Below are 66,528 nucleotides of genomic sequence, written 5' to 3' on the forward strand. Positions count from 1 at the left end.
TAAACAGGTGTGTGGGGGTTGTGTAACCTGCCAAAAAATAAACAAAAAGGTAGTTAGAAAACAGTACCAGAGGAAGACCTCCTGGGTTAAGACCATTACAAAGCATTCCTGTATTTAGGCAGAACTACTGACCTTCCTACTATGGAAACCAAAGATCAATTTTTAAGAAATTATAGCCTGTAATCCCAGCACTTTGGGAGGCCGAAGCGGGAGGATCACGAGATCAGGAGATCGAGACCATCCTGGCTAACACGGTGAAACCCAGTCTCTACTAAAAATACAAAAAAAAAAAAAATTAGCTGGGCGTGATGGAGGGCACCTGTAGTCTCAGCTACTCGAGAGGTTGAGGCAGGAGAATGGTGTGAACCCGGGAGGTGGAGCTTGCAGTGAGCCGAGATTGTGCCACTTCACTCCAGCCTGGGTGGCAGAGCGAGACTCCGTCTCAAAAAAAAAAAAAAGAAAAAGAAATTATACACTGCCCATATCCTCCACCCTATTGTCCCTTAGGTTAAAAAGACTTCTAACTCAAACCCTGCCTCTTGAATTCACAGATCACCACTTCCAGCATGGCAATTAAAGACGACAATCTCCACCCAAGCTGGGAAGGTTCCTATCAAGTGCTCCTGATCACTGAGACAGCTGTAGGAACGGCTGAACGGGGGTGGACACATACACTCAGATCAAGAGACTGGTAAAAGAAACCCCAGAAGGAAGGGAAAAAGGTGAATGGGAAGTGTATAGATCACCTAAGGAACCCTTAAAGCTAACTCTAAGAAAAACCTAAAAGGAAACTATAAGCAGGCTCTGTCGTTGGGGGTGGATATGGTTAGGATTAATCCTAACACAAGGGGTGAAAGGAGACCTACATATTGAATAGGGCCCAGTACTACGGGTGAAAAGTGGGGAATATCCAAACTAATAGTCAACAAAACCAAGACCTCCACCCTGCCCCAAACTATGAAATGTAATACCTGCCAAGTCTTACTTTGAGGGAATTTAGGGAACCACAGACTGTTGTCACAAGCAGACAAAGATCTATGTCCTAAAACAGACCGTTATTGGGCCCTCTCAGAAAAGCCCTGTGCTAGCTGGAATCAGGTCTGGTGGACCACTCAATATCAAAGCTGGGTGAATCATTCTTCCAAAAACAAACCCTTATGGAATGAAATACATTTGTGTAAGGGCGCTACGCCACCTAACTGTAGAAATTTAGAATGCAATCCTATATTAATTACCATAAACAATCCAGCTACTCTAGACCAAGAACCTTGGAGGTATGTATTAGGAATAGATATCTCAGGAAGCAATCCCGTGGAACAGTTTACTCTTAGGCTAATCACCAACTCCACCCCGAGCCCACCCAGGATTACTATAACTCCTGGTCCCACTACCTCCTTTAATCCACCAGACAATAACTCTAAAAGAATAAAAATAATTAAGGTAACTGACTTGAGGCAGACTTTAGAAATTGAGACTGAATATAGGAATGTAAATGCCTGGGTTGAATGGGTCAAATATTTGGTACTAGCTCTTTTTTTTTTTTTTTTTTTTTTGAGATGGAGACTCGCTTTGTTGCCAGGCTGGAGTGCAGTGGCACGATCTCAGCTCACTGCAACCACCACCTCCTGGGTTCAAGCAATTCTCCTGCCTCAGCCTCCCGAGTAGCTGGGACTACTCAACTACTCGCACGCTGCCATGCCCTGTTAATCTTTTTTTTTTTTTTGTATTTTAGTAGAGATGGGGTTTCACCATGTTGCCCAGGCTGGTCTCAAACTCCTGAATCAGGCAATCCACCTGCCTTGGCCTCCCAAAGTGCTAAGATTACAGGATTGAGCCACCGCACCCAGCCAGTACTAGCTCTTAATAAGACCAACTGTTACGCATGCTCTGCTGGGCAGCGTCAGGCACAGGTGGCTCCATTTCCCTAGGATGGGATACCAATCCCGACGGAATGTGTTGCATGTTGGCTCTATACCAGGACACGAATGCATGGGGAAAAAAGACTTACAAAAGTCTATCATTGCTGTTTCCCGCCTTGCAGAGATCAGACCCTAGAGCAATCCCCTCGTTCTCCAAAGGGAATATGAACCACTCCTCTTGCCTCTCTAGACAGGTGGCAGAGTTCAGCAAGCCCGTGGGAAAACTCTCAGCTTGTACCTACATCCTAAACGTTACTGGTGAGTCAAATAAAGGCAATTACTCAGCATTTCATATACCCCAGGCTGATGTCTGGTGATATTTTAGGAAGAGAAACCTTCCTAACCTGTTACCGTCCACTGGAACTTGTGCTTTAGTTCAAGTGGCCATTCCCTTCACTCTGGCATTCCATAAGATTCCCGAGAATCCACATGGCCACTGAAGTTGGAGAGATCTAACAAATTATTTTAATCCAAGCACTTATATTAACTCAGTAGGAGTCCCTAGAGGAGTACCTAACAAATTTAAGAACCAAAGGACACAAAAATAAATGTGAAAATGGGACCAATAGGAGTAAAAAGAAATAGAGGAGGGAATTGAAGGAAATAATGCATACACTGGTCCATCTCCAAGACAAAGTACCGTGAATTGGCTTGGGTCAGCAAACTACAGAAGAAACAGGATATACTAGGCCCCTGCTTGGATAGCCAGTGCCTGCTTGTCGGCCTCCCCACCCGCCTGAGTTGCCTTCCCCTGAACCAAGGAAGTTTAGTCTAAGATAAAAATTTACTAGTCTGCAAATAGCTCACTTTGTCTGTTTTTATCAGTCTGTCCAGCTACTTAGGTCGTAAGTCAAACACTTAAAGAGCAACATCTGGGAAGATTGTGACCCCATAGTACTCAGCCTATGAGGAACTGGGAGAGAGACCTGTGCCCGAGGGGATAAATTGCTTGTTGAAACTGTGCTGGGTGTACCGGCCTATCAGACACCCAATCTTGTAAGACTGTCATCAAAAGTCTCACTTTCACTGTTCTCTGGGTCTCTGAGGCCATTCTTTGGGTTTGGATGGGTGAGTTTGTTTCTCACACTTCTTCCTTTCTTCTTTCTTTCTATTGCCCAGGTCAGAGTGCAGTGGTATGCTCATGGCTCACTGCAGCCTCAACCTCCTGGACTCAAGCAGTCCTCCTACCTCAGCCTCCTAAAGTGCTGGGATTATAGGCATGCACCATTGCACTTGGCCTAATTCTGGCAACTTTCTACTTCCCTTCCCTACATAGGTGGAAGCACAGCCAAATCATATCATGGAATGAGTGATGAATTGATGACATTGGATTGTGTCTTCATGATGATTAATAGAGGCAAATGTCCCCAGTAGTTTTGAGGGATTCCTCCATGTCTTTACTTTGGTTTTCTCCATAATTTCCTATGATTGGCTTCTACCTCCACCCTTGACTAAAATTGCTCTTGGTGAGGTCACAGAGCACCCCTTTCCATCCAAATACAAAGACCACTTCTACTCGCCCTAGAACTCTCCAAAGCACTTAGCACCTTACCTTTCCCTCCTCAAAAACTCCTCCCAGGCTTCCTCAAGGCTCTTTCCACTGCCCTGGGCCACTCCTTGATCTCTTGTCTAACCATCGCTCTTCCTTTTCCTGCCCTCTAGCTTTGGCCAACTGCAGTAGACATTTCTTTTCTGGGAGATGGGGGTGGAGGCTGCTCAGCACATGACAATTTCCCACTTTAAGAATCTTATAGGCCAGGCGCAGTGGCTCACACCTGTAATCCCAACACTTTGGGAGACCAAGGCGTGTGGATCACCTGAGGTCAAGAGTTCGAGACCAGTCTGGCCAACATGGTGAAACCCTGTCTCTACTAAATACATAAAAACATTAGCTGCTCATGGTGGCGGGCGCCTGTAATCTCAGCTACTTCCGGGAGGCTGAGGCAGGAGAATCGCTTGAACCCGGGAGGCGGAGGTTTCAGTGAGCCAAGATCACGCCATTGCACTCCAGCCTGGGCGACAAGAGTGAAACTCCGTCTCAGAAAAAAAAAAAAAGAAAGAAAAGGAAAAAAAAAAAGAATCTTATATAGGCCAGACACGGTGGCTCACGCCTATAATCCCAGCACTTTGGGAGACCGAGGTGGGCAGATCACTTAAGGCCAGGAGTTCAAGACCAGACGGGCCAACGTGGTGAAACCCCACCTCTACTAAAAACACAAAAAATTAGCCGGGCAGGGTAACACACACCTGTAATCCCAACTATTTAGGAGGCTGAGGCTGAGACATGAAAGTCAGTTTAACCCAGGAGGCAGAGATTGCAATGAACCAAGATCACACCACTGCACTCCAGCCTGAGTGACAGATCGAGACTCTGTCTCAAAAACACAAACAAAAAAGACCCCAACAATCTTATATGAAGCAGATCCTACTTATCACTGAAGAGATGCTGAAAACACCAGATCCATGCTTTCCCAGCCTCCTTTGTGGCCAGAGCTGGCACTGTCCTAGGCTGGGCCAATCAGATGCAGCTATCCTAGCCTTTGACTCTGGAGTTAACTGATGAAAATAAGCAGAGTTAAGGGAAGGGTGTTCCTGGTGACAGAAACTTCCAATTTTCATGCAGCTCTAGCAGCAGTGCCAAGCTCAGGTCCCTGGCCTAATGGTGTCAGTGATGTGAGACATGGCATATAGTGGACAGCAGAATCTTCACCAAACACTGTTTTTTGGAGTGGTTTGGTTATGGTTATTATCTGCTTAGGCTCTGAGCCTGGTTCTCCAGGTTTCCCAGTGTTTCTGTGAACTGCTCAGTAGCTTAAATTATTCAGAATCTATTTCCGTTGCTTGCAACTGAGAACTGACAAATATAGCATTTCAGAAAGCTGTCCTCAATTCTCTTTCCCTCACACCAATCTCTATATTTTCTAAACTTCTATTGCATTATTAAAGAATCCATGCAATTTAGCGCTTTATCATTTACTATCTTACACTTTTTCATTTTTATGTTTATTTACAGTCCCTGTTATATCTGTAAATGATGTCTCTCCAACAATACCATGAATCATGAAAGAAATTAAAATGTCATATCAGGCTGGGTGGGGTAGCTCACGCCTGTAATACCAGCATTTTGGGAGGTCAAGGTGGGCAGATCACTTGAGGTCAGGAGTTCGAGACCAACATGGTGAAATCCTGTCTCTACTAAAAATACAAAAAATGAGCTGGGCCTGGTGGCAGGCACCTGTACTTCCAGCTGCTTGGGAGGCTGAGGCAGGAGAATCACTTGAACCTGGGAGGCAGAGGTTGCAGTCAGCTGAGATATCGCCACTGCACTCCAGCCTGGGTCACAGAGGGCAACTCTGTCTCAAAAAAGAAAAAAAAAAGTCATATCAAATATATGTTTAAAATCATGAGAAACTCAAGGCATACTTTAAAAAAAAAAACCAAAAAGATGCTTTTTGGTATCACAGTATTTAATATTTATTTTTTCCTTCATCAATTTTTTCAATATTTTGATGCGTACTGAGTGCCAAGTACTGCAAAACTGATAAGGATAGAGATGAATAAGACATGTCTCTGATTTTCAGGAACTTTGCTCTGGTGAAGGAGACAAACATGGACACATTGTGATAGTTCCAGGAAGTGGCCACTTGGAGGTGGTTTCAAAGTGCTGTGCGAATCCACTGGGGATTGCTGGGTATTTCACTATCAAGGGGAGGGAGTTGAGTTTCAGCTTGGTCCTTCAGGACAGCACATGGAAAGGGCATGGGCCATGGTCATGTTTCCATAGGACCAGAGATAGACCTGGGTTCAAATCCTGACTCAAACTACTTATTAGCTTTATGATAATGAGAAAGTTACTTACACTCTCTGAACTTCAGTTTCCTTATCTATGAAATGGAGATGATAGCATTTACATATATTGCTGGTTTATTGTGAATATTTTAAAAGACAGTAATTGTATTAGTCCATTTTTTGCTGCTATGAAGACATACATGAGACTGGGTAATTTATAAAGGAAAGAGGTTTAATTGACTCAATTCAGCATGGCTGAGGAGGCCTCAGGAAACTTACAATCATGGCAGAAGGAAAAGCAAACATGTCCTTCTTCACATGGCGGCAGGGAGAAAAAGAATGAGTGAAAGGGGAAAAGCCCCTTGTAAAACCATCAGATCTTGTGAGAAGTCACTATCTTGAGAACAGCATGGAGGTAACCACCCCCATGATTCAATTACCTCCCACTGGGTCCCTCCCATGACACGTGGGGATTATGGAAACTACAAGATGAGATTTGGGTGGGGATACAGTCAAACCGTATCAATAATATATAAAGAATCAAGCCCTCCATAAATAGTTGTTAGTAGTACTATTATTGTTGCAGGTCCCATCCTCCAGGGAAACCTTCTTTGATTGCTCTCAATGATCTCTCTCCTCTGAATTCCAGGAAAAGCCACTGTGCTGATCGCTTGGCTTTATTATACACTGCTTTGTATTATTGATATTGTGAGTTTGAATCTCAGTGCACAAACTTATACATGCCCAAAATATCTAATTTCTTCACATTCTAGATATCAAATTAATTTCAACCTTTAGTCTCTATCCCACCAAAATGGCTGTCAATTCAACTTAGGGGGACTTCCCTGAATTGTGCCGTTCTGTGACTCCTGCAGTGATATGGCATTAGAGGAGCCTCCTAATCTACTGTCCATCCAGGTTACCACTTAATGTCCCAGCCCTCATCACCTTGATTCATGGCTGTACTTCATAGCCTGCCATGCCTAGGGAATCTTTGAGTTGGGAGAATAAGGTTAAGGATGCAGCATCTCTGGGGTCTGACATGGCCATTCACCCTGGAGTCCAGCCACATCACTGGTGTTTTTTCATCTGAAAAATAGTATAATAATAATGAGTTATTAAGCAACTATTATATCCCAGGCAGTTTGCTAGATCTTTTGCATATATTATCTCATTTAATCCTCCCATCAACTCTGTGAAAGAGACTCTACTATTACTTTCAGGAACTTTGCTCTGGTGAAAGAGACAAACATGGACGCATTGTGATAGTACCAGGAGCTGGCCATTTGGAGGTGGGATCTATTATTAACCACATTTAGGACTCTTCAAGCTCAAATAACTTGCCCAAGCTCACATAGTTACAGAGTAGCAGAGGCAAGATTTTAATCCTTGTCTCCAAAGTTTGGTTGATTAACTACCATGTTCTATACCCAGTTTGCAGGGTAGTTCTAATTAGAACTAATGTGTGAAAGTGCCAAGAACAGTATTGGACACATAATAGGCACTCAATTAGGTACAGATATTGTTGTTATTTTTCAAGGGTGATATTTCTAGCTGCTGCTATGAGCTTGCCCAGTTTCCCACTGCAGGGCTGTTGGGAGAATAGGTGGGAACAAGGAAGCTTTTTATAGGTTGGCCCAGTTTCCCCTATTAATGAGTCCATTTATTCATTCATTCATTCATACCCTGTGTCTACTAAAAATACAAAAAATTAGCCAGGCGTGGTGGTGGGCGACTGTGGTCCCAGCTACTCAGCGAGGCTGAGGCAGGAGAATGGCATGAACCCGGGAGGCGGAGCTTGCAGTGAGCTGAGATCGCGCCACTGCACTCCAGTTTGGGCGAAAGAGGGAGACTCCATCTCAAAAAAAAAAAAGCAGCAGTCCCTGTCAGGATCCCAACTGACTTCTCTGGAAATTGACTGATTCTAAAATCCATGTTGAATTTCAAGGGACTCCAAATAGCCAAAATAATCCTAAAAAAGAAGAACAAAGAGTACTCACAATTTCCAAATTTCAAACCTTGCTACAAAAGGTACAATACTCTAGACAGAATAGCAGAAGGATAAGCATGCAGATTAATGGTATAGAGAGCCCAGAACCTGGCCAGATTCTTAGATATGACACCAAACTCACTAGAAAAAAATTAGATAAATTGGACAAATGGGATCTAATTAAACTAAAGAGCTTTTGCACAGCAAAAGGAACTATCATCAGAGTGAACAGACAACCTACAGAATGGGAGAAAATTTTTGCAATCTATCCAACTGACAAAGGGCTAATATCTAGAATCTACAAGGAACTTAAACAAATTTACAAGAAAAAAGTGGGTGAAGGAGATGAACAGACACTTTTCAAAAGAAGATGTTTATGCGGCCAACAAACATGAAACAAAGCTCATCATCACTGGTCATGAGAGAAATGTAAGTCAAACCACAATGAGATGCCATCTCACACCAATTAGAATGGCGATCATTAAACAGTCGGGAAACGACAGATGCTGGAGAGGATATGGAGAAACAGGAATGCTTTTACACTGTTGGTGGGAGTGTAAACTACTTCAACCACTGTGGAAGACAGTATGGCGATTCCTCAAGGACCTAGAACTGGAATTACCATTTGACCCAGAAATCCCATTACTGGGTATGTATCCAAAGGATTATAAATCATTCTACTATAAAGACACATGCACACATATGTTTATTGCAGCACTATTCACAATAGCAAAGACTTGGAACCAACCCAAATGTCCATCAACGATAGACTGGATAACGAAGATGTGGCACATATACGCCATGGAATACTATGCAGCCATAAAAAAGAATGAGTTCATGTCTTTTGCAGGGACATGGATGAAGCTGGAAACCATCATTCTCATCAAACTAACACAGGAACAGAAAACCAAACACCACATGTTCTCATTCATAAGTGGGAGTTGAACAATGAGAACATATGGGCACAGGGAGGGGAACATCACACACCGGGGCCTGTCAGGGGGTGGGGGGCGAGGGGAGGGATAGTATTAGGAGAAATACCTAATGTAGATGACGGGTTGATGGGTGCAGCAAACCACCATGGCACATGTATACCTATGTAACAAACCTGCACATTCTGCATATGTATCCCAGAACTTAAAGTATAATAAAAAGATTTTTTTTTAAATTACATAAATTGGACTTCATCAAAATTAATAGCTTTGGTGTCTCAAAGGACACTATGAAGAATGTGAAAGAAGAATGTGAAGGGCCAGGTGCAGTGGCTCACACCTGTAATCCCAGCACTTTGGAGAGCCAAGGCAGGCAGACTGCTTGAGGTCAGGAGTTCAAGACCAGCCTGGGCAACATGGCAAAACCCCATCTTTACTAAAACTACAAAAATTTGCCAGGTGTGGTGGTGGGCACCTATAATCCCAACTACCTGGGAGGCTGAGGCAAGATAATCGCTTGAACCAGGGAGTTGGAGGTTACAGCGAGCCAAGATCGTGCCACTGCACTCCAGCCTGGGTGACAGAATGAGACTCTGTTCTAAAAAAAAATGTGAAAAGGCTGGATGTGGTACTCACGCCTATAATCTCAGCATTTAGGAAGGCTGAGGCGAGAGGATTGCTTGAGCCCAGGAGTTCAAGACCCACCTGGGTAATATGGCAAAGGCCTGTCTCTACAAAAATAAAAAAAGTAGCCAGGCGTGGCATGGTGGCACGTACCTGTGGTCCCAGCTATTTGGGAGGCTGAGGCAGGAGGATTGCTTGAGCCCAGAAGGTGAAGGCTGCAGTGAGCCATGTTCATGCCACCACAGTCCAGCCTGAGTGACAGAGAGATACTCATGTGAAAAGACAAACCACAGAATGGGAGAAAATATCTGCAAATCACATATGTGATAAGACACTTGCATTTAGAATATAAAAATAACTCTTACAACTCACTAATAAAGAGACAGCCTACTTAAAAAAATAGGCAAGGAATCTGAATGTGCATTTCTCCAAGAAAGATATACAAATGGCCAATAAGTGGATGAAAAGATAGTAGACATCATTACTTATCAGGGAAATGGAAATCCAAATCACAGTGAGATACCATTACACATCCTAGGATGGCCAGAATTAAAAAGTCAGAAAATAACAAGTGCTGGTGAAGATGTGGAGAAACTGGAACTCTCACACACAACTGGTAGAAATGTAAAATGGTGTGGTTGCTTTGGGAAACAGTCTGGCAGTTCTTCAAATGATTAAACATGGAGTTAACATATGGTCTAAAACTTCAACTCATAGGTATATACCCAAAGAAACTGAAAACATATGCCCACACAAGACTTGTACATGAATATTTACAATAGTGATGGCAGCAGCAGCTCCAGATGACTGGCCACTGCCAAGATGCCATCTGCAGCAGGGAGGCCTGGGCCCCACTCTCCATGGAACAGGCAGGAGCCCCACCCTCCCAGAGTGCCACTGCAGCAGCCCAGCCCCAGCTGTGGACCCAGGCATCTCTGTGCTCTTGGGGGTCCAGGAGGCCCCCTTCTTCCCTGCAGCCTCAGAAGTGCCTGCTGCTGCTGCCTGCCCTCTCCCTGCTTCCAGCACCAGCTCCAATCATGGGGCAAGGTTGGGGCTGAGCCTGGACACTGTGGCAGCCCTGCCAGGTGGATGCACACTCAGGGCAACACTGACATGCCAGCCCCCTGCTGCCTCGTCCCCCTCCAGATTTTGGGCACCAATGAGCACAGGAGGGAAGCTGAGGGGGTGCTGAGGGCAGCTCAGTGCTGGCCTGCAGGTGCCCCTTGGCACAAGCAACCTGACTGCCATGGATGGTGGTGGCAAGAGGCAATGGCTACTGGGTAGAATAGGGCAATCCCGGTTAAGCCCCACCTTCAAGCTAGGGGATGCCTGTGGCCTGGGGGCCAGGCTACCAGTCCTGCCAACGGGAGGGGGAACTCATAGTGATTTTTCCTGGGCCCATACATGGCTGCCCATGGACCAATCAGCATGCACTTCCCCACTGAAGCCCATAAACACCCTGGACTCAGCCAGAGCAGAGCAGACGCCCAGGTGACCAGCAGCAGAGAGGAGCTTCCCACTCCAGGGATGACCTGCCTGCAGAGAGGAGCAACTCACTCCAGACCCTCTCTGCTAAGAACTGCAGAGATGAGGGAACAACCAGCAGCAGAGAGGAGCCACCCATCCCAGCACCTCGTCCTCTCTGCTGACGGCTGAACACTCATTGGAACACCTTGGCTGCAAAAAGGAGCTACCCATAGCAGACCTCTGAGCTGTTCTACTACTCGATAAATCTATATCTTGCTTACCCTCCACTTGTCTGCATGCCTCCACCCTCCACTTGTCTGCATGCCTCAGTCTTCCTTGTGGCAGGATAAGAACTTGGGACCCACCAAATGGCAAGCCCTGTAACACAAACAGGGCTGAAACATGCCCCTTGCTCGCCACATTGCAGGTGGAGAAGAGAAGAGCTGCAGCCCTTCAGGGAGCCCAGACCTGGGAGCTCCCCAAGCCAGGGCTGTGACTCCCTCTTTGAGGCCCTGTGGTTCCTGGTGTTTCCAAGCTTCCAGGTGCTACTGCATTCCCAGTGCTAGCCAGGGAAGCAGCCTGCAGTCCATTTGGCCCAGCTGCAGCCTCGCAGACAGCCGCCACCTGTGCCAGCACCTGGAGCTGCCTGCCCCCTGCAGCAGCCAGCATGCCTGACTGTGCACAGTGCCTGGACCCCACGCTTTCTTGCTCACATACCCCTTGCCATTCCACACCTGGCTTACCCTTGGCAGGCATGGGATCCAGACTGGTAGCGTTAAGTCAAGCACAGCCCGACAGCCTGAGTGGGTGGAAGGAGCTGAGCGGGCCTGAGTCAGGCAAAGGTACCACTGGCCCCAGAGGTTTCTGGCCAGAAAAGTGACACCTCAAAGATCCCATAACAATAACATTATTCGGCTGGGCGCAGTGGCTCACGCCTGTAATCCCAGCACTTTGGGAGGCCAAGGCAGGCGGATCACGAGGTCAGGAGATCAAGACCATCCTGGCTAACATGGTGAAACTCCATCTCTACTAAAAATATATAAAATTAGATGGGCATGGTGGCAGGCACCTGTAGTCCCAGATACTCGGGAGGTTGAGGCAGGAGAATGGCGTGAACCCAGGAGGCAGAGCTTGCAGTGAGCTGAGATTGCATCACTGCACTCCAGCCTGGGCGAAAGTGCGAGACTCCATCTCAGTAAATAAATACATAAATAAACAATAGCATTATTCATTTGGGCTAACAGATGGAAACAACCCAAATGTCAATTAATAGAGGAATGAGTAAACAAAATGTATAGTCATCCATAACCATCTATAAACAAACGTTAATCCAGAAAATGGAATATTATTTAGCTATAAAAAGGAAGTCTGACATGTGCCACAACATGGATGAACCCTGAAATAGGCCAGTTATAAGAGAACAAATGTTGTATGATTCCACTTATGAGGTACCTAGAGCAGTCAAAGTTATAGAGGCAGAAAGTAGAGTGGTAGTTGCCAGGAGCTAGAGAGAGAGGGAACAGGAAGTTGTTCAATGGGTACAGAGTTTCAGTTCAGAAAGATGAAAAAAATACTGGATCTAGTTTGTCCCTGGATCTAAGAAAAAAGAAGAAAAAGTATGGAAGATGAATGGTGATAATGGTTGTGCAATATTCCGAATATTCTTAATGCGACAGAACTATATGCTGAAATGATTAAAGTGGTTATGCTACATATATTTTACCACACACACACAAAAAATGAAAGAGGTACTGATGCCTGCTACGACATGGGTGAACTCCAAAAACATTATTCAAAGTGAAAGAAGCCAGAGCAAAAGACTACATATTGTATGATTCTATACATATGAAATGTCATCTTTAGAAAAGAGAAGCAGATGACAAGCTGGCCAGGCCTAATTCCAGCCTTAAGACTAGCATCGGCCGGATGCAGTAGCTCATGGCTGTAATCCCAGCACTCTGGGAAGATGAGGCGGGCAGACCGCCTGAGGTCAGGAGCTTGAGACCAGCCTGGTCAACATGACGAAACCCTGTCTCTACTAAAAATACAAAAATAGCTGGGTGTGGTGGTGGGTGTCTGTAATCCCCACTACTCGGGAGGCTGAGGCAGGAGAATCACTTGAACCCAGGAGGTGGAGGTTGCAGTGAGCTGAGATTGCGCCACTGCACTTCGAGCCTGGGCAACAGAGTCAGACTGTCTCAAAAAAAAAAAAAAAAAAAACTAGCATAATTGCAGGTGACGTCATAAATGGTGACCCAGATGCCACTACCCACCCACTATAATGGGTATAATAATAACTCAAACAATAGGTGTCAGTGAGGATAGAAAGAAATTGGAACCCTTATACATTGCTGGTGGGATTTTATTTTATTTTATTTGTGACACAAGGTCTCACTCTGTCACCCAGGTTGGAGTGCAATGGTGCCATCATAGCTCACTGTAGCCTCGAACTCCTGGGCTGAAGCAATTCTCTTGCCTCAGCATCTTGAGTAGCTGGGACTACAAGTGGGCACCACCACTCCTGGCCATATGTGTATATATATATATATACTTATTTATTTATTTTTGTATATATATAAATATATGTATTTATTATTGTATATATATAGTTTCATTTTGTTTTGTAGCGACCAGGTCTTGCTTTGTTGCCCAGACTGGTCTTGAACTTCTGGGCTCAAGCAATCCTCCTGCCTCAGCCTCACAAAGTTCCAGGATTAAAGGCGTAAGCCACCATGCCCATTTGCTGGTGGGATTTTTAAATGCTGCTGTCACTGTGCAAAACAGTTTGGTAGCTATTCAAAATGTTAAAATTGGAGTTACCATGTGGCCCAGCAATTGCACTCCTAGCTGCAAAAAAAAAAAAAAAAAAGAAAAAAAGAAATCCTATATCCACAAAAACCTTGTACCTGAATAACTTATAGCAATATTATTCACAATAACTAAAAAGTAGAAACATGAATATTCATCAACTGATACATGGAAAATCAAATGCAGTATATCCGTACAAAGAAACACTATTCAGTGTTAAAATGAAGTACTGACACATGCCACAACATGGATGAACCTTGAAAACATGCTAAGTGAACAAAGTCAGATGCAAAAGGATACACATGTATGATTCTATTTACATGAAATGTTCAGTATAGGCAGGAAAATCTATAGATACAGAAAAGTGTATTCATGGTTGCCAAGCACTGCGGCGGGTGGGTTGAAATGGGGATTAATTGCTAATGGATATGGAGATTTTTTAGGGGGTGATGAAAATCTAAAATTAATTATGGGCTGAGTTTGGTGACTCAGGTCCATAATTCCAGCACTTGGAGAGGCCGAGGCAGGCAGATCAACTGAAGTCAAGGGTTCGAGGGCTGGGTGCGGTGGCTCACGCCTGTAATCCCAACACTTTGGGAGGCTGAGGCAGGCAGATCACGAGGTCAGGAGATCGGGACTATCCTGGCTAACACGGTGAAAGCCCGTCTCTACTAAAAATACGAAAAATTAGCTGGACGTGGTAGTGGGCACCAGCTACTCAGGAGGCTGAGTCAGGAGAATCACTTGAACCCGGGAGGTGGTGGTTGCAGTGAGCCAAGATCACACCACTCCCACTCCCTCTTTCCCTTTAAAAGGAAAAGGAGAGAGAGAGAAAGAGAAAAGAAAGAAAGAAAGAAAGAAAGAAAGAAAGAAAGAAAGAAAGAAAGAAAGAAAGAAAGAAAGAAAGAAGGAAAGAAGGAAAGAAGGAAAGAAGGAAAGAAGGAAAGAAGGAAAGAAGGAAAGAAGGAAAGAAGGAAAGAAGGAAAGAAGGAAGGAAGGAAGGAAGGAAAGAAGAGAGAGAGGGAGGGAGGGAGGGAGGAAGGAAGGAAGGAAGGAAGGGGACCACGTCCTCTCCCAACTACTTCAGAGGGCTGGTAGGACTAGGGTCCTCCCTACCTGAGCACCAGCCTAGGGTGAAAGGGAGGAAGAGGAATCCTTACCAGAAGCATTATCTGTCCCTCTAACCCTCCTTTCAGAAGTGGCCGCTCTAAAAAGTCCTCTTGTCCTCTGACTCTTAGATCCCTCATACTTTTTACCTCATCCAGCTGCATACATGCAGTGAAACACACTTTAACTGTCCCAGATACTTGGGAGGCTGAGGCAGGAGGATCACTTGAGCCCAGGAGGTGGAGGTTGCAATGAGCCATGATCATGGCACTACACTTCAGCTTGGGTGCACAGAGAAAGACCCTGTCTCAAACCAAAACCAAAACTAAAACCAAACAATAACAACAACAACAAAACCATACACACACTTTAGGACAGACCTCTGTAGTAGGATGGTGTATTTATGTACAGTGGCTAAAACTCGCAAGGAGCTGCTTACCCAGTCAGCCAGGCAGTCATGGTTTGTTTGTTTTTGTTGTTGTTGTTGTCGTCGAGACGGAGTTTTGCTCTCGTTGCCCAGGCTGCAGTGCAATGGCGCCATCTCAGCTCACCAAAACCTCTGCCTTCCGGGTTCAAGCCATTCTCCTGCCTCAGCCTCCAGAGTAGCTGAGATTACAAGTATGTGCCACCACGCCCGGCTAATTTTGTATTTTTAGTAGAGGCGGGGTTTCTCTATGTTGGTCAGGCTGGTCTCGAACTCCCGACCTCAGGTGATCCACCCACCTTGGCCTCCCAAAGTTCTGGGAATACAGGCGTGAGGTACTGCGCCCGGCCACAGCCATGGTTTTTAATCACTAAGAAGAGAAAGGGAGGCTGAGGCAGGTGGATCACCTGAGGTCAGGAGTTTGAGAGCAGCCTGGCCAACATGGTGAAACTCTATCTCTACCAAAAATGCAAAACTTAGCTGGCTGGGTGTTGTGGCGCATGCCTGTAATCCCAGCTACTCAGGAGGCTGAGGCAGGAGAATCACTTGAACCAAGGAGATGGAAGTTGCAGTGAGCTTAGATCATGTCATTGTACTCCAGCCTCGGTGACAGAGACTCCGACTCAAAAAAAAAAAGGGGGCCGGGCGCGGTGGCTCAAGCCTGTAATCCCAGCACTTTGGGAGGCCGAGACGGGCGGATCACGAGGTCAGGAGATCGAGACCATCCTGGCTAACACGGTGAAACCCCATCTCTACTAAAAAATACAAAAAAAAAAAACTAGCCGGGCGAGGTGGCGGGTGCCTGTAGTCCCAGCTACTCGGGAGGCTGAGGCAGGAGAATGGCGTAAACCCAGGAGGCAGAGCTTGCAGTGAGCTGAGATCCGGCCACTGCACTCCAGCCCGGGCAACAGAGCGAGACTCCGTCTCAAAAAAATAAAAAAAATTTTTAAAAAAGGGGGGGGTCATTTTTTTCTAACTTTCTTATTTTCTTGGGTTAAACTAGCACTCTTAAATTAACCTGCCTGCCTATAGGCTTTCCAGACCAGGAGTGATATATATAACTTACAAGTCTTACTGGGGACCTGAAAGCCCCAACATGCTCTGAAGCCTGGAAAAGTAGGTGGAAGAAGGAAAAGATAGAACTTGGCACAGAGAGAAAAAAAAACATCTGTGCTGGGCTAAAAAATATATGAGTACGAATGTTAGATTTTGTGAGTTACATCAGGGACACATGTGCATATCTGCATTTGATGAGTGTGCAATTGTGTGGCCAAGAGGGTGTCTGTGAGTGAGAAGACACATCTAAAGATTTAATGAGAAGAATAATGATTTGGGATCCATCTGCCTTGCTCTCAGTGCCAAGAGGAATAGTAGGCACAGGATTCACTGCAGGGGTAGATGGTGAAAGCAGTCAGAAAGTGATGGGTTGTTTGGGGTACCCCTGAATAATGTCTCCCCGCCTAGCTGGCTCTTGCTTGAAATTTAGCAGTTAGCTAACTGTGTCTCTAAGGATTTTAAATTTTTCTTCATACTTTTCTTTATTTCCACATTTTCAAGACATACCCGAGACTGGGTAAGTTATAAAGGAAAAGAGGTTTAATGGACTCACAATTCCACATGACTGGGGAGGCCTCACAATCATGGTGGAAGGTGAAGGAGGAGCAAAGGCACATCTTACATGGTGGCAGGCAAGAAGTGCTGAGGGTATTGCAATTATAAACAAAAGGTTATTAATGTAAAATCATATATTTTAGTACTTGACAGTAGTTCAAATAAAAAGTCTTGAGGGAGGTTCCTGATTCAATTTAGACCATGAGGCCTTGTGTTAAGGGAGTGGATTGGATATTGTGGATTCTGATCTAGAACATGTGCTGTGATGCGTACTAGTTCTATAATCCTGGGCAAGGCTCTTGACATCTGTGGGGCTTAAACCTGAGTGCAAGAATCGCCCAATTGCAGATTGTAGGATCCTCTCCTAGAGAGTCTCATTCGGCAGGTCTAGAGTGGACCCTGGAATGTGCATTTCAATAAGTAGCCCAGGTGACTCCAAAGCAAATGCTATACAGACGACTCTTTGAGACACACTGTTCCATATTTTCCAAATCTCCATTTTAAAAAACTTTATTGTGAAAAAATTTCAAATGTATCAGGCATAACTCATTCACCTGCATCTCACTTTATTGCACTTTGCAGATTACGTTTTTTACAAATAAAAGGTTTGTGGCAACCTGGTATTGGGCAAGTATATCAGCATCATTTTTCCAACAGCTTGTGCTCACTTCGTGTTTCTGTATCACATCTTGGTAATTTTCACAATATTTCAAACTTTTCATTATCACTCTGTCTGTTATAGTGATCTGTGATCACTGTGATCAGTGATCTTTGATGTTACTATTATAATTGTTTTGGGATGCCACAAATCACACCTATGTAAGACAGAGAATTTAATAAATATGTGTTCTCTGATGGCACCACCTACCAGCTGTTCCCCTATCTCCCTCTTCTTGAGCCTCCTTATTCCCTGATACACCCACTATTAAAATTAGGTCCATGAATACCCTAAAATGAGACCAGGTGGGTGGCTCACATCTGTAATCTCAGCACTTTGGGAGGCCAAGGCAGGTGGATAACTTGAGGCCAGGAGTTTAAGATCAGCCTGGACAAGGTGATGAGACCATGTCTCTACTAAAAATACAAAAAATAGCTGAGTGTGGTGGCATACTCCTGTAGTCCCAGCTACTCAGGAGGCTGAGGCAGGAGAATTGCTTGAACCCGGGAGGTGGAGGTTGCAGTGAGCTGAGACTGTGCCACTGAACTGCAGCCTGGGCGACAGAGCAAGACTCTATCTCAAAAATAAATAAATAAATAACTCTACAATGGCCTCTAAGTTTTCAAGTGAAAGAAAGAATTGCACATTTCTCACTTAAAAAAAAGAGAAGAAAAAAGCTTCTAGGATGGAGAATGTGAGGGGAAAAAAAGCTAGAAATGATTAAGCTTAGTGAGGAAGGCATGTTGAAAGCCAACATAGGTCAGAAACTAAGCCTCTTGGCCAAACAGCAAGTTGTGAATGCAAAGGAAAATTTATTGAAGGAAATTAGAAGTGCTATTCCACTGAACACACAAATGATAAGAAAGCAAAACAGCCTTATTGCTGATATGGAGAACATTTTAGTGGTCTGGATAAGGACCCAACCAACCACAACATCCCCTTAAGCCAAAGTCTAATCCAGAGTAATGCCCTAACTCTTCAATTCTATGAAGGCTGAGAGAGGTGAGGAAGCTGCATATGAAAAGTCTGAAGCTAGCAGAGGTTGCTTCATGACGTTTAAGGAAAGAAGCCTTCTCTATAACATAAAAGTGCCAGTGAAGCAGCAAGTGCTGATGCAGAAGCTGCAGTCAGTTAACCAGAAGATCTACCTACGATCACTGATGAAGGTGGCTACATGAAACAACAGATTTTTTTTTTGAGATGGAGTCTCATTCTGTCGCCCAGGCTGGAGTGCAGTGGCATGATCTTGGATCACTGCAACCTCAGCCTCCCGGGTTCAAGTAATTCTCCTGCCTCAGCCTCCCAAGTAGCTGGGATTACAGACACATGCCACCAAGCCCAGCTGATTTCTGTATTTTTAGTAGAGATAGGGTTTCACAACGTTGGACAGACTGGTGTCGAACTCCTGACCTTGTGATCCGACCTCCTTGACCTCCCAAAGTGCTGGGATTACAGGCGTGAACCACCAAGCCTGGCTGAAACAACAGATTTTGAATGTAGATGAAACAGCTTTCTATCAGAAGAAGATGACATCTAAGACTTTCATAGCTAGAGAGGAAAAGTCAACGCCTAGCTTCAAAGCTTCAAAGGACAGGCTGACTCTCTTGTTAGGTGTTAATGCAACTGGTGACTTTTAGTTTAAATTAATGCTCATTTACTATTCTGAAAATCGTAGGGCTCTTAAGAATTATGTTAAAGCTATTTTTTTTTTTTTTTTGGAGATGGAGTCTTGTTCTGTCACTCAGGCTGGAGTGCAGTGGTGCAATCTCGGCTCTCTGCAACCTCCAACTCCCAGTTCAAGCAATTCTCCTGTCTCAGCTTCTCGAGTAGCTGGGATTACAGGCACGCACCACCACACCCAGCTAATTTTGGTACTTTTAGTAGAGAGAGGGTTTCGCCATGTTGGCCAGGCTGGTCTCAAACTCCTGATCCCAAGTGATCTGCCTGCCTCAGCCTCCCAAAGTGGTGGGGTTACAGGCATGAGCCACCATACCCAGCCAAATCTACTTTATCTGTGCCCTATAAATGCAATAACAAAGCCTGGATGACAGCGCATCTGTTTATAACACAGTCTATTGAATATTTTAAGCCCACTTTGGAGGACTACTTCTCAGAAAAAGATTCCTTTCAAAATATTACTGTTTATTGACAATGCACCCATCATTCAGGAGCTCTGATGGAGATGTATAAGGAGGTGATTGTTGTTTTTATGCCTGTTAACACAACATCCAGGCCGGGCACAGTGACTCACGCCTGTAATCCCAGCACTTTGGGAAGCCAAGGCAGCAGATCACTTGAGGTCAAGAGTTCGAGATCAGCCTGGCCAACATGGTGAAACCTGTCTCTACTAAAAATACAAAAATTAGCCAGGTGTGGTGGTCCATGCCTGTAATCCCAGCTACTCGGGAGGCTGAGGCAGGAGAATCACTTGAACCTGAGAGGCGGAAGTTGCAGTGAGCCGAGATCGTGCCACTGCACTCCAGCCTGGGCAGCAGAGTGAGACTCCATCTCAAAAACAAAAAAAGAAAAGAAAAGAAAAGAAAAAAACTACATCCATTCTGCAGTCCATGGATCAAGGAATAATTTAAATTTTCGAGTATTATTTTATTATTATTATTATTTTAAGATGAAGTCTTGCTCTGTCACCCAGGATGGAGTACAGTGGCGTGATCTTAGCTCCCTGAAACCTCTGCTTCTCAGGTTCAAGCAATTCTCCTGCCTCAGCCTCCCGAGTAGCTGGGATTACAGGTACACACCATCACGCCTGGCTAAGTTTTGTAGTTTTAGTAGAGCTGGGTTTTCCCCATATTGGCAAGGCTGGTCTTGAACTCCTGACCTCAGGTGATTTGTTTGCCTCGACCTCCCAAAGTGCTTGGATTACAGGCATGAGCCACTGCACCTGGCCTCAAGTATTATTTTAGAGACAGGTTCTCACTCTGTTGCCCAGGCTAGAGTGCAGTGGCCCAATCATAGCTCACTGCAACCTCAAACTCCTGGGCTCAACCCATCCTCCCACCTCAGCCTCCTGAGTAGCAATGACTACAGCTGGGCACCACCATGCCCAGCTAATTTTTTATTTTTATTTCTGTAGAGATGAGGTCTTGCTATGTTGCTCAGGCTGGTCTCAAACTCCTGGCCTCAAGCAATCCTCTCACCTTGGCCTCCCAAAGTGCTAGGATTGGAAGTGTGAGCCACTGTGCTTGGCCCAAGTATTATTTAGGAAATACATTCCATAAGGCTATAGCTGCCATAGACAGTCATTCCTCTGATGGATCTGGACAAAGTAAATTTAAAACCCTCTGGAAAATAACCCTCTAGATGCCACTAAGAATATCTGTGAGCCAGGCATGTTGGCTCATGTCTGCAATTCCAGCACTTTGGGAGGCTGAGGCAGGATGGCTTGAGGCCAGGAGTTTGAAACCAGCTTAAGCCACATAGTGAGACCCTGTCTCTATTTAAAAAAAAAAAAAAAAAAAAGAACATTTATGATTCCTGGGAGAAGGACAACGTATATCAACATTAACAGAAGTTTGGAAGAAGCTGATTCCAACCTTCATGGATGGACCTTCAAGATATCAGTGGAGGAAGTAACTGCAGACGTGATGGAAACAGCAAGTGAATTAGAATTAGAAGTGGAAGGCCGGGCGCGGTGGCTCACGCCTGTAATCCCAGCACTTTGGGAGGCCGAGGCGGACGGATCACGACATCAGGAGATCGAGACCATCCTGGTTAACACAGTGAAACCCCGTCCTTACTACAAATATAAAAAATTAGCCGGGCATGGTGGTGGGTGCCTGTAGTCCCAGCTACTCTGGAGGCTGAGGCAGGAAAATGGCATGAACCCAGGAGGTGGAGCTTGCAGTGAGCCGAGATCACAGCCACTGCACTCCAGCCTGGGCGAAAGAGCCAGACTCCATCTCAAAAAAAAAAAAAAATAAAAATAAAAAAATTAGAAGTGGAGCCTGGCCAGGTGCAGTGGCTCACACCTGTAATCCCAGCACTTTGTGGGGGCAAGGCAAGAGCATCACTTGAGGCCAGGAGTTCAAGACCAGCCTGGGCCAGGTAGCAAGACTCAATTAATTACTAAAGATTGTGAAATGCAAACCTGCATCTCTCAGTTTTTAAAAACAGGAAACTTAATTCTTGACATTGAGGGATATGGGGCTTCTTACTGAGATTAAGTGGGATAACCATAATTGTTATTTGTTTATCTATTCTTCTTCAAGCACTGTACACACCTACGTAAAGGAAATACCAACACCATGCCTGACAAACAGATAATAAAATAAAGATGCAGAAGTAACTTGCCTAACATCCCTCTGCTAAAAGCATTCAAACTCAGGTCCATATAAAGGTTATGTTCTTCCCACTGCTTCCTTAAAAGATTTACTGGAGGACTACCCTAAGCAAAGCACTTGCCCTAAGCCGGCTAAATTAATTATTCAACTCTCTCAACAGTACTTTAGTATTGGTATTGTCCCTGTTGTACAAATAAAGAAGTTGAGGCTTGGCGGGGCGCAGCGGCTCACGCCTGTAATCCCAGCACTTTCGGAGGCCAAGGCGGACGGATCACGAGGTCACAGACCGAGACCATCCTGGCCAACATGGTGAAACCCCATCTCTACTAAAAATACAAAAAACAAAAACAAACAAAAAACAGCTGGGCATGGTTGCGCGCGCCTGTAGTCCCAGCTACTCGAGAGGCTGAGGCAGGAGAATCGCTTGAACCCGGGAAGCGGAGGTTGCAGTGAACCAAGATTGTGCCACGGCACTCCAACCTGGCGACAGAGCGAGACAGTGTCTCAAAAAAAAAAAAAAAAGTTGAGGTTCAAAGAGGTTAAGTAACTTGTCCAAGGTCATACAGCCCTAGAATGAGAGAAAACGGTTGTGTCTCAAAGCGGCATTATTTGTCCGTGGGACAGGTATGTTTGAATTTCCATCCATCCATCTATCTGGCACTGGGGTCTCTCTATGCTGCTCAGACTGTTCTCGAACTCCTGGGCTCAGACCATCCTCTGGGGATCTACCGGCGGGCAGGCACTACCTGCGCGCAGGGACTACCGGCGCGCGCTACCGTAGTGCGCGGCTCCCCACCTCTTTAAAAAATGGAGATTGCAATGCTTGCGCCAACTAGTAAGCTTTCACAGTTGGGAGCGAATATTCCACGTGAGAGATTATAAATGACGTCGCACTAAGGGAGGGATGGATCCTTAAAGCAAGCCAGGCCACAAAAGCGTGCCGAAACGCAATGGTGCGACTGCGACAGCGCGCCTGCGTGCAAAGGCTAGCCGAAGCAGAGAGCAGTGCGCATGCGTGCAGCTACTCGCATATGGGCGTGGCTAAGAGCGCCGGCTAAGTGTTCCAGCCTCGGGGGTGCACCAGCCGTGGCTGGCGCAGCACCCCGCCCGGGCAGTAGTTTTTTTTGCATACACCAGTATTCAGGATATCGGAATCCGGTGCACAGCAGCTTCTTCAGGTTTGAGGTTCCGGATGCCTGGGGACGGAGAAACGAGAGGGGAAAAACAGATGGAAAGGTGGGTGACCAGCGTCCAGAAATCCAACGGGGAAACCTCCTACCTTTCTACCCTTGGTACCGCGAGAATGGGCGGGGTCTGGCTTCGGGGCGGAAGCGACGGGCGGTCCTGGTTCAGGGGCGGGGCTGGAGGCGGGGAGACAGGGCTGGAAAGCGCCAGCAAAGCCGGCTGTTACTCTTGCACCGCGTTCACGTTCAACTTTGCCTTCAGGTGAGGCGTCCATGGAGCGACTTCTGGCCCAGCTGTGCGGCAGCAGCGCAGCGTGGCCGCTCCCGCTGTGGGAGGGGGACACCACAGGCCACTGCTTCACCCAGCTGGTGCTCAGCGCCCTGCCCCACGCACTCCTCGCCGTGCTCAGTGCCTGCTACTTGGGCACCCCGAGGTGGGTAGAGACAAGCGCAAGGCATCTGTCCGTGTGTGCCTGCAGATCTCACCCGCAACCTACATCTTCCGGCAGTGTCACCAGAATAGCTAGGTCTCTGGAGTAGGGCAGAAGTAGAATAAAATCTAAGCATTACTACTTAGCAGCCATGTGGCTGTTCTTGGGCGAGTACCTGCCTTCTCTGAGTCTCATTCTTGGGAGGTTTAAATGAGATAATTAATTTAAGCATATAGTGCAGTGCCTGGCATGTTTTTAAAGGTCTAATGAGTGTCAGAAATCATCAGAACTGTCCATTTTCAGTTACCCAGACTCAGCTGTCATGAATTGAAGGCAGAATTGGGGGAACAACGTTTTTAACCAAAACCGCTGACGTGTTTAAGTTGTAGGCTCAGTTTCTCACCATTTCAACCCATGAAACGTTAGTGTTTCCAGATTAAGAAAAGTATACGTAGGCTCAGCTGAAGGGGAAGCAGTAGATAGACAAGAAGAGCAAATCAAACATTAAACCTTCCCCAATTAAGGGCTATAAGGTGTGGATGCTAAATTTACCTTGATTTTGTATTTAGTTCTTTTATGGCTAGAGATGACTAAAGTTAGTCTCATTCTAGCTGCTGAGAAGACAGGAGGGCGGTCTGGTCTCTGGCTTTAGCAGTTCCTAGTCTGATGGGGGAAAGTGTCCCTATCCAAGAGGTCTTGCTTGCTTTCTCATTAGATTGAGTTCCCAAAAGACTGTGCCAATTTTTAATAGCTGCTCCTCTGTGAAGGCTGTGGATGTCTTTGCTAGGTGATTAAACCCTTCTAGACTTTTGTCTCTGTATAAGAAACAAATCAGAATTCCTCCTAGACCAAGCAGATCCACAGCTTCTCCTATCCAAGGGATTCATCCCCTCCCTGCGAAAGCAAGGAAGACCATCACGTGATCAATAGAAATTGTGCCTCATTTCACTTGTCAGCCTTGTGTGTGTTGCTGGGAAGGGTTAGAGAGATTGAGAACCTAAGATAGGAAGGGGCCTCAGAAGGCTTTTAATTTGAGACTCACTGCTCACTGTGCTGGTGAGGAAAGTGAGATTAAGAGAGGAAAAGAGACTTGGGGTGATGAGGTTGGTTGATGGCCAACGTGGGGCCAGTTTTCTTGGGTCCCCACATCTTAGGAAATATAACTTTTTTTTCTTTTCCTTTTTTCTTTTCTTTGTGTGTGTGTGTGCTTTTTTTTTTTTTTTTTTTTTTGACAGGGTCTCCCTCTGTTGCCAGGCTGAAGTACAGTAGTGCAATCACAGTTCACTGCAGCCTCGACCTCTTGGGCTCCAGCAGCCTCCCACCTCAGCCTTCTGAGTTGCTGGGGCTGGGGCCACAAGTGCATGCCACCACGCCTGGCTAATTTTTTAAAATTATTTTTAATAGGCCAGATGCAGTGGCTCAAGCCTGTAATGCCAGCACTGTGGGAGGCCAGGAGTTCGAGACCAGCCTGCCGACGTGGCAAAATGCCATCTCTACTAAAAATACAAAAAAATTGACCTGGCACAGTGGCTCATGCCTGTAATCCCAGCACTTTGGGAGGCTGAGACAGGCGGATCACTGGAAGTCAGGTTGAAACCAGCCTGGCCAACATGGTGAAACCCTCTCTTGAATCACTTGAACCCACGAGGTGGAGGTTGCAGTGAGCCAAGATCGCACCACTGCACTCCAGCCTGGACGACAAAGCGAGACTCTGTCTCTTTTTTTTTTTTTTTTTTTTGAGACGGAGTCTGGCTCTGTCGCCCGGGCTGGAGTGCAGTGGCCGGATCTCAGCTCACTGCAAGCTCCGTCCCCCGGGTTTACGCCATTCTCCTGCCTCAGCCTCCCGAGTAGCTGGGACTACAGGCGCCCGCCGCCTCGCCCGGCTAGTTTTTTGTATTTTTTAGTAGAGACGGGGTTTCACCGTGTTCGCCAGGATGGTCTCGATCTCCTGACCTCGTGATCCGCCCGTCTCGGCCTCCCAAAGTGCTGGGATTACAGGCTTGAGCCACCGCGCCCGGCCGACTCTGTCTCAAAAAAAAAAAAATATATATATATATATATATTTATTATCTTTGGTAGAAAGAAGGCCTTGCTTTGTCGTCCAGGCTGGTCTTGAACTCTTGGGCTCAAGCAATCCTTCTTCCTCAACCTCCTAAAGTTCTGGATTTACAGATGTGAGCCACCATGCCCAGCCAGAAACAAATGTTTTTTTTTTTTTTTTGAGACAGGGTCTTACTCTGTCACCCAGGCTGGAGAGCAGTGGCGCTCTGCAACCTCCACCTCCACTGCAACCTCCACCTCTTGGGTTCAAGCGATTCTCCTGCCTCAGCCTCTGGAGTAGCTGAGACTACAGGTGTGTGCCACCATGCCTGACCAATTTCCATATTTTTACTAGAGATGGAGTTTCACTGTGTTACCCTGGCTGGTCTTGAACTCCTGGCCTCAAGTGATCCACCTGCCTTGGCCTCCCAAAGTGCTGGGATTACAGGCATGAGCCACCATGCCCAGCCCAGAAATAGAATTCTTAAAGGCTGATTTTTATTCCCATCTAAATCCTTACAAATCAGTGTCATCAGGTGGACTTTTAAGAAAACGCCCAGCTACTAGGGAGGCTGAGGCAGGGGAATCGCTTGAACCTGGGAGGCGGAGGTTGCAGCAAGCTGAGATCCCGCCACTGCACTCCAGCCTGGCAACAGAGCAAGACTCTGCATTTTAGTTTACAAGCAAACTTTTAGTAACCTAGCCCTGCCAACAAAGGATGTAACAGACTCAGTCCTCTTTTTATATGAACTTTCAAGACATGCTGACACTCACTGCTGCAGGTATGTTTTCCTGTATTTAATTTTTTTTTTTGGATGGAGTCTCTCTCCGTCGCCCAGGCTGGAGTGCAGCGGCACGATCTCAGCTCACTGCAACCTCCGCCTCCCAGGTTCAAGCGATTCTCGTGCCTCAGTGTCCCAAAGTAGCTGGAATTACAGGTGCATGCCACCATACCCAGCTAATTTTTATATTTTTAGTAGAGGTGGGGTTTTACCATGTTGGCCAGGCTGGTCTCAAACTCTTGACCTCAAGTGATCTGACCGCCTCAGCCTCCCAAAATGCTGGGATTACAGGCATGAGCCACCGTGACCAGCCCCTGTATTTGATTCTTAATGCAACAGATCACCTTTTGTTTATTAAAAACATTTCTTTGGCCAGGCGCAGTGGCTCAAGCCTGTAATCCCAGCACTTTGGGAGGCCGAGACGGGCGGATCACGAGGTCAGGAGATCGAGACCATCCTGGCTAACACGGTGAAACCCCGTCTCTCCTAAAAAAATACAAAAAAAACTAGCCGGGTGAGGTGGCAGGTGCCTGTAGTCCCAGCTACTCTGGAGGCTGAGGCAGGAGAATGGCGTGAACCCGGGAGGCGGAGCTTGCAGTGAGCCGAGATCCCGCCACTGCACTCCAGCTTGGGTGACAGAGCAAGACTCCGTCTCAAAAAACAAACAAACAAACAAAATTTCTTTGTATGCCAAGAAGATGTAAACACAAGCAGAAAGAGATATTTTTCTTCAGCTAAAGGAGTCACAAAAGCAATCCACACCACCTTCTACAATCAGTGGAAAGAGAGTAGAATATTCCAAGGCTTTATAAAGTTTTTAGGCTACCATATTAGAATATAAAAGCTGTATGTAAGTCCAATTTTTATTCATCTAATAGTGCTTCAGGTGAATTTAAGGGTACTCTTAGGTGGATCCTTTTGTAAAAATGAATATGTACCCTTTAGCGGTTATCTGCATGAAAACTTTGGAATTTTTTTTTTTTTTTTTTCCCTGAGATGGAGTCTCCTTCTGTCGCCCAGGCTGGCGTGCAGTGGCGTGATCTCAGCTCACTGCAACCTCCGTCTCCCAGATTCAAGCGATTCTCCTGCCTCAGCCTCCTAAGTAGCTGGGATTGCAGGTGCCTGCCACCATGCCTGGCTAATTTTTGCGTTTTTGGTAGAGATGGGGTTTCACCATGTTGGCCAGGCTGGTCTTGAATTCCTGACCTCAGGTGATCGTCCCGTCTCAGCCTCCCGAAGTGCTAGGATTACAGGCGTGAGCCACAGCACCTGGCCTGGATTTTTTTTAAATTTTAGATTCATGAGGGATATGTGCTTGTTTGTAATTATACATGGATATATTGTGTGATGCTGAAGTTTGGGCTTCTAATGATCCCATCACCCAAGTAGCAAACATAGTACCCAGGATTTTTTTTTTCCTAGTCTTCATGTTAAGTACAACCTTACCTCAAAATTGTTAATGTCTGTGGTTAAAAAAAAAAAAAAAAAAGAGTCAGAAATGGTGTAGGTAGTTAGGCTCAGGTGGCTTGTTAGCTCATTTCGTCAGAAAATGAGTTACGTTCATCTGGGAAGACTTCCTGGGAGAAAAGACCCTGGGTTCCGAGGTAAAGTGGGGTAGGGATAAGATGTGCAAGGCAGGAAGGGAGTTGATTTCTTAGGTAAGTGAATTTTTGGAGGTGAGGGGTATGTCTGGGTCCTGAGTCAGCCACAGCGTGCCTCCTTGTCTTCCCTCTTGTCCTCAGGAGTCCAGATTACATCCTACCCTGCAGTCCTGGATGGCGCCTCCGACTTGCAGCTTCCTTCCTGCTTTCCGTCTTCCCGCTGCTAGACCTCCTTCCAGTTGCTTTGCCACCAGGGGCAGGCCCAGGACCCATAGGCCTAGAGGTGCTGGCAGGGTGTGTGGCAGCTGTGGCCTGGATCAGCCACAGCCTGGCCCTGTGGGTGTTGTCCCATTCCTCTCATGGCCACTCCCGGGGTCCCTTGGCCTTGGCCCTGGTAGCCTTGCTGCCAGCTCCAGCCCTAGTGCTGACCGTGTTGTTTCATTGCCAACGAGGCACACTTCTGCCCCCACTTCTCCCAGGGCCCGTAGCCCGCCTATGCCTGCTCATCCTGCAGCTGGCTGCACTCTTGGCCTATGCACTGGGATGGGCAGCTCCTGGGGGACCACGAGAACCCTGGGCTCAGGAACCCCTCCTGCCCGAGGATCAAGAACCTGAGGTGGCTGAAGATGGGGAGAGTTGGCTGTCACACTTTTCCTATGCCTGGCTGGCACCCTTGCTGGCCCGTGGGGCCTGTGGAGAGCTCCAGCAGCCTCAGGACATTTGCCGCCTCCCCCACAGACTGCATCCAACCTACCTGGCTCGTGTCTTCCAGTCACACTGGCAGGAGGGGGCCCGACTGTGGAGGGCCTTATACAGGGCCTTTGGACGGTGCTATCTGACACTTGGACTGCTGAAGCTGGTAGGGACCATGCTGGGATTCTCAGGGCCCCTGCTGCTCTCCCTACTGGTGGGCTTCCTGGAAGAGGGGCAGGAGCCACTAAGTCATGGCCTGCTCTACGCTCTGGGGCTAGCCAGTGGGGCTGTACTGGGTGCTGTGCTGCAGAATCAGTATGGGTATGAGGTATGTAAGGTAAAACTTCAGGCACGGGGGGCTGTGCTGAACATCCTGTACCGCAAGACTTTACAGCTGGGGCCCAGCCGCCCTCCTACTGGGGAGGCCCTGAACCTACTAGGCACTGACTCTGAACGGCTGCTTAACTTTGCTGGGAGCTTCCATGAAGCCTGGGGCCTGCCCCTACAGCTGGCCATCACCCTCTACCTGCTGTACCAGCAGGTAGGCGTGTCCTTTGTGGGTGGTCTGATCTTGGCACTGCTGCTGGTACCTGTCAACAAAGTGATTGCCACCCGCATCATGGCCAGCAACCAGGAAATGCTACGGCACAAGGATGCGCGGGTTAAGGTGAGGGGGTACTTGGGGTCCCTCAGCTATCTGGAGACCCCACCCAGCCCAGGGCCACAGGTCTTCCTATGCACACTACCTGAGGGAGTGAGAGTGACCTCAAAGTTAAGAGCTGAGACTGGAGAAAGATAGACCTGGGTTCAAATCCTGGCTCTACACTTACTAGTTCAATCACTTCAGACAAGTCACTTAACCTATTTGGGCTTCCCCCCTCCACGTCTGTAAAATGAGAATAATAATAGCTCACCTTGTAGAGCTGTTGTAAGGATCTCATGAGATAATGCTTAGCATAGTGCCAGTCACAAAGTAAGCTCTGAATACATGTGGCCACCCTGGGAGGTAGGAAGTCATCTCCCTGGCACCAAACAGGTCTGTAGGGCCTGAGCTGGGACCCAAGTCTCCAACCTCTTTACCTAGGGCACAGACCACCCCATGGCTGCATGTAGAGAGACCTAGGAGATCCGCAGCTGCCTCTTTGGATAGGCTGAGGGAAAGGGAATAGGTCACTTTCCTGTGTTTAGGGTTTGGCTGAATCAGCTCTGGGTTCTGCAGTGATTGTGGGTACAAAGGGAATGGCAGTCCTGGGGGTTTATACAGCATAGTTGTCGACCCTTAGTGGAACAGTTCAGAGTGCTGGAGGGAAGGGAGGTTGATAGATGGTTATGGCATGAGGCCTTTTCCCCTACCTGTGACAGCTACAGACAAGGAGTTTTGGCCCTTGCCCATCTTCCCTGGGCCCATTAGCCTGTTTGACCCTGGACTGTGGTGTGGCCTCTTATGCCTGTGTACTCCTACAGGATAGTTTCTGTGCCACTCAAGCTGGGGGCCAGAACTAGGGGGCCAGCCCCCGAAGCTCACATCTTTTGGTTTTGGGAGATAGCCTTTTGTCCCTCATCTAATGGGAGGAGTGCTTTTACTCCACTGTGGTGACTTGGCTGCACCTTCCACCACTTCTTCTCCTAGGAAGGTGGGGAATTCCCACTCCAACCTGTCCCCAGGTGGAGCCAGTGGAGAAGTAAAAGAGAGACTGGGAGGGGAAGCAACCCAGGGCTGAAAAGGATTTGAAGGGCAGGATTTCCAGAAAGGATTGAGGTGAGGAAGAAAACCAAGACTAGGGCAGTGCAGAGTATCTAGGAGCTTAGAATACTGAACATTCTGCCAGGAGCCTGGGGAAGGCTTGGCGGACAAGACACATGAGCAGTGCCTCCACTTCACGCCTCTCCCTTGTCTCCTTTCCCTAGCTTGTGACAGAGCTGCTGAGTGGCATTCGGGTCATCAAGCTCTGCGGGTGGGAGCAGGCACTGGGGGCCCGAGTAGAGGCCTGCCGGGCTCGAGAGCTGGGGCGACTCCGGGTCATCAAATACCTGGATGCGGCCTGTGTATACCTGTGGGCTGCCCTACCGGTTGTCATCTCCATCGTCATCTTCATCACCTATGTCCTCATGGGGCACCAGCTCACTGCCACCAAGGTGAGGACCAGGAAGGAAGGGGACCAGCATCAAGGAGACTTCGGCGAAGTGGAGACGTAGGCTCAGGCCCTCAGTGCTGGATGAGAAGGAGGGAGGGATCCCTGACTGCCTCTCGACCAAGGGAAAACTGAAGGAACCTTTTTGTGGGGGCCTTGGATATATAACCTTCCCCTCTGTGAAGGATTCCTTTCCTTCCTCTCTTCTACCTTTCACTCCAACTTCTAGTCAGTTCCAGGCTTGGGGTTAGGTCTCTTTATACTCGTTCTAATGGCCTTAGGAAAAAAATCTTTGATCCAGTCCTGCGTCTAGCCAAGGCCAGGTGATGTTGCTACTTAGAAATTCTAAAAAAGTCTCAAAATGAGCTAGGCCTGCCTAGTTAAAAAGATGCAACCTTGGCCGGGCACAGTGGCTCACACTTGTAATTCCAGCACTTTGGGAGGCCAAGGCAGTCGGATCACCTGAGGCCAAGAGTTCGAGACCAGCCTGACCAACATGGTGAAAGCTTGTCTCTACTAAAAATATAAAAACCAGGTGTGGTGATGCATGCCTGTGATGCCAGCTACTCAGGAGGCTGGGGCAGGAGAATCACTTGAACCCTGGAGGTGGAGGTTGCAGCGAGCCAAGATTATGCCACTACATTCCAGCTTAGGTGACAGAGCAAGACCCGTCAAGAAAAAAAAAAAAAAAAAAAATGCAACCTGTATCCCTTGAACATTGGAATTTCTAGGATTCTTTAAGTGACCACCTCTGCCACATCTGATCCCAGGATTGGCCAGCCAGCCCTTCAGTTCTATCGTTGCCCAGTTCTTTCCTCCACAGACCTGTCCACAGGGCTTCCCTTAGAAACAGGCCCTTAGATAACTCCTGGGGCTTCACCCTCCTCCCACCTCCCTCAGGTGTTCACGGCCCTGGCACTGGTGCGAATGCTTATTCTTCCTCTCAACAACTTCCCTTGGGTGATCAATGGCCTCCTGGAGGCCAAAGTGTCCTTGGACCGGATCCAGCTTTTCCTCGACCTTCCAAACCACAACCCCCAGGCCTACTACAGCCCAGGTAATGGGAAGTTAGTGGGCAGAACCTGGCACAGGGTGAGAAGGGGAGTGGAGCCACTTGGGTACCACGCATAGATGTCACCAAGAGGGGTTAGAGAGAGCGGAATCCAAAACTCAGACTCAGTTAGCTCTGGGCAGGTAGATATGGGGCTGGCAAGTCAATTACATGATTTACCCTCCCCAAGCAGATTGTGGTAGTTTAGGAGCCTAAATCAAGTGGCTTCTGTGTTCAGATCCCCCCACAGAACCATCTACAGTATTGGAGCTGCATGGAGCCTTGTTCTCCTGGGACCCAGTTGGAACCAGCCAGGAGACCTTCATCGGTCATCTCGAAGTGAAAAAGGTTTGTTGAACAGACACCCTGGGAGAGTCCTCAGACTCACGATCGCTCTGCAGCTCTAATTGCTGCAGCAGGGAGAGGCATTTGGTGAGCAGGTTCTCATCCATGAGGAGAGGACACCTCACATCTGAATCTCAGAATAGTTGCACCTCTCTCTGGTCTTTAGGCAGCGTGTATCCATCCAGTCCAGACCAATAGGTGTGTTTGTCTCTCCATGTCCCTCAGAAGCTGCAGCATTCAGAACAGGCCCTGGGGCTTAACTAACATCTCCCCCAGATTGGGGATCTGGGGGAGAGGCCCAGCAAGTGCTTCCAAGAAATATTTTGCAAATGGGGATCCCCTGTTTAGGCTGGTGAAAAGCAGTCACACCGTGTGGCTCATGCTACAGCATACAAAGAACTTAAAATGGGGCATTCCTGGCAATAAGCCAACTCCTGTTCACCTCCTGTCCTGAGTTTTCACTCTCTCCTGACCTTTGTCCAACCCTGTGCCCCACAGCTCAACCCGGCATTCTCTGGTGGTGGCTGAATTGCCTCCACCACATTTGGCTCACGTTTCTGGCTTGGGCTGTGTGTTTTGTTTTTCCTCTTAGTTCAGGCAAGACAAGGCTGGATTTGTACAAAGGAATTTTGCTAACGTGTTAGTTGGGGCTTTTTTGGATATAAGTTACAGAAATGCACTGCAACTAGCTTAAGCAAACAAGAATTATAATAAGGATATAGAGATATGTTGCAGAATCCAAAGGCAGGAACGCAGCTGGATCTTAGAAATAGCCCAGAACCAGGCCTCAACTCGCAGAGCTCTCTGCTTCTGTGTGCCTCTCTCCCTGTGTTTGCCTGGTCCTCTTCTCTCTGTGGACACACCCTCCATTGAGCAGAAGATCTGACTACAGAGAATGCTCAAGTTTACAGATTACAGCCAACAGGGAGAAGCTGTCTCTGGATCCTGGTCCCAAATTCCCAGGGAAAGGCCTCAGAAGTGGTCACTTGTAGATGGGTCGATCCTGGCTGGCAGATTTGGGGCATCACAGGCAGATAGAGCTTCTGAGAGCCCAGTCCCTTCTAGAGAAGGAACTAGGACTTTTGTTGTTTTTGGTTTTTTTTGTTTTTTTTTTTTTTTTAGCAGGGAGATAGCTCCATATGTTATGACAAAAAAAAAAAAAAAAAGGGAAACAGAAAATTTTAAACTATAAGCCCACAGAAATAGGGATGTATGCAAAGCACTGCTTTTTCTCCCAGAGATAGGGGAAGTCTAGCCACAGGTTGACTTAGCCAACCCACCATCCAGGACCTAAAGCCTGGAGTTCTACCCTTCCCTCTCCCATTCTGGGATGCCTGTCTTAGAGCTTACATTGGAAGTTCTTGGGTGGTTTCCTCCCATTCTCTCTGGCATGCTGTTCCCCTTCAGAGGCCCTTCACATAGACAGTGAAACTGATAGCCACTCTGAGTGGAGAAAAAAGCACCCTACTTCTCTAGAGCCAACAGGTCAGCCTGTGAAGTGGAGAATTCTTTCCCTACACACGAAAGAAAGAAAAAAAGAGAAGCCTCAGTGGGAGGATTGGCAGCCCAGAGTGTCAGGAGGGAGACCACTGCCCCCTCTGTCCCATCCCCTACCAATAGCAGATGCTTGTGTGGCTTCTTTGCAGGGTATGCTGGTGGGCATCGTGGGGAAGGTGGGCTGTGGGAAGAGCTCCCTGCTGGCTGCCATCGCTGGAGAGCTCCACAGGTAACCAACCTCTTATGCACCCCTGTCCTCACTTTGTCCTTTAGCAAACACTGAGCCCCTGCTATATGTTGGACCCCTTTTGGGGGTCAGGGGTACTAAGAAGAGCAACGCATGGTCCCTTTATTGGGAGAGTTTTCAATCTGGAAAGAAGGAGGTGGCCAAGAAAGCGAATCATTGTAATCATTACACCAGAGTGTTTTAAACGCTATAATAGTGAGCAAAGGAATGGAAACATCCCGTGTCAGCTATTCTTTCAGAAATGTGACTGTGCAGGGGAGGGATCCAGAGAGGAGCATAGGTTTGAGGGAGGACCTTGCTTTCAGATGAGAACAAGTACAATGTGGTAGCCATACTCTCTACTGAGCTCCTGAGCACATGTAAATACAACAGCTGCTTGGCTGTAGCCAAAGAGCAATTTCTTCCCTTCTCCACCCAGAATGGGCTTCGTTAGGACCCTGTGACCTCAGGAGCTGCCAGCTCAGTCATGTGATATGAAGAGGGACCCTGTGTGGAAGACAGCAGCCTGGGGAGGTTTCTAGGAAGCAAGGGCTGGGCATGGAGGGACCCAGCAGAGAGCTGGTCCCCATATTGCTGGCCTGGCTCTCTGCAGGCTGCGTGGGCGCGTGGCGGTGTGGGGGCTGTCCAAGGGCTTTGGCCTGGCCACCCAGGAACCCTGGATCCAGTTTGCCACCATCCGAGACAACATCCTCTTTGGGAAGACATTTGATGCACAGCTGTACAAGGAGGTGCTAGAAGCCTGCGCCCTCAATGATGATCTCAGTGTGAGTGCCTGGCCTTGAAACCTCTTAGCTGCCTGCTTTTCCAGTGTCGCTGACACCTCAAACCAGCGCTTTGCTTTTCCGGAAAGGGGTTGCTTCTGCTTGGGCATCACTCATCTAGGAATGGCCGTCGGACTGTGGTCCTCCCAGAGTGTCCAGCTGCCCCTTCCCATAGGGCCCAGTAGGGTGATGACTATGTGTTCTCCACAGCAGTGGGAAGAGCTCTAAGGCCTCTGGAGGTAGGGAGGGTTCCACTTGTCAGGCTTAGCTCTGCACAGCCGGGCTCCTTGTCCCCTTCTCCATACCCACTTCCCACCGTGAAGGCTTGGAAGAGTCAAGGTCTCATTTGGTTGCAGGTCACCCTAGGGAAACCTGCCAAGCCTATTAGATTTCCCCTTGCCCCCAGTCCAGAGTACTGCATGTATAGGAGAAGAGATTCCAGATTTCTCCCCTGACTTCCCACCCAGTCCCGCTGTCCCCTTCAAGAATGTCACCACCACTACCCTACCCAGGTAAATGTAGAATGTCCCTGAAAAGGAGCACCTTTAACCTTGACCATGGGGCATCCTGTATCCAGCTGTCATTCTTTTTATTCGTCTTTATTTATTTATTTTTTGAGATAGGGTCTTTTTTCTGTCCCCTAGGCTGGAATGCAATGGCGCCATCTTGGCTCACTGCAGCCTCTGCCTCCTGGGCTCAAACGATCCTCCCACCTCAGCCCCTCAAGTGGCTGGGACTACAGGAGTGAGCCACCACACCCAGCTAATTTTTGTTTTGCTTTGTTTTGTTTTGTTTTGCTTTTTTGAGATGGAGTCTCACTCTGTCACCAGGCTGGAGTGCAGTGGCACAATCTCGGCTCACTCTAACCTCCGCCTCCTGGATTCAAGCAATTCTCCTGCCTCAGCCTCTCGAGTAGCTAGGACTACAGCTGCATGCCACCACGCCTAGTTAATTTTTGTATTTCTAGTAGAGATGGGGTTTCACCATGTTGGCCAGGATGGTCTCAATCTCCTGACCTTGTGATCTGCCCACCTCGGCCTCCCAAAGTGCTGGGATTACAGGCGTGAGCCACCATGCCTGGCTTCCTACCCTGTCTGTTTAACAGGCAAGGTAGTAAGATATCTTGGGCAGATTTGATGTAAAAGCTTTTATAAGTTTTTACTTTTTTGTGCGTGAGAGACAGAGTCTTGCTCTGTCGCACAGAGTGGAGTGCAGTGGAGTGATCTCGGCTCACTGCAACCTCTGCCTCTCGGGTTCAAGCGATTCTTCTGCCTCAGCCTCCCGAGTAGCTGGAACTACAGGTGTGAGCCACCAAGCCCGCCTAATTTTTGTATTTTTAGTAGAGACGGGGATTCACCATGTTGCCCAGGCTGGTCTCAAACTCTTGGGCTCAAGTGATCCGCCCGCCTTGGCCTCCCAAAGTGCTGGGATTACAGGCCTGAGCCACCATGCCCAGCCCAGCTTTCGTAGGTTTTCAGAGAAGGAATGTACTACTTCTAAGCCTTCTCGTGGCCTCAGGAATGGTCTACTAAGCAAAGGGATTCCCTTCCTCATGCAGAGGAAGCACCTGTGATCCACTACATGGTGAGTCCCTGAGCTAAAAGCTTTGTTGTTCATCTCTTTCCTTAGTGCCTACAACAGTACCTAGGACCTAGCAGACTTGGGAAAGCTTGATGTAGCAATGAATGATCGGCCAGGCGTGGTGGCTCATGCCCGTAATCCTAGCATTTTGGTAGGCCAAGGTGGGTGGATCGCTTGAGGTCAGGAGTTCAATACCACCCAGGGCAGCCAGGCTTACAGTGGTGGCTCACGCCTCTAATCCCAGCACTTTGGGAGGCCGACGTGGGCAGATCACGAGGTCAGGAGTTCGAGACCAGCCTAGCCAACATGATGAAACCCCGTCTCTACTAAAAATACAAAAAATAGCTGGGCGTGGTGGTGGGCACCTGTAAACCCAGCTACTTAGGAGGCTGAGACAGGAGAATCAGCTTGAACCCAGGAGGCAGAGATTGCAGCGGGTGTGGCAGCTCACACCTGTAGTCCTAGCTACTCTGGAGGCTGAGGCAGGAGAATCGCTTGAACCCAAGAGGTAGAGGTTGCAGTGAGCTGAGATCATGCCACTGCACTTCAGCCTGGGCGACAGAGCAAGACTGTCTCACAAAAAAAAAAAAGTAAAAACATAAAAGCTTTTACATAAAATCTGCCCAAGATATCTTACTACCTTGCCTGTTAAAAAGACAAGATAGTAGGCCAAGTGCAGTGGCTCATGCCTGTAATCGCAGCACTTTGGGAGGCCAAGGTGGGCAGATCACGTGGTCAGGAGATCGAGACCATCCTGGCTAACATGGTGAAACCCTGTCTCTACTAAAAAATACAAAAAACTAGCCGGATGAGGTGGCGGGCGCCTGTAGTCCCAGCTACTCGGGAGGCTGAGGCAGGAGAATGGTGTAAACCCGGGAGGCGGAGCTTGCAGTGAGCTGAGATCGCGCCACTGCACTCCAGCCTGGGTGATAGAGTGAGACTACGTCTCAAAAAAAAAAAAAAAAAAAAAGAATCTGAACTCGTGGCCAGGCACAGTGGCTCACGCTTGTAATCCCAGCACTTTGGGAGGCCGACGTGGGCAGATCACGAGGTCAGGAGTTCGAGACCATCCTGACTAACATGGTGAAACTCCGTCTCTACTACAAATATAAAAAATTAGCCAGGCATGGTGGTGGGCGCCTATAGTCCCAGCCACTCGGGAGGCTGAGGCAGGAGAATGGCGTGAACCCGGGAGGCAGAGCTTGCAGTGAGCGGAGATTGTGCCATTGCACTCCAGCCTGGGCGACAGAGCGAGACTCCATCTCAAAAAAAAAAAAAAGAAGAATCTGAACTCGTGTCCTGCCCCTTACTAGCTGTGAGCCAGCTAGTTAATCTGTCTGAGCTTTGGTTGCACGTGAGAAACGGAAATGATACCATGATACCATCTTCATAAGATTATCATGGGGCTTGAATGAGAGAATGCCTGCAAAGTGCTAGGCACATAGTAAGTGTTTGATAAATGCTCGATGTTGTTGGAAGTGTGTCTTGTCTTCTCTGACTAGCTCACCCCAAATTTAAGTCTACTCTCCTCAAGCTCCCTACTTCTCTTGACTCCCACTATCTCTTTCCTGCAAAGGGATAAGAAGTGGGCCAGAAGATAATGGGGAGCTCCTTGACCCACTGGGGAACTTGTTCCATCAGATCCTGCCTGTTGGAGACCAGACAGAGGTGGGGGAGAAGGGTGTGACCCTAAGCGGGGGACAGCGTGCCCGGATTGCCCTTGCTCGTGCTGTCTACCAGGTCAGTTAAAGATGGAGGTTACAGTGGCAGGGAGGTGGGGGGAGCCTTGGGAGCGTGGCTGAGTTAGGAGGATAGGAATATTTTCCTTAGCATCTGGTTCCTTCCGTCCTCTGTTGCATGTTCCTGAGGTATTGGCCATCCCATCCCCGTTTGCAGATTTAAAGCAGAGTTCAAGGCCCTTTAAAAAGTATTTGTGGCCGGGCGCGGTGGCTCACTCCTGTAATCCCAGCACTTTGGGAGGCCGAGGTGGGTGGATCACCTGAGGTTGGGAGTTCAAGACCAGCCTGACCAACATGGAGAAACCCCGTCTCTACTAAAAATACAAAATTAGCCAGGCATGGTGGCGCATGCCTGTAATCCCAGCTACTCGGGAGGCTGAAGCTGGAGAATTGCTTGAACCCAAGAGGCGGAGGTTGTGGTGAGCCGAGATCGTGCCATTGCACTCCAGCCTGGGCAAAAAGAGTGAAACTCTGTCTCAAAAAAAAAAAAAAAAGTATTTGTAGGCTGGGCGTGGTGGCTTAGGTCGTAATCCCAGCACTTTGGGAGGCCAAGGCAGGAGGATTGCTTGAGGCCAGGAGTTCAAGACCTGCCTGGGTAATGTGGCAAAACCCTGTCTCTACAAAAAATAATTTTTTTTTTCTTTTTTTTTGAGACGGAGTCTCGCTCTGCCGCCCAGGCTGGTGTGCAGTGGCCGGATCTCAGCTCACTGCAAGCTCCGCCTCCCGGGTTCACGCCATACTCCTGCCTCAGCCTCCTGAGTAGCTGGGACCACAGGCGCCCGCTACCTCGCCCGGCTAATTTTCTGTATTTTTTAGTAGAGACGGGGTTTCACCGTGTCAGCCAGGATGGTCTCGATCTCCTGACCTCGTGATCTGCCCGTCTCGGCCTCCCAAAGTGCTGGGATTACAGGCTTGAGCCACCGCGCCCGGCCTACAAAAAACAATTTTAAAGTTAGTTGGTGTAATCCTAGCACTTGGGGAAGCCAAGGAAGGTGAATCACTTGAGGTCAAGAGTTCGAGACCAGCCTGGCCAACATGGTGAAACCCCATCTCTACTGAAAAACATACAAAAATTAGCTGGGCATAGTGGCGCATGCCTGTAATTCCAGCTACTCAGGAGGCTGAGGCAGGATAATTGCTTGAACCTGGGAGGCAGAGGTTGCAGTGAGCCAAGATCACACCATTGCATTCCAGCCTGGGTGACAAGAATGAAACCCTGTCTCCAAAAAAATTTAGTTGGGCTTGATAGCATGCACCTGTAGTCCCAGCTACTCAGGAGGTTGAGGTGGGAAGGATTACTTGAGCCTGGGAAGTAGAGGCTGCAGTGAGTGGTGTTCATGCCATTGCACTCCAGTCTGGGCAACAGAGCAAGACTGTGTCTTTTTTTTTTTTTTTTTGAGACGGAGTCTCGCTCTGTCGCCCAGGCTGGAGTGCAGTGGCCGGATCTCAGCTCACTGCAAGCTCCGCCTCCCAGGTTTACACCATTCTCCTGCCTCAGCCTCTCGAGTAGCTGGGACTACAGACGCCCGCCACCTGGCCCGGCTAGTTTTTTGTATTTTTTAGTAGAGACGGGGTTTCACCGTGTTAGCCAGGATGGTCTTGATCTCCTGACCTCGTGATCCGCCCGTCTCGGCCTCCCAAAGTGCTGAGATTACAGGCTTGAGCCACCGCACCCGGCGACTGTGTCTTTAAAAAAAAAAAAAAAAAAAAAAAAAACGTTATGTGGGCTGAGGGCCTGGGAGCTAGGAAAGCTGAGTGCTGGCCCTGGGGGTGCTGTTCTTTCTTGCCTGAAGGGATGTCCACCCTCAGGTCTCACCTCTTTCTCTGCTAGTGTAGGGGTAGCCCCCAGAGTTTATCTCAACTGTCTTCTCTGACCACTTGGAGATCTTCCCAGGAGAGCCTTTGGGTCCTGGTGCCCACAGTACCCTCACGTCTCTCTAGGAAAAGGAGCTCTATCTCCTCGATGACCCTCTGGCCGCTGTGGATGCAGATGTGGCCAACCACCTGCTGCACAGGTGCATCCTGGGCATGCTAAGCCACAGCACACGGCTGCTGTGCACCCACCGCACCGAGTACCTGGAAAGGGCTGATGTGGTGCTGCTAATGGAGGCCGGGCGCCTCATCCAGGCTGGTAATGGGGGCAGGAACCGCGCGTGAGGGAGGTATCTGCCCAGGTATGGCAGGGGATTGTGAAGTATAGACTCTGCCACCTGCTGCATGTGTGGCCTGAACCAGTCATTGCTGCTTCCTGCCTTCACAGAGCTGGTGTGAGGAACTGGGAGAACAGGAGGGAAAAGGAGCACGTTGGTGAAATGCCAGTGTATTTGGGACTCATGGGCTTTGTGACTGGATGCTCTTGGGAACTTAGAGGCCCAGGGTCTCTGAGAACAGTCTCATATCTTCAGAGAAGATAAAGAGTCAGGTTTAGAATGGTCTTTTTGTAAAAACAAAAATTTTTAAACTCTGAAAGATTTTTTTTTTTTTTTTTTGAGACGGAGTCTCGCTCTGTCGCCCAGGCTGGAGTGCAGTGGCCGGATCTCAGCTCACTGCAAGCTCCGCCTCCCGGGTTCACGCCGTTCTCCTGCCTCAGCCTCCCGAGTAGCTGGGACTACAGGCGCCCGCCACCTTGCCCGGCTAGTTTTTCGTATTTTTTAGTAGAGACGGGGTTTCACCGTGTTAGCCAGGATGGTCTTGATCTTGTGACCTCGTGATCCGCCCGTCTCGGCCTCCCAAAGTGCTGGGATTACAGGCTTGAGCCACCGCGCCCGGCCACTCTGAAAGATTTTTATGCAGGGGGATGTGACCACCTGCAAGTTCACTGGGAGAGAAATAGGAGGAAATGAAGCTCCAACCAGATATTAGGAATTGAGTGAAGCATAAGAAAAAGCTCTGCAGTAATGAGAAGTAACCCTGGACAGAGTGGCAGGCATAGTTCTGGCTGTCCTCTCGGGGATGGACATTCGTCCCTCTCTGCTGGTCAGAATCGAGGTTTACAAGGATGGACTTGAGTCCTGCTCGAGGTCTAGGGGTATCCAGAGCAGGATGGGTTAGGGAAGGAGGCCTAGGAGTCCTGCTCGAGGTCTAGGGGTATCCTGCTAGGGTGCTTAGAGAGGGAGACCTAAGAGGATGGGAGGTAGGATCTGTACACGCACTGAGAAAGGCATAGTATAGACTCAGAACAGCCCCCTCCTAATCTCCCCTTCTACCCTCCAGGACCTCCCTCTGAGATTCTGCCACTGGTACAACCTGTCCCCAAAGCCTGGGCTGAGAATGGACAAAAGTCTGACTCAGGTATGGCTCCCCAGTGGGAGAAAAGAGCTTGCTTTTCACTGCCACACTGTAGAGCTTTTTCTACAAAGGCTGGCCGCTCCTCTGAAATACTGAGTTTTCAACTGGCACCCTGCAAGCTTAATTCCTCCATGACCCCTGATTCTCACAGCCACAGCCCAGTCAGTACAAAACCCAGAGAAAACAAAGGAGGGGCTGGAGGAGGAGCAGAGCACATCTGGTGGCCTGCTGCAGGAAGAAAGCAAGAAGGAGGGCGCCGTGGCCTTGCATGTGTACCAAGCTTACTGGAAGGCTGTGGGCCAGGGCTTGGCCTTAGCCATCCTCTTCTCTCTGCTCCTCATGCAAGGTGAGAGTGTGCCTGGGAGTCTCTTACACCATGACGGCTATGCTGTCCAGGTGCCCATTACCTTGCACTAATCATTATAAGGCCCAGAGACTCACCAAGCATGGGTCACAGCTGGGACAAAAGCCATACTTCTATTTCTGAGAGATGCCCAGGGGCCAGAGGCATGTGCTCTATAGCTGGCTTCCATTCTGCCCCCCAGGTTAGCTCCCATTCTGCAAGTCTGAGATCCTGTTCTCCCCAGAGCTGAAGGGTGACCGGCCTATGAGAGAAGCCCACATTAGGGAGGACTGGGGTAGTGGCAGGGTGGGAAGGCCAGGCCAGGGGGATGGAGATGGGCAGGAACCAGAGGCAAGGGTGGAGAAAGGGCGCATTGGAATAGAATGAACGAGGGAGAGGAGCCTCTTACAGCTTTTTCCTTCCTGTACCCACCCAGCCACGCGGAACGCTGCTGACTGGTGGCTCTCTCACTGGATCTCTCAGCTGAAGGCTGAGAATAGCTCCCAAGAGGTGCAAGCCTCCACCAGCCCAGCTTCTACGGGGCTCTTCTCTCCGCAACTGCTCCTCTTTTCCCCTGGAAACCTCTAGTGAGTGGCTGGGGCTGGGGGTGGGCCTGGTGCTCTCAGAGTGGTCGCCAGGCAGGGAGTGAGGGTTGGGGCCGGTATTCCAGATGCTGTGGCTTCTGGAGGGTGGGAGAGATGGCATGGGGGAGGAGAAAGGACCCCTGAGTGGCCCTACTTTTGGTTACCCAAAGCCCCCCTCCTCACCACCCAGCACCCCAGTGTTCCCACTGCCCAAAGCTGCCCCCAATGGCTCCTCAGACATCCGTTTCTACCTCACCGTATATGCGACCATTGCTGGTGTCAACTCCCTCTGCACCCTTCTCCGGGCAGTGCTCTTTGCAGCAGGCACCCTTGAAGCAGCTGCCACCCTGCATCGACGCCTGCTGCATCGAGTCCTTATGGTGAGGGGCTGGGACCTCGGGTAGGGGAGCGCAGTCCTAGCCCTGTGGAATGTCCTCCCAATACTCGGGCTCCACTGGGGATGGGAGAGTCTTTCCTGCCCTGGGATATTCTTCCTCAAGCTCTGCCAATCTCTCCTCTCTGCCCCCAAATTCTGGGGATATTTTAGTCCTTCCCTATTCTCTATCTTAGGCCTTCCCCTCCACCCCACCTCCCCCAGGGCTGCCCACCAACCCCTTTTCTGTCAGACTCTGCCCTGGCCCAATCAGCGTCCTTCTCCCAGGCACCAGTAACTTTCTTCAATGCTACACCCACGGGCCGGATCCTAAACCGCTTCTCCTCTGACGTGGCCTGTGTGGATGACAGCCTGCCCTTCATCCTCAACATCCTCCTGGCCAACGCGGCAGGCCTGCTGGGGCTCCTGGCCGTGCTGGGCTCTGGCCTGCCCTGGCTGCTGCTGCTGCTGCCGCCTTTGAGCATCATCTACTATCACGTGCAGCGCCACTACAGGGCCTCCTCACGGGAGCTGCGGCGCCTGGGCAGCCTCACCCTGTCTCCACTCTATACCCATCTGGCTGATACCTTAGCTGGCCTCTCTGTGCTCCGGGCCACAGGGGCCACCTACAGGTGTGTGAACCAGAGCCCAGGGGGATGAGGTGTTGAGGGGAGAGGAAAAGAGAGACCCCTGAGAAGAGGAATATGCAGGGTATGGTTGGTTCAGCCCTCCTGGGGACAAGGGGTGGGGAAGGAGGAAAGCAACAGAAGAAGGACATAGGGAGGCAGAGCAGACACCCACTTTGAAAGAGCACACTGGCATCTGCAGCCCTGCGGGAGGCCTGTGGGTATATAGATCAGCTGCCAAGAAGGAACTGCCCAAGAGGGCCTTCCCTGTGGAGGCCCTGAGGCTGGGTGGCTCAGGGCAGCAGTGGAGTGGCCGGCCTCACATCTATCTGGCCTTCCCTAGGTTTGAGGAGGAGAACCAGCGACTCCTTGAGCTAAACCAGAGGTGCCAGTTTGCCACCAGTGCCACAATGCAGTGGCTGGACATTCGGCTACAGCTCATGGGGGCAGCAGTGGTCAGCGCTATCGCAGGCATTGCCCTGGTGCAGCACCAGCAGGGCCTTGCTAACCCAGGTGCCACCCAGGACCCCTCACCCCTACCTCACCCGCAAGTTGGTCCACCCTTCTCCCAGATCTCTCCCTGCACTGTCCCCCCAACATTTTTGCCTCCCACCCAGGGTTCCTTGTGAGGATGTATCATGATTATCATCATCACCCCCGTTTGGAGTTGAGTGACAGTCCCCAGGTGGTGGTGGCGGCTCGGGGACTAGAATGAGTTTTCTGAGCTGCTGGTCTCAGTCCCTTTCCTGCTTTCACCCCGTCCCCACCACACTGCCCCAGCCCACTTCAGTATCCCACATGCCATCCCTCCCAGCTTCTCCATGCCCACCCTGTGCCCTGCATCCAGCCTCCTGTGCTCCAGGCTAGGTCCTGTCACCCTCCTGCTTCTCTGTTGCTTCCTTTTTTTTTTTTTTTTGAGATGGAGTCTTGCTCTGTTGCCCAGGCTGGAGTACAGTGGCACGATCTCAGCCCACTGCAACCTCTTCCTCTTCCTCCCAGGTTCAAGCGATTCTCCTGCCTCAGCCTCCTGAGTAGCTGGGATTATAGGCACGCACCACCACGCCTGGCTAATTTTTGTATTTTTAGTAGAGACAGGTTTCACCATGTTGGCTAGGCTGGTCTCAAACTCCTTACCTTGTGATCCACCCGCCTCGGCCTCCCAAAGTGCTGGGATTACAGACGTGAGCCACCGCGCCCAGCCTCTGTTGCTTCCTTTAAATGCCCGCAGTCCACAGCTTGGGGAGTCTCCCATACACATCCCAGTGTCCAAGCTCTCCCAGCAGCTGTTATCCTCTCCCCCAGGGCTGGTGGGCCTGTCGCTGTCTTATGCCCTGTCCCTGACGGGCCTGCTCTCGGGCCTGGTGAGCAGCTTCACACAGACGGAGGCCATGCTGGTAAGCGTTGAGCGGCTGGAAGAGTACTCCTGTGACCTGCCCCAGGAACCCCAGGGCCAGCCACTGCAGGTAGGCCTGTACCCCGACCCCAGGCCAAAGCTCTGGAACCCTGAAAGCCCCAGCCTCCCCCACAATTTCTTTCTTTTTACCCACCCATCTTTCTCAGCTCCCATAACCTCTCTTCATGATGACCAAAATTCTTCACCATGTCCCTTCTTCCCCATCTCTTATTCTCTCACCTTTCCTCTCACACTGTTCATTTCTCATTATTCTCCCCTCCTCACCATTGCTCCTCATCTCCCCCATCTCCCTCTTCCCCTCTATCTCCCACCCATGGACTCCACCAGTTGGGCACCGGCTGGCTGACCCAGGGGGGCGTGGAGTTCCAGGACGTGGTGTTGGCGTACCGGCCAGGGCTGCCGAATGCCCTGGATGGAGTGACCTTCTGCGTGCAGCCTGGAGAGAAGTTGGGCATCGTGGGCCGCACGGGCTCCGGCAAGTCCTCCCTGTTGTTGGTGCTCTTCCGGCTGCTAGAGCCCAGTTCAGGGCGAGTGCTGCTGGATGGCGTGGACATCAGCCAGCTGGAGCTGGCCCAGCTCAGGTCTGGAGGAGATGGACTTGGGAGGGGGAAGGGGGAACCAGAACTACTAGCACTTAGAGGAGGGCACAGCTAGGAAGGCTTTATATAAACTCAGGGCAACTAGGGCTGATCAAGGGGCTGAAACGGAGGACAGGATGAGCAGGCGAGGACAGAGAACTCCTAGTGCCCAGGTCCAGATTCATGGCTGGTGATCTCAAGGTTGTCCTTGCCCTGACCCTTTCCAGCTGCATCTTTCTTGTACTTCCCACCACACATCCTCCACTCTTGTGCCCCAAGATACTGATCCCTTGAGCCCTCAGGCTCAGCAGGCAGTGCTTCGGACAGCTTGAGACCTGAGCCAGTTGCCCTTGGCTTCAGGTGGCCCCACTGGAGGGTATACATCCCTTCTCTACCCTCAGGTCAACCTAATATCATTTTCTGTGAGTACAGTGACATGGAAAAGGTAGGGAAGCTGTATCCTAAAGCCCTAGGCCTGCCTCTTCTGCCTTCTCTTCTAAGCTGTGGTGGCCCTACCTTATAACTCTACCATGTCTTCAGGACCCAATTACAGGCCCACTCCAACCTTGAAGTGTCACCTGCCCTTTCATTCGCTCTGGTCATTCCCTGCGTAGCCACTGCTGCCCCTGGAGTCAGTGCCACACAGTTTAGCCCATTTGTTTTCTCTGGTTTGTGTGTGTACACCTCCGTGAAATGTAGGCTCCTTGAGGACAGAGTCCAGCCTTTGGTTTCTTTGGTATTGCTTATAGCATTGGCACAGTTCTAGGTACCCAGCTACTAGCGGATCATTTGGTGGGGAGCAGAGTGGGGTTATGTTCAGGTCTCATCCCCGGGCTTTCGTGGAGGTGCTAGTGCTGTAGTCAGAAACTGAGCTGGGAGCAGAAGTGGCTACATCTCCAACCGCTGGACTCCATGTCATTGTCCCACAGATCCCAGCTGGCTATCATCCCCCAGGAGCCCTTTTTGTTCAGTGGGACTGTTCGAGAAAACCTGGATCCCCGGGGCCTACATAAGGACAGGGCCTTGTGGCAGGCCCTGGAGCAGTGCCACCTGAGTGAGGTGATTACCTCCATGGGTGAGTGCTGGACCCTTACCCTAGAGCAAGAAGGGGGCAGGGAGGGCCTGGGCCCTGCAGTGAAGATGCTTTCCTTGCAGGTGGTCTGGATGGTGAGCTAGGTGAGGGGGGCCGGAGCTTATCTCTTGGGCAGAGGCAGCTGTTGTGTCTGGCCAGGGCTCTCCTCACAGATGCCAAGGTAAGGTGAGAGAAAGAGACAATAGAGAGGGCCAGGAAGGAGGCGGGGGGCAAGGGGGTGGGGAGGTGGAGTCCGGAGAGGTTTTAGGGGACCAAGTTCATTTTCCTATTAGAGCTAAAAGTGTGGTAGGGGCTGTTGCTTGGGCCAGGCCCAGCCCACCCTACAGCCTCTCCTTTGTTATCCCCTACCGCATTCCCATATTCCAGATCCTGTGTATTGATGAGGCCACAGCAAGTGTGGACCAGAAGACAGACCAGCTGCTCCAGCAGACCATCTGCAAACGCTTTGCCAACAAGACAGTGCTGACCATTGCCCATAGGTGTGCAAACACCCAGTGACAGCCTAATCAGGGACTGTGGTAGCATGCACCCAGAGCCTCCATTGCTTTCAGGGACCCCAGTGGTCAGGGCCTTAGAGATTCTGCCCCCCAAATCTCAGCTCTTCCTTCTCCAGGTACTGCCTAGGGCCCTTTATAGCACATTATCTGAGGGACTTTGCAGTCCCTTCCCCAGCACCAAGCCAGGGGCTAAAGCCTGTGGGGACAGACCTGTGGTGTCCCGAGGGGAGAGGAGGGGAAGCAGGTCAGTGTTCTCACTTAGGTCATTGTCCCTTATCCCTTACACTGACCATCTTCCCCATCACAGGCTCAACACGATCCTGAACTCAGACCGGGTGCTGGTGCTACAAGCGGGGAGAGTGGTAGAGCTGGACTCCCCGGCCACCCTGCGCAACCAGCCCCACTCGCTATTCCAGCAGCTGCTGCAGAGCAGCCAGCAGGGAGTCCCCGCCTCACTCGGAGGTCGCTGAGCTCCATCCCACACCCTGCAGTGTTCTCCCCTCTCTCTGATCCCGGCCAGGCCTGTATAGAGGTGCTGGCTGCTTGTTTACATTCTCCTCTGGGGCTCTACCTCTCCACACTTCCCCAGAAGGGAAAAGGGCACCCTGGGTTACTCTTTGGAAATCACTCCTTGGTGGGCAGCATCCTGAGGCTTCCCCAGAACCAGGCCTCTGCTCTGGCCCTCTTGCATCTGGAACGCCAGGTGGGTTTTTCTGGCATAGGAGCCCACTTGCATTTTCATAGTTTTATTTGATAAAATCCCATCTTACATTCTGTGTATTAAAAAAATAATATTTCTGGTGTGAGGCTGAGGTCTCCTCTGTGTGTGTACCCAAGCTGAAGGGTGGTGAGAAAGGACCACTCCAGTCTGAGGGGTGGAAGAGGTGAGGAAGGGGGCCGGAAAGCCCCCACCTCCATCACAGTGCTGTGGTCTTTCCAGGCTCAGGGGGCAAGTCAGGTGGCAGGGGGAGCCCTGCCGGCAGCATGCTAACCTGACACTCCTGGTCCTGGCATGCTGGAGCATAGTGTGGGGCAGGGTAGCAACAGGGTCCAGGGGGGCAGACACCCCGGCGCCAGGCCCTCAGGGTCAGCAACACAGTAGCCAGAACCAGGGCAGCAGTGAGGGCCCCAAACACCACCAGGGCTACCAAGCTAGGCTCACCTAGCCCAGCCTCTTGCCTCCGCACCACCTCCTTCACTGAGATCCGCAGCAGACCAGCCCCCGCACTGTGGGGGGCTGGCCCCGTGGCAGGTACCACCACAGCTGAGGTGGGCCCTAGAGGGGTGTCCACTGTGGTTGGGGGGTGTGGGACAGGTAAGACAAGCTCACAAGTCTTGCCACCATAGCCACTGGGGCAGAGACAGTCGAAGTCATGGACACGGTCCCGACAGCGGGCCCCTCTCTGGCATGGGTGGCTGGCACAGTCATCCAGGTTGATGGTGCAGAAGCGTCCAGCAAAGCCCTCAGGACAGAGGCAGGAGAAGCGGTTTATGCCATCAAGGCAGGTGGCACCATTAGCACAAGGCCGCATCAGGCAGTCATCCACGTTCACCTCACAGCGGGCACCCACAAAGCCCACCAAGCAGCGGCATGTGAAGTTGAGGGCAAAGCCCTGGTCATCCTGGCACTGCCCGCCATTGCGGCATGGGGAGCTGCAGTAGGGGTGGGAGAGGACATGAAAGCAACTTAACACCTGTAGGGTAGCCCAGGTCCGTATCCTGACCTCTGCTCACCATGTCACCTTGGGCGACACTCTCCGAGCCTCAAATACCTCATTTTATTTTTTATTTATTTATTTTTGAGACAGAGTCTCGCTGTGTCGCCCAGGCTGGAGCACAGTGGCGCGATCTCAGCTCACTGCAAGCTCCGCCTCCCAGGTTCACGCCATTCTCCTGCCTCAGCCTCCTGAGTAGCTGGGACTACAGGTGCCTGCCACCACGCCCGGCTAATTTTTTGTATTTTTAGTAGAGACGGGGTTTCACTGTATTAGCCAGGATGGTCTTGATCTCCTGACCTCGTGATCCGCCCGCCTCGGCCTCCCAAAGTGCTGGGATTACAGGCGTGAGCCACTGCGTCCGGCCAAATACCTCATTTTAAAAATGAGAATAAAAATAGTACCCAGCTTCCCTAATTGTGAGGGTTAAGTGAAATAATCAATATCAAGCAGTTAGCACAGGGCCCAGCCGGAAGGCAAGGCTCAGGATAAGTGTGCTATTATTATCCTTGCAGGCTTCTGGGCCTGATGTGGAAATGAGGACAAGTCCAGCCCTGCAGGCTGTTTCCTCATCCCTACTGTGACGCAGAAGGGTACAGGCCAATGTTCAGGAGAGGATGAGGGGAGACCCAGGCCCCTCAACCTCCCCACACCCACCCTCCCCAACCAGAGCAGTCACACATTTGTTACCTCTCTAGCTCCTATAGATTGTTGAAGAAATGGCTCAGAAGGTACAAGAAAAGAGTGGAGAAACCCAGAACTAGGAACACTTTGGCATGCAGGGGTTTTATCTGAGTGTCCCTGTGTGGTCTGACCCTCAGTCCCCTACCCTCCCAACAGTCCTGCCTCTTTTCTCATCCCATCACCAGGTTCTGGTCTAACCTTCCACTCACCCCGAGGGCCCAGCACTCACCCTGCCTGTTCACAGGGTCCAGCCTTGCGCTCGCAGTCACGCCCATGGAAGCCTGGTAGGCACACACAATGGTACTCACCGCCCCCGTCATACATGCACTGGCCTCCATTCTGGCAGGGGGACTGCGTGGTACAGATATGTTCATCTGGAGAAGGGACAGGAAAGGCTCTGGGATAACCCCTCCCATCTGGTCCCCAGACCAGACTTGTCCACGCCTTCCAGGCCTCAGGTTCTATGGGTGTGGCTATACTACAAACCGAGCCCAGGCTGGTGTGGTATACTAGGGAGAGACAACAACACTGAATTTGGAGTCAGGAGGCTCCTGGCCCTGGCTCTCAGTCTGTCTCAAACTGACCTTGGGCTGGGTACAGTGGCTCATGTCTATAATCTCAGCACTTTGGAAGACCAAGGTAGGCAGATGGCTTGAGGTCAGGAGTTCAAGACCAGCCTGGCCAACATGGCAAAACCCCATCTCTACTAAAAATACAAACATTAGGCCGGTGCAGTGGCTCACACCTATAATTCCAGCACTTTGGGAGGCCGAGGCAGATGGATCACTTGAGGTCAGGAGTTCAAGACCAGCCTGGCCAACATGGTGAAACCGTATCTCTACTAAAAATACAAAAATTTGCCAAAGTGGCGGGTGCCTGTAATCCCAGCTACTTGGGAGGCTAAGGCACGAGAATTGCTTGAACCTGGGAGGCAGAGGTTACAGTGAGCTGAGATCGCACCACTGCACTCTAGCCTGGGTGACAGAGTGAGACTCCATCAAAAAACAAACAAAAACACAAACCTGACTTTGAGCAGGTTATAGCTCTGCTGTGGGCCTTAGTTTCCTGATCTGTAAAATGAGTACAATTTTTAGCAGCTGTGTTTCCTACCCCATGGGGTTATGTTGAGGATCAATTCAGACAACACATAAAAAGTCTAAGATAAAAAAAATGATAAAATACCATGTATTTGAGGATTTGACAAGGACACAATAGGCACTCAATAAATACTGATGGCTGTTCCCCTAAAAACCTGGGGTTCCCAACCAACAACTACCCTTCCTCCCCCCTACCTTTGTCACAGAACTTGCCTGCCCAGCCACTGTGGCAGATGCACTGCCATGGCTGGTGGCAGGTACCATGCTGGCAGCCAGGCATCCTCACACAGCGCTCACAGTGCAGCCCCTCCCAGCCCGGGTCACACCTGATGGGGAGAAACACAGGGTCAGCGTTCTGGCTTGTGGATATGAAGAAATGGAGGAGACAGAACCAGAGCTTCTAGAAACCAAGAGGACATATGACAGCCCCTAAGGGAAAGCAGACCTGTCCCAGGTAGGTGTAGGACTGTGCAAGGTCATAGGACACATATATGGAATCAGACCATCAGACACCAGCTCTCAAACCCTGGTTCTGTATTTTAACCTGAGCCTCAGTCTTCTCATCTGTAAATTGGGTATACACCTTGCAGGGTTGAGTAGAGGAAGAAATAAGATGTCTATAAATGCCTCCAGTACCCCTCCTGGCATGTCTGAGGTGCTCACAAACATTTAAAGAAGAATGACCTTGAAAGGCCATCAGGGCTGGGTGCAGTGGCTCACGCCTGTAATCCCAGCACTTTGGGAGGTCGAGGCGGGTGGATCACTTGAGGTCAGGAGCTCAAGACTAGCCTGGCCAACTGGGTGAAACCCCGTCTCTACAAAAAAATACAAAATATTACCCGGGCATGGTGGTGCGCGTCTGTAATCCATTATTGAGGAGGCTGAGGCAGGGGAATCACTTGAACACAAGAGGCAGAGGCTGCAGTGAGCTGCAATCGCACCACTGCACTCCAGCCTGGGCAACAAAGCGAGGCTCCGTCTCAAAAACAAAACAAAACAAACAAAAAAAAGTCATCAAGACTATCCTCCCACCATGATTCCAGGGCAAACGCTTGACCCATATTTTAAAAGCCTTCCAGGGATGAAGAGTTTCAAAGACCCCCAGCCAATTGAACTGCCTGCCCCATCAGCTCATTTCCTTATGTCCACTTTCCTCCTGCTACAGAATGTGCCCAATCTCCACTCTCCACCCCAGTGAGTCAACTACTCAAACTCATCAAGGAAGATACTCTTTCATTGTAAGTGTTTCTCCCCAGCAACTCTCCCTGCAGCATTTCTTTTCCAGGCTAAACAATTTCCCTTTCTCTCTTTCCTTTATCTTTCCATTTCCTCATGGCACCCAATCCCCAAGCTCTCTAAAGCTTTAGGTCTCTCTCCCTGTATCTTGAGGAGCAATGGTTCGGACAATCCCTGGATCAGATTTGGGAGATTAAAGAAGTGGGGAAATAAAAACTGGAAGAAGCAAGAAAGCTGAGGTAAAGGGGAAATGGGGGCTAGCCAGTCAGCCATGGGAGTGATGAGGCATGAAGAGTAGAGTGTGAAGCCCCTAGACACTCTGTTGTGCATGTGAAGGGCTTGGAAATGGGTACCAAAGGGTTTGGGGGCACGTGCTCAGGACAGGTACCTGCAAGAGCCGTCAGGTGCACAGCAGCCGTGGGCCAGGTCACAGTGGGAGCTGCAGTCATCGGCTGCAAGAGATTGATGTGGGAGGGGTGAGTCTGAGTCAGGGCACAGCTCGCTGGGATGCGGGACTCAGGAGAGGATTGGGGTTCCGGTAACTGAGTGGACTCAGCCCTAGGGCAGGACATAACACAGAAACCCATCCCATTCCAAAGAGGCAACCTGGTCTTCCTTGCCTCGCGGGTCGGAGCGACTGCAGTGCCGTCTCCGGCCGGCAGAGGTCAACGTGCAAGCGAGGACGGCTGTACAGGGCCGCGACTGGAGCCCGGTGGACGCGCTCACCTCGGACAGGCTGACCGGGAGCCCCCAGAATGCACAACAGGCACACAAGATGCAGGCAGCGGCAGCCGCTGGGCATGGTCAGCGCCGGCACCAGGGGGGACGGACGGATGGACGGCCGGACGCGTGAACACCTGTGGGACGGCACCAGTTGGGAGGCGGTCAGACGCGGAGATAGCGGCACGGATACGGGTTCCAAGTGACAGGAGCCGCCGAAGGAGAGGAGCGCCGGGACAGAAGAAGGGGATGGGGGTAGCGGGAGGGTGGGGGCAGGGAAGGGTTGAGCAGGCGAGGAGCGCGAGAAGAGCGAAGACAGGAACCCGGGAGCCAGGTCTGCAAGAAGGAGGCGAAAGATGGGCAGCGTGGAGCGAGGCCAGGCGCGGGAATGGCTGGGGCTGGGATCGCAGTCAGGACAGAGGGGTCTGCGGGATGGGGACAGCGCCAAGAGGCGGCCTCGAGCACCGAGGGAACGCGGGGGCCGGAGGGAGGGACGGTTCCCGGCAGCGAGCAGTCTCCGCCCCACAGCTCCGACAGCCCCCCCACCACTCTCTCCCACGTCCCCTTCCTATCTCCGCCGCGCTGGGCTCGGCGGCAGCGCGGGGCCTGGAATCCCCACCGCACCCGTAGCCCCGCGCGCCCTGTCCCCTCAGTCCTCACCTCCGGCGGGGAGGTGCCGCGCCCCGGGGCGCAGAGCGAGGCGGGATCCGACGGGCGCCGCCGAGGGGCCGTGGGGGAGTGCGGGGCCGCCCCTAGCTGGCCGCGGGGCCGGGCGCCGAAGCGGCTGCCATACGAGCCGAGCGCTCAGGAATCTGGGGCTCCAGGCGACCCCGAGCGGCGGCGGCGGCGGCTCCTCGCGCGCGCTTAGGCCCCCTGCCAGGGGCGGAGCCCGCCCCCGCCCCCCCCCCTCCCGCGACGCACGGCGCACACCTAGCACCCGGCGCTCCCCGGGGCCCCGGCTCTTCGCGGCCACCCAACGCCCCGGACCCAGCTTCCTTCCACGAGAGGAGGAAATCTTGAGTCTCAATTGGAGCAAACTATTAAGCCAGAGGCGCGCGACCCCGTTATTCTCCCATCTCCCATGCCCACTTTCCCGACCAGCGCTCCGCGGCCCACGCCCCAGCCCTGCCCTAGCCTGTCCGCCGCTCATCACGCTTCTCATATAGATTCATGCACACGCAGGCAATCGCTCCCCTCCCTCCGCCTGTCACCAGCCCACGCCTCCCCGCTTGTAAAGCCTTCATCACCGGCTTCATCTGTGTGCTCCTCTGGTCCTCCTCGCCCTCCGCTTCTTCCTGTCCATGTCGCCGTCTCCAGCCTTCCAAGATCAACCTATCCCTATATAAATATAACCCGATCCATCCACCCACCCACACCCTGGCCCTACCCCCACCACCCTTCCCTCCCTCAAGTCTCAGCCCTTCCACCGCATTCCTTTTTGTGACTGCATCCGAGAATCCTTTCTGGACTGGGAATGTACCTGACTGTAAATGTGAGCACAAAACCCCCTCCACCGCCGAGTTCCTTCTCCCGTACCCTATCACGTTCGTCCTTGGCCTCAGGCTAATCCTCAACTGCCCAAACCTGGAGCTCAGATTGAGAGTAACGGAGGGGGTGTGGGGAAAGGCTGTCCTCCAGGCCTCTTTGCCGCCCCTGGCTAATGGCTCAGAGACACATTTCAAGACAAGGACCCAGCCAAGCGCGGTGGGCTCACGCCTGTAATCCCAGCACTTTGCGAGGCTGAGGCGGACGGATCACCTGAGGTCAGGAGTTCGAGACCAGCCTGGGCAACATGGTGAAACCTGTCTCTATTAAAAATACAGAAATTAGCCAGGCGTGGTGGCACGCGCCTGTAATTCCAGCTACTCGGAAGGCTGAGGCAGGAGAATCGCTTGAGAACCTGGGAGGCAGAGGTTGCAGTTAGCCGAGATCGCGCCACTGCATTCCAGCTTGGGGGACAGAGCAAAACTCCTACCCCCACCCCCACCCCACCCCCACACACACAAAAAGACAAGGACCCAAAACATAATATCTAGTTTGTGGATATTACAACAGGGCAGAGGTCAGGAACGCTAGCGTCCATCTCTAGTCCTTCAGATTGAGATTTCACCATCTTTAAATTCAAAACATTGGAAGGAGCAGTCCCTAGTCCGTGCAGAGCAGCTTCCCACCTTCACATAGCCACCTCCACAGGCACAGAGCCCCTGGACTCATTTTTCCTGCAGTCTCATTGGACATAACACTCACACCCACACAGCTCCCTAGCTGGCCTCCTCTCAACTGTGATCGCCTCTTCCCTGAAAAGCTCTCTGAATTTGAGTAATGACATGGCTCTACCATTCATTTTGTTTAAACACATTTTTTTTTCGGTAAAAAATTGCAAACAACCTATAATTCAAAAATTACTGTAGGCAAATAAATTATGCCACATCAACACTATGTGACTGTTAAAAATACTTTTTTTTTTTGACGTCTAAAGATGTTCAAAAAAGCTAAGGATATGTAAAGTGGAGTGGGGGAAAGCCGGAAACAAAGAAGAATGTATTTCAACATTGGCAGTGCTTTTCTCTGGATGATTGAATTGTAGAGGTTTTTGTTTTGTTTTTTTTTTTCTTATTGATACTTTTCAGCATTAACACTTTTTTTTTTTTTTGAGATGGAGTCTTGCTCTGTCGCCCAGGCTGGAGTGCAGTGGCTGATCTAGGCTCACTGCAAGCTCCGCCTCCTGGGTTCACGCCATTCTCCTGCCTCAGCCTCCAGAGTAGCTGGGACTACAGGTGCCTGCCACCATGCCCGGCTAATTTTTTGTATTTTTAGTAGAGACGGGGTTTCACTGTGTTAGCCAGGATGGTCTCAATCTCCTGACCTTGTGATCCGCCCACCTTGGCCTCCCAAAATGCTGGGATTACAGGTGTGAGCCACCACGCCGGGCCTTTTTTTTTTTTTTAACAATGAACACCTGGCCGGGCACGGTGGCTCAAGCCTGTAATCCCAGCACTTTGGGAGGCCGAGACAGGCGGATCACGAGGTCAGGAGATCGAGACCATCCTGGCTAACACGGTGAAACCCCGTCTCTGTTAAGAAAAACAAAAAAAAACTAGCCGGGCGAGGTGGCGGGCGCCTGTAGTCCCAGCTACTCGGGAGGCTGAGGCCGGAGAATGGCGTGAACCCGGGAGGCAGAGCTTGCAGTGAGCTGAGATCCGGGCACTGCACTCCAGCCTGGGCGGCAGAGCGAGACTCCGTCTCAAAAAAAAAAAAAATGAACACCTATAACTTGTTTTTTTGTTTTTGTTTTTGTTTGTTTGTTTGTTTTTCCTTGAGATTGAGCATCACTCTGTCGCTCAGGCTGGAGTGCAGTGGTGCAACCTTGGCTCACTACAACCTCGTCTCAGCCTCTGGTATAGCTGGAATTGCAGGCGCAGCACCACCACACCCAGCTAATTTTTGTTTTGTTTTGTTTTTTGAGACATTCAGTGCTTTTCTCTGTCAGATATCATTATCTGACATTATGTTAAATATTTATTTGTTTATTGACCATCTCCCCACTACAAAGCAGACTCCAGAGGTCTGGGATGTTTTCTTGCTCTTCACAGCATCCCCAGTGTCTAAAACAATGCCTGGCGTAGTAGGTATTCAATAAATTTTTTTAAGTTCTGGCTTGTTTAATTAATTATTATTATTATTATTATTATTATTAGAGACAGGGTCTGGCTCTGTTGCCCAGGCTGGAGTGCAATGGCTTCATCTCAGCTCACAGCAACCTCCATCTCCTGGGTTCAAGTGATTCTCCTGCCTCAGCCTCAGCCTCCTGAGTAGTTGGGATTATAGGCGCGTGACACCATGTCCAGCTAATTTTTTGTATTTTTAGTAGAGATGGAGTTTCACCATGTTGGCCAGGCTGGTCTCGAACTCCTGACCTCAGGTGATCCACCTGCTTCAGCCTCCCAAAGTGCTGGGATTTCAGGCGTGAGCCACCATGCCTGGCCCCCGGCCTTGTCTTTTATTTGTTGATTCTATCTCCTTTTCACCATCCCCTATCCCCATTACATCCACCCTTCCCCTTCCTCAGCTTTGATTCCATGCCTCATCATTATAATTAGTCGCTTGCATATATACTTAACTCCCCGGCCCCTTCTCTGTCCATCATATTCATGTGGCAAAACTCCACTGCTGTGACTTCTTCTTTTTTTTTTTTTTTTTTTGATATGCAGTCTCGCTCTGTTGCCCAGGCTGGAGTGCAGTGGTGCAATCTCGGCTCACTACAACCTCCGCATCCCGGGTTCAAGCAATTCTCTTGCCTCAGCCTCCCGAGTAGCTGGGATTACAGGCTCCTCATTCCACCACATCTGGCTAATTTTTTTTTTTTTTTTGTATTTTTAGTAGAGACGGGGTTTCACCATGTTGGCCAGGATGGTCTCAATCTCCTGACCTTGTGATCCACCTGCCTCGGCTTCCTAAAGTGCTGGGATTACAGGCGTGAGCCACCGCGCCCAGCCACTGTGACTTCTTCAACCTTCACCCAAACAGCTAAAGAAACATCCCTCCAAACTAGCTGGTCTCACTTAAATTCATGACTCTCAAATACTGTTTGTGTTGATCACCAATGCTCTCGGATGTCCTTAGTTCTGCACACTCCTCCACTCACCCCAACAACTATTTTATTATCCTCTCTCCTCCAACCTCCACCCCCTCCTCCTCTCTGCTCACTCTGTTGATGGTCTTGCTCTCAACTTCAAGGAGAAAATAGAAGCAATCTGAAAGAATTTCCACATGCCCCCACCACCTACCTGCATCTGTCTCCATATACTCTGACATCCCTCTTGTTACTGTACATGAACTGCCTGTGTTCTTACCTAAGTGAATTCCTTCACCTGGGCACTAGTTCACATCCTCTCTCACCTGGGTAACTTCAGGGCTCTCCAATTCTCTCCATCTCTTCTGCATCATCAGTTTGCCTGCCTCTATGAGAGCATTGTCATCAACCTCTCTCAGATCTTAAATAAATAAGTAAATCACCTCCCTCAACCCCCTACATTTGTCTGCTCTTCTTTACTGAAAACTCTTCAAAAATATTAGTCTATCCTTGCTCTCATCACTTCTCCTCTCATTCTGTCTTGAACCCACTCTCACCCCACCATTCCAGAATCACTCTTGTAAAGGTCACCAGTACCCTCACCACTGCCAAATCCAATGATCAATTCTCAGTCCTCATCTCATTGGCTCTGTTAACTGCATTTGCCAGTTTACTGGGTTTCTGGGATCACTCACTAGCTTCTTCACCTCTGCAATGGCCACCCCTTCTCGGTCTCCTTTGCATCCTCCTCATCTTCTCAACATCTTCCTCAGCCCCAGGGCTCCATCCTCAGACCTCTTGTCTTTTCTGTCTTCACTCACTCCTTTCATGATCTCATCCAGCCTAAGTTTTGGGAATGCTAGCTGTAAGTTAATGACTCCCAAATTTATATTTCCAGTCAAGCTTTCTGCCTGAAATCCAGATGCATGTGTCTGGCTGGGCATGGTGGCTCATGCCTGGTAAGCCCAGCACTTTGGGAGGCTCAGGTGGGAGGATTGCTTGAGCCCAGCAGTTTGAGACTTCAGTTTTGTTGTTCAGGCCTGAGCAACATAACAAGACCCTGTCCTTATTAAAATAAATAACAAATAAATTAATTTAAAAATAAATTTGGTAGTACCAGACTTGGGTGTCTGACTGCTGCAAACTCCTGATCTCCAGCCCAAATAGTCTTCCTTTGTCAGCTGTACCCATTCCAGTCAATGGCTAGTCCATCTGTCTAGTTGTTTAGCCCCAAATCTTGGGGTCATGCTTGATTCTCCTCTTTCTCCTATAATCCACATCCTGCAAATTCCATTGCCTCTGCCTTCAAATTCATCCAGAATCTGATCACTTTTCACAATATGACCTCTAACACCCTAGTTCAAGCCTCCATTATCTTTTGCCTGGAGTACTGCAATGGCTTCTTTGTTTGTTGTTGTTGTTGTTGTGATTGTTGTTGTTGTTGTTGTTGTTGAGACAGAGTTTTGCTCTTGTTGCCCAGGCTGTAGTGCAATGGCACGATCTGGTCTCACCGGTGACAACTTCTGCCTCCCGGGTTCAAGCAATTCTCCTGCTTCAGCCTCCTGAGTAGCTGGGATTATAGGCGTGCGCCACCAGGCCTGGCTAATTTTGGATTTTTAGTAGAGACAGGGTTTCTCCACGTTGGTTAGGGTGGTCTCGAACTCCTGACCTCAGGTGATCCACCCGCATTAGCCTCCCAAAGTGTTGGACCGCAATTGCTTCTTAATTGGTCTTCTATTGTGCTGCAGCCAGGGTGATCCTGATGGAAAGAAAATGGAAGCCAGCTAAGTATGATGTATTATCCCAAACTGGATTCTGAAACAGATAAACATCAATAGTGGTAAAACTGGCAAAGTCTGAATAAAGTCTAGAATTTAGCTTATACCAGGGTACTAATGTTGGCTTCTTAGTTTTGACAAATGTACCATGGTAAGGTATAATGCTAAAACTAAGAGAAATTGGGTGAGTCATATTTGGGAAATTTCTATACTATCTTTGGAACTTTTCTATACATCTAAAATTATTCAAAATTTAAAATTTTATTTAAAAAATGGAAGTCAGATTTTGTCATGTCTTTGTTCCAAACCCTCCAGCGGCTCATCTGATCTTTTTTTTTTTCCATCTAATTTTATTCCCTGCATACTCCCACCTCATTCTGCCACATCCAACCTGGCCTCTGAGTTGATCCTTTCTTTTTTTTTTTTTTTTTTTTTTTTGAGGTGGACTCTTATTCTCATTCTGTTGCCCAGGCTGGAGTGCAGTGGCATGATCTCAGCTCACTGCAAGCTCTGCCTCCCAGGTTCACGCCGTTCTCCTGCCTCAGCCTCGGGAGTAGCTGGGACTACAGGCTCCTGCCACCACACCCAGCAATTTTTTTGTTTTGTTTTTATTTTTAGTAGAGACAGGGTTTCACCATGTTAGCCAGGATGGTCTCGATCTCCTGACCTCGTGATCCGCCTGCCTCGGCCTCCCAAAGTACTGGGATTACAGGCATGAGCCACCATGCCTAGCCCTGAGTTGATCCTTGAACACGTAAGCATGTTCCCTGCCTCAGGATCTTTGCACTAGCTGTTCTCTGCCTGGAATGCTATAACCCAGATATTTTCATAGCTCACTCCCTGAGTTCATTCAGCTCTCTGCTCAAATCTCATGTTAGTAAAGAAGCCCTCGCTGATCATCCTATATATTAAATAATATCCCCATCTCTGTCCCAGGATATTCCCTTACACTACTTTAATTTTTTCTTTTTTAGATAAAAAGCAGTGGGCTGGGCACAGTGGCTGATGCCTGTAATCCCAGCACTTCGGGAGACCGAGGTGGGTGGATTACCTAAGGTCAGGAGTTCGAGACCAGCCTGGACAACATGGTGAAATTCCGTCACTACTAAAAATACAAAAAATTAGCTGGGTGTGGTGTTGCGCACCTGTAATCCCAGCTACTCGGGAGGCTGAGGCAGGAGAATTGCTTGAACCTGGGAGGCGGAGGTTACAGTTAGCCCAGATCATGCTGCCATTGCACTCTAGCCTGGGCAACAGACAAAGACTCCGTCAAAAATAAAGACATAAATAGCAGTGAACACACCATCCCTTATACTACTTTAATTAATAAAGAGCCACACCCTATATTTAATTTTCACCATAACCCTGCCAGACAGGTATTACTATTATTCTAGTGTTTTTGTTTGTTTGTTTGAGACCGAGTCTCTCTGTTGTCCAGGCTGGAGTGCAGTGGCACGATCTCAGCTCACTGCAACCTTCACTTCCTGGGTTCAAGTGATTCTCCTGCACAGAATTTGGAATCTGGTCACTGATATTGGCATTGGTTGTGTGATCCTGAGAAAGTCTCATAAACTTCTCAGGCCTCAGTTTCCCCACTTGTAAAATGGGGAGAATAGCACCAGCCCTGTTCTCTAACAGTATCCCTGTGAGGGTAGAATGAGAGAGTGTGTGTAAAAGTCAGGTATGTGTACAGGAGGTTAGAGAGTAGGGGCTGAAGGGAGTGGTTGTGGAGGCATTGGGGGATCCCTGATAAAGTCAGTTTCCTACCTGGAGCAGGAGAGGGGGTTGGCAACAGAAACAATGATGGGAGGCTGAGCTGGGCTGTGCTGGGGCTTGCCTTTGAGCAACTCTTTCTGTCCTAGTGTCTTCAGGAATCCAGCCACTATTTAGCCCCTTTACATAAAAGGCATCCTTTAGTCCAGGTTTCTGTCTCTGTGAAATTTTTCTAGCACCCTCCCTTTCCCCATTTAAGAATCACCCAGTAAAGAGGGCTTGTCTCACTGCTTGGATTTCCAAGAACATCCCTGATACGGTTTGGCTGAATCCCCGCCCAAATCCCATTTTGAATTTGTAGCTCCCATAATTCCCACAAGTTGTGGGAGGGACCTGGTGGGAGATAATTGAATCATGGGGGTGATTTCTCCCATACCATTCTCATAGTAGTGAGTAAGTCTCATGAGGTCTGATGGTTTTATAAGGGGAAACCCCTTTCCCTTGGTCCTTATTCTCCCTCTTCCTTGCCGCCATGTAGGATGTGACTTGCTCCTCCTTGCCTTCCACCATGATTGTGAGGCCTCCCCAGCCATGTGGAACTGTGAGTCCATCAAACCTCTTTCCTTTATAATTACCCAGTCTCAGGTATTTTATCAGCAGCGTGAAAATGGACTAATACAATCCCCCACCCAATACTTGTTTTTGGCAGAAACCCCGCTATTCTTTGGGTAACTAGAGCTTAAAACCTTAAAGCCTCCTCTAACTCCTCTATTTTTTTCCAGCTGGCCACCAAATGTTGTCCAGTCCTCCTTCTCCCATGGCCCTGTGTCCATTCTGTCCCACCGCCTCAGCCCTTGTCAGCACCCCCTCACCATGCCAGGCTCATGACAAGCATTTCCTATCTGGTCTTACGGTCATCAGGCCTACCGATTTCCCTCATGCACACATTCTGCAGTGTTCCTAGAGGCTAAACATCCTACCATGCCACTGTTATCACCTCACTCCTCAGGTCAGCAGCCTGGGATCACTCCTATGACTCTTCAGGCTGTGTGATGTCAAGTCAAGAGTACTAGAAGTCACTTCAAATTCTGGCTCTATAGTCTGCCGCTGGGTGGCCTTCACAGGAGACAGGAACCTCTCTGAGCCTCCAAGCCCTCACTGGTAAAATAGATAGACATTCTATGTGCCAGGCACTGGTCTGAGCACTCATGTGCATGAACTCTTTTGACCCTCACGACAACTCTGTGAGGTAGGTGCTATACTTAACCCCCATTTACAGACGGGAAGACGGAGGCACAGACAGCTCCAGTCATCTGCCTGTGTTCATGCAGTTAGTTAAGTGACAGATGGGCGATGAAGCCAGGCAGTCTGCTTCAGGGACCCTACTCTTACCCCTGTCCTACCCTTGGGAAAAGTGACTGATACAGTTGGTAAGGGCCCCTGGCTGATGCTTTTCACCTCTTGGCTCTGATTTCTGCTTCCCAGCCGACAACTTAGTGGCTGTTCTTGGAGGATTTTGGAACAAGTTGGGCTGGCAGCCTCATGACTTTAGGATCTTCCTAAACCTGTCTTAATAGTGGCTTCTTTTTTTGGGTGGTCACTAGACATATGAGGCTCATTTCTGGCTTCTACTCCAGACTTGAACGGTAACTATACTGTCCTAGAACACCCCAGTATCCCAACCCTCAGGATTCCCTACTTTTGTGAGCATTTTTCTGAGGGCTTATCAATAAACCCCTCCTCCAGGGCCCCCATTTATAAGGATTTCTCTCTCTTGGCCTCCCCACCCTTCACCTGGAGAGTGGATTCTCAAGTTTCCCTCTTCTCTCCTCAGCCTCCTTTTCACACAGAGTTTTGTGTATTGCCAAATGAGAATGGAGAGACCAGAGAACAGGGAACAAGTGCTGTTACTCTTCATTCACACATCCATTGACCCACCCACAGGTTGTGGGCAGGAGCAGGGAGGGGACCCCAACTCAGTGCCAAACATTCAATACACATGAATTGAATGAGTGACTGAATTAATACAAATGAAAAAAAGTGCTAGGCCCTGACCTCAAGCAACTTTCCGCCTAGCAGGGCAGACATATTCACTTACCCCACACGCCCCCAGTAAACAGGGGATGCAGAGGCACCTGTGGGCCCTAGACTTCATGGAGACCCAGGGGCATGCAGAGCTGGCCCTTGTCCTCACCAGGTAAGGGATAATCCTGTCCCTGCTTGTTCTGGCCTGTCACTGCCTCTCCAAGACAGTTCTGGTCAGCCCAACAAGTGGGGTACCCAGGGTGGAGACAGAGTCTGTGCCGGGAAGGAGTCAGGCACATCCAAGTAGCCCACTCTTTGTGAGGACTTCTGCCAGCGTAGGGGCCTTTGGGTCCTGAAACAATGTTCTCTCCCTCTGATTGTTTCCTTCCCCCATCCCACCCCTACCTCACCACGGGAGGTGGAGCCAGTGGCCCCAGGGCTGAAATCCAAACGCAGCCATTGTTCCCCACCTTTTGGCTGTTTGTGCGCATGTGTGTTTTGGCACATGTATCGTGTGCCTCCAGGGCTGTTGTGCCAAAGCTCAGGCCCTGCATACCATGCTTAGGATAGCTAAAAATACCTGCTCAGGGAAAAAGGGAGATGGGCCAGGGATGATACCGATGGTGGACTTTAGGGTGAGTTGAAAAGTGATAGGAGGCTTTGCCCTCTGATAGGATGAGTGTGCAGTAATGCAGCTCCTATCCAAAATGTCAGGCAGGCGGTGTGTAGTGGCTCACACCTGTAATCCCAGCACTTTGGGAGGCCAAGGCGGGTGGATCACCTGAGGTCAGGAGCTCAAGACCAGCTTGGCCAACATGGTGAAACCCTGTTTCTACTAAAAACACAAAAAATTAGCCAGGCATGGTGGAGGGTGCCTGTAATCCCAGCTACTGGGGAGGCTGAAGCAGGAGAATTGCGTGAACCTGGGAGATGGAGGTTGCAGTGAGCCGAGATCACGCCATCACACTCTAGCCTGGGCAACAAAAGTGAAACTCTGTCTCAAGAAAAAAAAAAAAAAATGTCAAGCAAAAGAACACACCCATTGAAACCACAGGTTGTGCAGATGTATGTACACAGATCTGGAAAGACAAGAGGGTCACTCACAGCCAGAACTATGCATGTGAAGCATCGAGGTACCACTCATTCATGTGCTTGTGGAGCCCCTCCCACTCTGGAACTACACAGGGTGATGAGGTGGTGGAGGAGGCACCAACATCACAGATGGGTCGTGGTCCAGCCCTTCCAGTAGCTGCTAAAGGAGTCATCCCTGGAGATTTACTTGAAGTTTCTGGGCCAGGTGTCGTGGCTAACGCCTGTAACCCCAGCACTTTGGGAGACTGAGGTGGGCAGATCATATGAGATCAGGAATTTGAGACCAGCCTGGTGAAAACCCACCTCTACTAAAAATACAAAAATTAGCCGGGCATGGTGGTATGCGCCCAGCTACTCAGGAGGCTGAGGCAGGAGAATCACTTGAACTCGGGAGGCAGAGGTTGCAGTGAGCCGAGATCGCACCACTGCATTCCAGACTGGGTGATGGAGTGAGTCGCCACTTACAGAGTCCAGTTAAAAATAACAAGGTTGCCAGGCGTGGTGGCTCATGCCTATAATCCCAGCACTTTGGGAGGCCAAGGCAAGCGGATCACCCGAGGTCAGAAGTTCGAGACCAGCCTGGCCAACATGGTGAAATCCCTTCTCTACTAAAAATACAAAAATTAGCTGGGCTTGGTGGCATGTGCCTGTAATCCCAGCTACTTGGGAGGCTGAGGCAGTAGAGTCGCTTGAACCTGGGAGGCAGAGGTTGGGATGAGCCGAGATTGTGCCGCTGTACTCCAGCCTGGGCGACACAGCAAGACTCTGTCTCAGAACAAAAAAAAAAGGAAAAAAGAAAGAAGAAAGTACATTTCTTTTTTTTTCTTTCTTTCTTTTTTTTTTTTTTGAGACAAAGTCTCACTCTGCGGCCTAGGCTGGAGTGCAACGGTACGATCTTGGCTCACTGTAACCTCTGCCTCCCGGGTTCAAGAGATTCTCCTGTTTCAGCCTCCCAAGTAGCTGGGATTACAGGCGCACACTGCCACGCCCAACTAATTTTTTGTATTTTAGTAGAGACGGGGTTTCACCGTGTTGCCCAGGCTGGTCTGGAACTCCTGAGCTCAGGCAATCCACCTACCTTAGCCTCCCAAAGTGCCAGGATTACAGGTGTGAGCCACCGCTCCTGGCCTGAAATAAAGTACATTTCAAGGCTATATTTTATGAATAAGGAGAAGGGAGAAAAAATGGTTTCCACAGTAAGCTTCAAGGTTACATATTGAGACCCCAGAGAAAGGAAAAGAAAGGTTTGAAAACGCATTTTGAAGTTAAGCTTCCTGGTTACACTTTCAAGGCCAACTTTCAGGTGTTGACCTGGGATGGAGGGAGGACTTCCTGATTCAACAAAGAGATGAGGGGCTGGAGAACTACCCAGGCCCTACTGGGTCAGAGTGAAGCAGAGTCTGACAAACAAGTCCCAGTGCAGTCCAGAAAAGAGAGGTAAACCACTCCTGCACTTTCTGAGCTTTCCCAGAATTCAAATCACAGTCTGAGAGGGCAGGTACAGACTCTAGCCTCAGGGTGCCCGAAGTCTGAGGTGGGAGAAACAAGCTCTGCTCTCAGGGAGTTCCTGCTTTAGAGTTGGGAAAGTGAGATCTCACCAGAAGCCAGAAAACAAGACTTGGTATCATATAAAGATGTATGGATGGCCAGGCATGGTGGCTTATGCCTGTGAATCCCAGCATTTTGGGAGGCTGAAGCAGGAGGATCTATTGAGTCCAGGACTTCAAGACCAGCCTGGACAACAAAGTGTGACTCCGTTTCTATAAAAAAGTTAAAAAGCATTGCTGGTACAGTGGTGAACATAGATGCCCTCCAAAAAAATAAAAAAATTAGGCAGGTGTGCCTAGAGTCCCAGCTATTTGGGAAGCTAAGTCTAGAGGATCACTTGAGCGCAAGAGTTTGAGGTTGCAGTGAACTATGATCATGCCACTGCACTATAGCCTGGGCAACAGAGCGAGACTCTGCCTCTAAAATAAATAAATAAAACAAACAAACAAACAAAATAAGAACACAACACTAACTCCTAATTTTTTACAGCCCCTAGCAATAACCATTCTTCCTTTTTCTTTTTTTTTGAGACAGAGTCTCATTCTGTCACCCAGGCTGGAGGGCAGTAGTGTGATCTCGGCTCACTGCAACCTCCGCCTCCCAGGTTCAAGCAATTCTCTGCCTCAGCCTCCCAAGTAGCTGGGATTACAGGCATCTGCCAACACACCTGGCTAGTTTTTGAATTTTTAGTAGAGACAGGGTTTCGCCATGTTGACCAGGCTGGTCTCGAACTTCTGACCTTGTGATCTGCCCACCTTGACCTCCCAAAGTGCTGGGATTACAGGCGTGAGTCACAGCACCCGGCCTACCATTCTATTTTCTATCTCTATGAATTTGACTGCTCTAGGTACCTAAAACAAGTGGAATCATTCAGTATTTGTCTTTTTGTGACTGGCTTATTTCACTTTGTGTGGTATCCTCAAGGTTTATCCATGTTGTAGCCTGTGTCAGAATTCCTTCCTTTTCAAGGCTGAATAATATTCCATTGTATGTATTTGCTACATTTTGTTTATCCATTAATCCATCAATGAACATTTGTGTTGTTTCTACCTTTTGGCTACTGTAAAATGATGTTGCTATGAACACAGGTGTACACATATTTATTTGAGTTCCTACTTTAAGTATCTTTTGAGAGTTTTTTTTTTTTTTTTTGAGATGGAGTTTCGCTCTTGTTGCCCAGGCTGGAGTATAATGGTGTGATCTCGGCTCACTGCAACCTCTTCCTCCCGGGTTCAAGCGATTCTCCTGCCTCAGTCTCCTGAGTAGCTGAGATTACAGGCATGTACCACCATGCCCAGCAAATTTTTTGTATTTTTAGTAGAGACGGGGTTCTCCATTTTGGTCAGGCTGGTCTTGAACTCCCGACCTCAGGTGATCTGCCCGCCTCAGCCTCCTAAAGTGCTGGGATTACAGGCGTGAACCACCGTGTCTGGCCAAATGGTTTTAATAATATGAAGAATTCAAGTTCTCACCAAGTTTCAAGGTCTTTAAAATTACATTTGTTACACTTCCATAAAATTCAACATCCCGGCCGGGCGCGGTGGCTCAAGCCTGTAATCCCAGCACTTTGGGAGGCCGAGGCGGGTGGATCACGAGGTCAGGAGATCGAGACTATCCTGGCTAACATGGTGAAACCCCGTCTCTACTAAAAATACAAAAAACTAGCCGGGCGTGGTGGCGGGCGCCTGTAGTCTCAGCTACTTGGGAGGCTGAGGCGGGAGAATGGCGTGAACCCGGGAGGCGGAGCTTGCAGTGAGCCGAGATCACGCCACTGCACTCCAGCCTGGGCGACACAGCGAGACTCCGTCTCAAAAAAAAAAAAAAAAAAAAAAAAAAAAAA

General features: G+C 49.6%; 2 protein-coding genes across 6 annotated transcripts; one reads left to right on the forward strand and one right to left on the reverse strand.

Annotated features, from left to right (window-relative positions):
• The first annotated feature begins 22,656 nt into the window (after nt 1-22,656).
• ABCC10 (ATP binding cassette subfamily C member 10) lies at nt 22,657-47,314 on the forward strand. Of its 2 annotated transcripts, none has more exons than XM_025384300.1 (22): nt 22,657-22,863; nt 23,074-23,245; nt 27,807-29,025; nt 30,267-30,494; nt 31,391-31,547; nt 31,780-31,889; nt 33,533-33,612; nt 34,223-34,394; nt 37,614-37,712; nt 39,653-39,842; nt 40,925-41,002; nt 41,151-41,345; nt 41,779-41,929; nt 42,117-42,306; nt 42,588-42,931; nt 43,269-43,438; nt 44,228-44,388; nt 44,667-44,920; nt 45,847-45,992; nt 46,073-46,170; nt 46,377-46,489; nt 46,815-47,314. In XM_025384300.1, exons 2-22 carry the CDS (start codon nt 23,085-23,087, stop codon nt 46,975-46,977), a joined length of 4,479 nt encoding a protein of 1,492 aa, XP_025240085.1. In that variant the 5' UTR covers nt 22,657-22,863; nt 23,074-23,084; the 3' UTR covers nt 46,978-47,314. The 2 variants fall into 2 exon arrangements, with proteins under 2 accessions (XP_025240085.1, XP_025240086.1); XM_025384301.1 differs by having other exon boundaries at nt 22,667-22,805; nt 28,900-29,025.
• DLK2 (delta like non-canonical Notch ligand 2) lies at nt 47,238-53,852 on the reverse strand. 4 transcript variants are annotated; one of them, XM_025384307.1, is made up of 6 exons: nt 53,207-53,852; nt 51,966-52,096; nt 51,628-51,691; nt 50,217-50,329; nt 49,136-49,187; nt 47,238-48,160 (listed from the first exon to the last, which is right to left on the reverse strand). In XM_025384307.1, exons 2-6 carry the CDS (start codon nt 52,039-52,041, stop codon nt 47,425-47,427), a joined length of 1,041 nt encoding a protein of 346 aa, XP_025240092.1. In that variant the 5' UTR covers nt 52,042-52,096; nt 53,207-53,852; the 3' UTR covers nt 47,238-47,424. The 4 variants fall into 4 exon arrangements, with proteins under 4 accessions (XP_025240092.1, XP_025240090.1, XP_025240091.1 ...); XM_025384305.1 differs by having other exon boundaries at nt 49,136-49,280; nt 50,199-50,329; XM_025384306.1 differs by lacking the exon at nt 53,207-53,852 and adding an exon at nt 52,620-52,849 and having other exon boundaries at nt 49,136-49,280.
• Between the last annotated feature and the right edge of the window lie 12,676 nt (nt 53,853-66,528).

Source organism: Theropithecus gelada, chromosome 4, assembly GCF_003255815.1.
Source record: "Theropithecus gelada isolate Dixy chromosome 4, Tgel_1.0, whole genome shotgun sequence".
Lineage (NCBI taxonomy): Eukaryota > Metazoa > Chordata > Mammalia > Primates > Cercopithecidae > Theropithecus > Theropithecus gelada.

What these genes read in the sequence shown, in the direction of transcription:
- ABCC10 (XM_025384300.1), top strand. Translation starts at nt 23,085, where the DNA reads ATGGAGCGACTTCTGGCCCAGCTGTGCGGCAGCAGCGCAGCGTGGCCG. An exon ending in ACCAGCTCACTGCCACCAAG is followed by an intron (nt 30,495 to 31,390) that starts GTGAGGACCAGG and finishes CACCTCCCTCAG; the next exon opens with GTGTTCACGGCCCTGGCACT. An exon ending in ATCGCTGGAGAGCTCCACAG is followed by an intron (nt 33,613 to 34,222) that starts GTAACCAACCTC and finishes GGCTCTCTGCAG; the next exon opens with GCTGCGTGGGCGCGTGGCGG.
- DLK2 (XM_025384305.1), bottom strand. Translation starts at nt 52,041, where the DNA reads ATGCCCAGCGGCTGCCGCTGCCTGCATCTTGTGTGCCTGTTGTGCATT. An exon ending in AGGCAAGTTCTGTGACAAAG is followed by an intron (nt 49,281 to 50,198) that starts GTAGGGGGGAGG and finishes TCCCTTCTCCAG; the next exon opens with ATGAACATATCTGTACCACG. An exon ending in GGACCCTGTGAACAGGCAGG is followed by an intron (nt 48,161 to 49,135) that starts GTGAGTGCTGGG and finishes CCCCTACTGCAG; the next exon opens with CTCCCCATGCCGCAATGGCG.